A 59,321-nucleotide genomic window follows, 5' to 3' on the forward strand; every position below is an offset into this window, starting at 1 on the left:
GTCTATAAACACTCGGATGACATTTATCGTTTTGTTCTCAACAAGAAATTGAAAGAGGTATGTACAGCGCTTCGCATAGCAGAGCGGAAATATGAAGAGATCAAAAAACAAACACTGGCACAACTTTCCTTTTTAGAAAAGAACTGTTTGATACTGTTGCTCGGAAAATTATTTAAACAGATAGCTAAAGAAACTTATACTAAAATTACCTGCTACAAGGGGTAGCCTACTTTCAGCAGCGCTGGATGCCCATACTGCGAATCCAACATTCAGTCAGGATTGCCCATCCATCAAAATCAGTCACGGATATGGAACAGTATGCAGTAGGCTACTCATGTGACGACATTTTTAAACTCTGGTTGAAGTGCCAAAGACACTGCGTGTGAGATGTGCAAACCATAGGACTCTAGGCCTACTACAATTTTTTATAGACAGAATAGTGAGCAATTTTTCTGGAAGTATAGTCGAGTGATTTTTGTTGATTATCATAATGAATGAAGTATTTTTTTTTTCATATCTTTACGTTGTTAAAATCTAAACTTTAAAAGAAATTCAATTTCACGCTGAAGAAGGTAAGCCAAGTTCAGCTTAAAACACATGATACAACGTATGATACAAGTTCGTTGCTTTTATTTTTGCTAAAATTTTTTTTTTGCGGCCCATTTTTTGTACTGTTTGTCTGTTTCCCCACCAATTCTGATTTCTCTCAGAAGCCCTGCCCAGACATATCGCTTTACAGTGGAATGGTCAACGTACATATACAAATAACCATGGGCTTTATCCAAGGGGGGATGAGGGGGGTGATCACCCCCCACTAATTGGAGTGGTTGGAAAGACTAAGACGATTTTAGCCCACTATCCGAAAATCACCCCCCCGAATTCTAAAAGTGGATAGAGCCCCTGCTAATAACTTATGTAAACAAGCAAGGAAAAAAACAGTATTGCGGTTTTGTGCTTATATCCAAACTAATCTCTTGTCTGACCAACAGTTGCATTATCTTAAATATAAATTTACGTTAGAATACGGTACATTACAATTTCATCTTTTTATTTGTTTACTTTGTGTTAGTTCTGATACTATTTTTACGTTTCAAACCAAAACTGATCGAAAGAGCTCAGAGCAAACGTTAGATTTTTTATTGTTTGCACTAAAAGTGTTTCTGGTTCGGTGACCAACAAACGTCAATATTTAAACAAGCGTGAGGCGAGTTTTACAATGGCAAGGTTGACAGAGTTTTTTCCAGTACATGTGCTCTATTGTAGGCTACAACAGGAAAGGTTGGTGTAACTGCTAAAAACCTATTTGATTTTTCTTGCTTGGATTTAAGATCTTATACTTTGCTATGACATATTTTAGTAGAAATAATAATTTTTGAAGTTAAAGGCCAACGTGTGGATTAGATGTAATCTTTTCAGTTCTACATTAAAAGTTTCAGAATTTGTTACAAAGCAGAATCTTCAATAAAGACTATTTTAAACGGAATCAAACGATTTTGTGTAGGTTGAAACATGGCTGGTTGAAAAAATAAATAAACCTATAGTTTCCAGGCTTGAAGTTTCAGTTTAGAAAAAATTATGTTTGAGTTATTGGGAAATTTTATCACTTTCCATCACTCGGTTTATTATTTTTTGCATGTTGTACATTAAAGATGCACTGTTTGTAGACGCCAGAACTGTAGCTAAATTCGTAAGAAAAAAATAATTAGCGACCAAAATTTAAGCCTCAATCTTGGAACATGAAAAGGGTACAAATTTTGCTTCTTTTTCTGTCTGTCTTCTCTGTTGTATCCAAAGAACCATTGGTTAAAAGAAAAAGTGAAAGCTCAAAATGTAAAGGTAAGGTAGCCTATACCAAACGTTTTCTTTGTTTTCAAATATAATAATTCTATACGACTTTTTTGCAGAGCAATAGACTACATTTTGCATTTTGTTTTGTAACATCATTTATAAGCTACATGAATTTTAACAAAAACTTTTTTTTGTTGAACTTAAATAGCTATAAAGATACCAATTCAAGTTAAGCTGAAATGTGACATTTTCAATTCTTGCGTCATAAAATGCGACTTAATGTTTTTACTTGAATTCAATTTATACAGGCACAAAACTTATTTCACAGGTACACAGGGGAGTGAAAAGACGGACATATCACTTCTTTAGCTTCGAAATTATGTAAATTTAGATGAAAGTATACTTAATATAAATAGCATTATTTGGGGAAAAAATAGCTGGAAGAAGATGAAGGGCCGCACTCCCACACAAACAATGGAAAAGGGCCGCATGCGGCCCGCTATTCACTGCCTAGAATTGAATTCACTGCAGGAGGATGACATTCTTGTACAAAATTTCAATAAGATAAACTCCATTGCTGAAAATATAAATTAGAGTTTATTTGATGTGCGGCCCTCCTGTGAGCATTACATTTTCCTAACTGGCCCTTGTGTTAAAAAGGTTACCCTCCCCTGATCTACAGACATAAGCAATATTAAAAGACGACCGGTTTTTCAGCCTGGAAACCTTTATTTTGATAATCGTTCAAATTGAAACGATTTAAAATCTGTACATATAACTTCTTTCTGTTTAGTGTTCAATGATCGACAATGGGATGTTAGAGATTTTCAGTCCATAATTTCATGGAATAAGCAACATGAGTGTGCTTCAAATTTTTCCAATTACACAGTGGAGTTGTGGTGAGTTATAGGCTAACCTGTTTGTAAATCTATCGCGCTCTTGCAGCTATAGCACTGGTCAACACAAATTTTGGTGCAACAAAAATAAAAAGGTTTTCGATGGTGGAAAGTCTGAAAATGAAGTCCATTTTCCTATAGAACAGACTTCATTTTTAGACTCAGCGATCCAAATGAAGCCTAAAAATAATATTTTGTTCATGCACCCAGTGGCGGCTCGTGGTCATTTGTAGTGGACGGGCTGCCATTGAGTGTGCGCCATCAAATCCATGCTGATCAACTCCCGCGCAGGCGTCTTCGCAAGACATTTATTGCGAAGGCCATCATCCTCGAAGACGAGAGATAGCCATCACCCTAATATCGAAACCATCTATAGTTTTTCATTTTCTAACGCTCAGCAAGACATAGCTAACCTAGCCTACCTGTTCTTCATTATCTTAAAAATAAACCGGTAAAACGACACATTCCAATTCAGCGAAGTCACTTTCAGAGTCGGCAGTAACCTAGAACCAGCAAAAATACGAAACAGCAAAATGGATTGCCAGCCCAGTTACTCAGCAAGTTTAACAGAAAGCTGTGGAAGTAGCTACGGATTTCCCATATGTCGCCATAAAAAAGTAACATTCAGATTTGGACTGTAGCCCTTCATAGAGTGTTTCAAATAAAAATTCAACAATAATAAGGAAAATCAGGCAAAAAAGGAAACCTGAGCCAAGAAAACAACAAAAAAGTAGAGATAGCTATAGCTATTACGACAGTAGCTAAACTTTAAATGTTTTTAAAGTTAAGACAAGTTTTTTCAATTGAAATTTAAGATTTGGAAATAAACACTTTTTCTTTTACAACCCTAGGGGCTGCAGCTCCGCAGCCCCCCCTCAAGAGTCTCCATTGCATACACCAGAAATTTTATTTAAAATTGTTGACCTGCTCAGCTTAGGCCTATACTTGAAGTAGGCCTAACTGTTCAATTCAGTTTATTTTTATTTTTGGGCATCAGAATAAAACAACACATGCAAATAATCAGCTTACCTTTCACCCTGCTTCATCTAGTGATGAATTCAACTGACGTTGTATTTGCCACAGGCACTCATCATGGCTTTGGAAAGTGCTGTGGCTGCGACATGAATTCTAGTAAAGCTTGAAAGTTTATTTTTCACTTGGGAAATATAGTTCACCATTACCTCTAAGTGCACGCACTACTCACCGCTGCAACAACTTTGAAACTAGCAATAGCATCAGCAGACATCTCCAAACGTTAAATCAATGCAAAAACGTCGGATTCTTAAGTTTTTATTGCGAAAGATATCAGGATACTATGATTGATGAGGCATCCCGTCCAAACTAGCATCTTTTTCAACAGCCTACTTTATTCTTCAAATGCATTTAGTTTCTAAGTGTATAAACTCTTTACTGTCGCAGCAAAATGCACTGTGAGCAAACGAACAATGACTGGACGCCAATTACATGTCTACCTCTTCCAGTGCAAGATTGCGATATAAAAGTTGGATGTTTTCGCTGTGTAGCAGACATTGATGCAGAGTCAAGTAAGTCTGTATTCGATGATAGTAGTTCAATCAGTGATAGCCATATTCATCAAGCAGAGGATTTCATCTCTCAAACTTTTATTTTTAACGTATAGTCACGCCTCATTTTAATCATTCTATAGACTTTTCAAGTCTGTGCATGTTGTAGTTGTGTGAAATGCCAAGGCAAAAAATCTTCTTCGCTTCATTTGGACCTTAGTCAAGGTTTAACATGTTTAATATTTGCTGCATCAAAAGAAATTATCAAGTAGCCTACCAAGAAAATTGCAAGTTTTATAGAATTTCTAGTTTTAGCAAAAGTGGAAAACGTTTACAACTTTTTTTAAACGATTTTAAATAAAAGATAATACACTTAATTGAGATTTTTATGCATTTTTTTTTATTAATTGTTTCAACGAAAATTTTTGTGCAGGTCCAGCAATACGAATTTGTTACAATAATTCCAAGGGGAAAAAGCATAAAACATGTTCCGATTCTGACCAAAGAGACTCCAAAATTTTGAAACGTAGTAAGTTTCATGCTAATAGTGACTAATTTTATTTAGAAGAAATACAATAAACTTGATTTGAATAAATTAAGGAAAGACACCAACCTGCTGTGTGATTCCAAAGTGGTATTCCATTTGCAGTGTCCTCCCCGTTAGCTCAGTGGTTAAACGACCGCCTTTGTACACGAAGAAATCTCAAGATCAAGTGGCGCAAGTTCAGCTCTCGTGGTGCGCACTTGAGCAACGCATTTCAGGATTGCGGCACCTAGTGGATGGAATCATTCACAGAAAACAACACTTCAACAATTGGAAACTTTTCTCTGTCAATCTTGGTAACCGGCCCTGCATCAATGGTTCAAAGCCTCTAAAAGTATGAACAAACCAATCAGAAGTTGTCAGTCCGAGGTTAAAGATTCAAACCAACCAACCAAACCCTACGCAGGTGCACTTGCAGAATGTCAATTTATGGAAGTGGAAAAAACACCTTTTATGAGAGACAATTTTTTACTTAAAAATAAAATAAAGGTCTTTTTTGTCATTTAAACGTCGATGAAATGCACACAAATATTAACAATTTTCGAAACAAACATTCCCATCCGATTACGAGTAACCTACTTGGACAAAATGAAGATGCATTTTTTACTATAGCCTACTGTATATCCACGAGATCTTTTCACTAATTCAGGCTCTTTTTCGGCACCAAATATTGCAATCACGGATCGCAAATCTACTTCATTTACCGTCAACATCAAAGAGCCAACGGAAAAATTTTTAGATTACTGTGACCCTTTCAAGTTTACAATAAAGGTTGCCGAGATTACTAGTAAGTGCGTTTTTTTAAATTTCAAAGCCACGTGCTTGTATAAAGTCTGATGTTTTAATGCTTTTAAGCGATAGATTTTATTCAGTTTATAAGTGATTGCATTGGCATTTTCTTTTGCTAACACTAGAAGCCCTGAGTTTTGGCGCTTCATATTTTTGGCGTTCTTGCGATTTGCTTGGTCATACTCCTTGAGTTTTCCTAACATTTGATAAAGTTTTAGTAGCTGTAATAATTTTTTACCAGAACTTTCGCAAACAGAGCATTTCACACATCTACCTATAAGCCCTGACCGGTCAAAAATGACCGGTGCGTGATAAGAAGATTTCTAATGTTCGAACAATGTTTGTTTGTATATCTTGTACATCTTTGTATAGCTTTGAACGAATATCAATGTTTGAACTAAAATAAAGAAAAAACGGTAAAAAACGCGTTTCATGCAACCGGTCAAAAATGACCGCAATCGTCCTTATAGGTAGGGAAATATTTCAGGGCTTCTAGTGTTAATTTACTGCTGCATTACATTTTTGATCTTAATACATGTTCTATCTAGTCTAATAGTCTAATACTATATTACAACATAGCCTATAAGCTACTAGAACAGAAAAAATTTGTAATCGGAAAAAATCATTTGCATTTATAAAGTTTTTAAAATTGAAGTAACTCAATATTTCAGCCTATTACAGTACTGCAAGAAGATAAGATAATGTTTCGATAGCTTGAATTTAAAATTTCATTTCGAATTATTAACCTATTTCACTAATTATTAGGACATGTAAAAAATATTGCGTACTGAGGATAACAACACTCACTGCCAACCCTTATAAGTAAAAATGTTTCAATGTTCTGCTGCCCATTAATGTAAAAAGCAGATATGAGAAAAGACTGAACATTATTCCATTTCAGATTCCTCTAACAAAAACACATGCCAAACTGTAGGCCCGGATGAACAGATGAAAGTCAATCCGGTCATTGTCAATGTCAAAACAGTTTCAAATGATTTTTCCAAAGTAATAAGCATTGTTATTCAAATAGCGTGAGCCAATTTGTAACAGCTTTTCAATACAATGATATTTGCAAATGATGAGGAAAAACATAAACACAAAAAACCGGCAACATTTGATTGTATTTTCGGTGTTTTTGTACGCCTGTTAAAAAATTGCATGCTAGATGATTTTCGTTCACCTTGTCTATGTCTACACGGGTTGAAACTTTCTAACTGAAAAGAAAACGAACAACGTTCTTTTTCTTTCGGCTTTATTCCCACTTCAAGTGGTGTCTCCGGTGCAGATTGAAGTCCTCCACATCACTCTGTCAGCAGCATCTTCCTTCTTCACTACCACTATTTCCATATCTTTCATCACACAATTTCTCCATCATCTTTTCGGCCTTCCTCACTTTATTTTACCAACTTTCAATAATTGTCTTATAATTTTTCGACATAATCTTCGTCTCTTTCAGCTTGTCTTCCAGCTCTTCTACTTGCAGTTGTTCTCTGGTGATTTCAGTTTTTACTTTGTCTTTCTTTGTCAACCCCAGAGACCATCGTACCATTTTCATTTTTGCCACTTGCATTTTCCCTTCTTGTGTTTTTGTTAGGGCTACAGCCTGCAGACATACAACAATGCTGGTTTTACCACCATTTTGAAAGAATATTCGTTGTTAAAAATATACAGTACAATACTAGATTGAATGTCAAGTACTTTTATATTTTTTTAATGCTCAGACCTCAAGGTCAATAACCAAGAGGGGTTATACAAAAAAACTCAAGCGTTTATAGCCTACATTTGAGTAATAACTTAAAATATATTTTTTAGAATGATTGTTCAGGACAGCGCGACCAATGCTTGTGGAAAGTACAAGATTTAAACCCAGAAACTTCGTATTGTGTATTTGGCAATTATAAATCAGCAAGATGCAAGGGAGGTGTGGGATTTTTTAACAAAAAGTAGGTTTTTTAAGGCTAAAAAGTTAAGTTTTTAAGCAACTTTCAAAAACATTTCACAGAACAATTTACATAATAACAGTAAGTATAACCTTGATTATTTTTCCAGTTTTATTTTTAGTAAATTGCAAGCATTTTAGTGGACTATTCGCAGTTTACTGATTTCAAAGGTCCCACCCATTGGGGTAGTACCTTCAAACTACCCCTGTGGGATCTGTAAACCACTTCACTGAAATCAAATTTGCAATAAATGAACAACTAAAAGATAGTTTTAATTACAGAAATATTAAATACAATGCAAATATTATTTCAAACATAAATAGCTACTTGTATCAAATCAGCCTACACTGATGGAATTGTATGTCAAAATATGATGTTTTAGTTACCTATACGCCTACTACAATATGTTTTTGTACTTATGATAGAATTCAACTGTCTAAAATTTCGTCTTAAAGTGCTTTGGCTCATGACTTTGGTGAGAGATGAAATAATAGAAAGCATTTCTTTATTTTGTTTGACATTCTTCCACCACTGGATTAAGGGCTTCTTGACTAGCTGATCTGAAGGTCCCAAATGGCACCAAGCATGCTCTTCATTATGCAAGCATTATGCCAGTAACAATTCTTACTGGCATAATCATAAGTTTTAACAATTTCTGATAAGTTGCAGTATACCTATTAGGCTACCTAGTTGTTTAAAACAAGAATCGTTTAAAAGTTTAAAAAAAAGCAAAAACCAGGGGCACCAAAAATTATTTTGGGCTGTTTAAAATAGAAAGCCGTAAAAACTTTTTTATATCACTGCTTTGCTGTGATCTTTTGTAAATCATATACTGAGATAAATTCCACACAAAAACGTTTAGTTTAAAAAGATTTGTTTTGAAAGAGAAAAAGCAGGGTAGCGGAATAAAGATCTTAATGATTTGAAGGATCTACATCTCCGCTGAAAGCGAAACCGGATACAACGCTACTGTGACGCTCAAGGAAGTAGAAGGTGCTGTGCTTTATCTGTTCTATGTTGCAATACATTTAATAAGACAAACACTTTTGGATCGCCACCTTTGATAAAAATTATTGATATGTCGCTGTGATAGCTTAGCTTTTATGGAAAGAGATGATTAAATTTTAGCTTTAGAGAAGCCTACTTCAAATTCTAGTTTTTTGTGGTGACAAAGACAATTATAATTAATCGAAAAATGTTACTTAATCGGCAAAGTTATAAAGGATTATTGGATACATTTTTATCAAAACTTTTTGTTGTAACAATTTTTGTCAAAAATCTATCCAGTAGAGATTATTAAGTTTTGAAACCTTTAGTGTTGTTTTTGTGTAATAAATCTTTTTTTTCAGTTATTTTTATTTTATGTTTGACTTATTGTTTTTTTTTTCCATTTGTAATTACCTTGCTGGCTTCTTTTCGCCAAGATAACACATATTTTTTTATCATATTTGCAGATTTTCCGTCATTACTCGTCGTTCTTCTAATTTCTGTAACACTGATAATAATTCTTTTACTTTCGTCGATCGCTTTCTTCATGACTCGACGTTGGATGAAACCTATTAAAGAAATTGATGAGATGTTCTCGGTAGGCTAAGTGTAATAGTTAGATTACACCAACAGTTTTATGATAAATTCGTTATGCAGACTATACTAAGTTACAGTTTAGATGTCTACTTCTTTAGTGTGATAATAATCAACATATAAACCAAGCAAAAATATTGAAAAGCCAAACTATTTCAATCCATGTTTAATATTTTAAAAATAAGAAATATCTCTTGAAAAATATAGAAAATATCTCCTTTCAGGAAATGGGTTCTCATTTTGTTAATTTTCGAGTGTGCTCTGAATAAAATAACTTGGGCAAGAGAAATCTTTGCTTGGAATACGACCTTTAATCTCTCCTTAGGTTAGTAACTTTCTGGACCTGTGCAATAATTTCATTTAAAAAATGCATTCCCATATTAATCTTTCAGTGCAATCACTTAAAAAAAATGTTTTCAGAGAGAAATGCAAAAGAAATATGAATGGATGGAAAGTTTATCAGACAGGTAAAGATTTAATTGTCAACTTTTTGCAAATGCACTATCAGACTTTAGATTTCAATTATAAACTTTTTGATGAACTGTTTCCTTGGCACGTGCTTTGAACATTTTGTTATTGTAAGAAATTATGATGTAGCTAGGATATCAGATGCTCTTAATCAGAAATATAAGGTAGATCTAAATTGCAATGTAGGCTACAGCAATCATAAGCTTGCATAATATACAATTAAACCTAAACGAAATTTAAAATGTCTAAACATGTTTTGCTTCTTTTAGCATCTTTGTTTCTAGGTTCGAGATTCCTGATAAATTTGATCAAGAAAAGTTTTCCAATCAAGAAAGGTGAAATTTTATAAATAAAAATGTTTTTAGACCTGTAGCATGACTACTTGAAGATGCGGCCTGATCGGTCACATTTTTTTAGGTTTTGATTACCGCTACCGTATACTGCTGGTGTTTTGACTGAAAATTTTTTAACATTTCTTTACTTTTTGCAATGCTTTTTGCTAATATGTAATGATATAAAAGCGTTTTGTTGTCTTGTGAAAGTGATTAACAGCATGATTAAAATTTGTGAAATCAAATCGTCTTTGTTTTTCAACGTCTGATGATGATAAAACACATTGTGTCACCTGGGGAAGACAGTAAAAAAAACGATAAAATATAATTTTTAGAATAATTCATTCGGACAGTCACCAAAGTTGGCTAAATATGGAAAATTTTGCAAAATGTGACAAATCAGGCCGTATCTCCTGTTAGCCATGCTTTCGACCTCGTTCAATAAAGAGTTGTAGGCATAGTTGTGATGGAGTAGCAACATTTATTGTGCTTGCTTGAAGATACGCACTATATTCTGTGTAGTGAGATAGCTGTAATTTACATTGCTCAGTGGGCAATGAAATATTTTGGGCCCCCTGAGAAGAACTGTGAAAAATTGCGATAAAGGATGATAAACTTCCATACTTTTCAATATAAATCATTTCATTATAAAAACAACTGAACTAGTTTATTAATTTATAACTTATATTAATTTAATTGTTGACAACGTTTTTAGTTTGATAACCTTTGGTATTTAAGAAAATAAAACTAGCTCTCGGTCATATGCAGCCTGGGTTAGGCCTACTGCAACCTTCTTGACCTAAAGCTTGACGTGAACATTGACCTAACTAAAACACATTATTTTCTAATGAAAGCACCTCATGGATTAGTTAAAAACCAAATTTTACTTCCAACTCGCGAAATTATATGGCACGTAGCCTACAGTAAAACATCTGTTGCATGTTTGTTTAGAACTGCTGCAAAATCGCTACACGAATCTTACATTTAAACACGTTTGACTTTTGAGGTAGGCCTATAAGAAACCATGGATTCTGTGATCCATGAATAAACACCACATAAACACACATCCATCTGCTTAATATTGACATTGCAAGGTTTACAGTATAAACAGTTTTTTTTTCATCCTTATTTTAAATAATAATCATCTGCGATATTAGTCTGTATATACAAAAAAACAAGCCAGAGCAAAAATATAGCACGTATAGTTTCCAATTTGGTTTAGAAGTTTATTGTTTCGCAAACGTTTTCGGCTATGCATCTAGCCCTGGTCAAGCCTCTAAAAGAAATTTTACATTAAATACGAAACGAAAGAGAACATACAGAATAACACGAAAAGATGGCCTAAACATTTGGGAACTGCTTTACTTTGCTCAGCAACAACACGGACACACCAACGTAGGCTACATAAGTACATTAGTACCCAGAACGCAAAAATGCGTCGTTTGTTGATTGATTTAACGTCTGCAGACATTGATTCAATCTAAAATTGACGAATTTCGCTGTGTAGGTATACCACGTAACATTTAGTCATAAGAGTGGGGAAGCACCTAAATTTAACTAATTTTAGTAAAAATGATGCTATTAAAGATCATTTGGAAATTGCGTATAAATGGTAAACGTTCTTGGAATCTTTCAAGATTGTTCGTAAGTGTTTGCCTGAGTTCAATTCACGAGGCTCTCCCTATCAAATATTTCCACTCAGGACATAACAGGCAATTGTTTGACGGGGAAGCCTTCTTTCTTGACAGTCTTTAATTGAATTGTCAAGTGTTGTGTTATGTTTTACGTGTTGTGCTTTGTTTGTGCAATTATCTCGTGTTGTGCTTCCAATCTTCCATCCATCTCGGTGCGTAATCTTCTCCGCACTTCTGTGAACAAAGAAAATTAGTTTTCTCCTGTTTCAAATACTTCAGTACTTGACCAGCTGTGCTGCATTACCTTTCACTTCTTTTGTATGTGAGCGAAGTAAAGCAGTTCTCAAATTTTTTTCTGTATTATACTGTATGTTGTATAATAGCATTTTGTAAGTAAAATTAGTTTCTTTTACAGGCTTGACAAGGGCTAGATGCACAGCCGAAAACGTTTGCTATATTGTTTTTGTTTGTATCATGTTAAATGCTTGTTGTTGCTGAGTTTTGTCTGTTTTACAGTATATAAATCACTACACAGTCTTTGTGAATAACCCATTTCTTTTCAACGGAGGGTCTATCACTCTAACTAAACACGTTCTATAAGTTATTAGAAATTCTATTTCTTGAACTTTTAAGGTTTAATCATTAATCTTTTTATGCTTGACTGTTTCCTACAAAAATATTTCGAAATATTTTGCAATTCGCTTGAAGGTGGATAGAAAGATTCACTTCCTTGCCTATCAGTCGATTTAATCTAAATTTTTACACACGGGCAGAGTCTTATGTTTATTACTAGTAGAGTTGGCTATAGGTTATCACTGCATCAAACTTGACGTAATTTAAATTAAGTTTTTAAGGTGATTTTTATTTCAGACTGGAAGCTTCAGTTTCGGAAAATCAAAATCATGTAGGGCTAAACGGCGAAACGAAATTCCGTGACAAAAGAAAAATCATTACACGGCCAAGTTTGTAACATTTGTTTTGAGATAGTCAACATTTTCTAATATACGGTACCGGTAGTAAGCTATTGCAGTGGTTTTAGAATTAGATGATAGTGTACTAACGAAATTGATGAAGCACACTAGAAAGTTCTAAAGCATATTGTAAACTAATGCATAGGGCATATGTAACAAATATTACTAAACCAAAATGGATCCTCATCACGTTAAAAACTATTTTCGGTAGTTAATATGAATGTGACACAACACTTTACTAGTTTTAGCCTACTTGAAGATTGTATTTTTGTTTTATCTCAGCATCTCAAAAAGGCCCAAAAGTTAACATTGCAAGAGCTTACATGTTACGTTCTTGTGTTTCAGCGAAACTTCCGCCAACATTTGCAAGTTCTTACAAGAAAAAGGAATATGGGTAAGCAAACTTGTAAAGGTTAGAAAATATCAAACTATTTAAAAAATTCAAAGAAAATGAAGGGGTGTACCAGCAAACATCTATAGGATTGGCCCATGATACAAGAGAAGGATCCCCAGAGGATACAAACTGATATGAATGAATCAACAAGTGAATAAAAAAATAACAGTTAACCTCTCAAGTACATGTAGCTCCACACAGAGTGAAATTTACATGCCTTTTGACTCTTTTTTATTTCTTTAAAAGTATTATTGACTCAAAAAGAATGTCTAAAAAGACATTACGAAAAGTAACTACGGACAAAGGCCAGTGTTTCGATCTTCAGATCTCTTCAGCGTAGTAAAGTGAAAGTAGAAAGTTGTCTTGAAGCGTTGGGTGAGGTGATGATTTGAAACTTGAGTGATTGTTGTGAGACAATGAGACTGGATTTAAGTTTTAAAATTTGGACCTCAGCGAAACGTGGTTTTACAGCCTATTAAAAGGTGTGATTTTTTTAAGAGAATTTGTGCTAAGAAATGGCAGGAATTTGTTAAAAATAAAAACTAGAAAAAAAGACAAGAATTTGCAACTGAGCTAGGACAAAACAATCATCTGAGATGGATCTAAAATACAAGAAATTAGATTCTAGCGGCACATATAAGTATAAAAATTCAAAGAAAATGAAGGGGTGTACCAGCAGTAGAGATGTAAAAAAACGGTTTTTTTTGTTTTTAAAAAAAACGAGCTCGTTTTTTTTGTTTTTTATCGTTTTTTTTGTTTTTTATTCGTTTTTTTTGTTTTTCTTGTTTTTTTTACCTATTTTTTTATTAAATGTCACAATATGCAGCAATTAGGGTAAACTCATTGCAATAGCGTCTCTTTCAACAAAAAAATAGTCTCATAACTCGTATAACATCTTTCAAATGAGACAATATGTCTCTCAAGTCTCAACACACGAGCCATAAAGGTTTCTCATCGTCTCAAATAGTAACACAGTGTCCTATGGTTGGCACATCTCCAGTATTGTCTGTAATTTGGTTCAGCCAGTTGTTAAATGCAGTACCACACTCGTGTACAGTTTCGAAGCCACCTGGGATTTTGGTTAATGGGCATGTTACGTTAAGACCAGGTGGTCAGGGTCCTGTTTCTCTACTTCACAAAGGCACTTTTCACCAGCACACCACACCATTACCAGTACAACGTCAAGAGATTGTTCCAGTTGATGTGCATTTGGTGCAAACGTGATGAAAATCACACAAGCGGTTCTCGAGTTATAAGTGAAATAACCTTAGCCACTAAGTGGCTTTATAGATAAGGAGCAATAGAAAAACGGCCATATCTCAAGAACCGCTCAACATATTTACATAAGTTTTAGCTCTACCCCCATGTTTTATGGGGTGGGCTATCTGTTTATGAATATTAAAACAAGTTTTGGCTTCTACTTTTTGAGCTAAAAAGAAATTAACCTCTTGTCGTTACGCACCAATAAAACCATGGTGCGTAAATTAAAAAAAATAATAATTGGGTAGAAGAAAGATTGATGACAAGTTTGGCAAAAGCAGTGTAGTGCTAAAGTCCCAACTTTTAGCCCAAATCACATTTAAATGTAGTGAAAGATGGAAACGTTTTGATGTTTTTTTATTTTCCCTGAAGAGATTCAATAATCCTTTGTGACGTCATAGTCATGTTTGTTTTCCCTTAATCACACCATTGTGCTGTCATAGACTTGTTTAAAAGAAGTATGGTTATTGGTTGCACTTAATCCATCCAATTTGAACTAGTTTGCAGAACTTTGAGACTTTAGCACTTTGTTTGTTTTTGCCTAACTTTTCGTCAATCTTTCCTCTGCCCAATAAAAAAAATTAAAATTTGCATCATGGTTTTATTGGTGCGTAACGACAAGAGGTCAATTTCTTTTTATCTCAAAAAACAGTAGGCCTAGTTCTCAAATAAAATAAGTTTTCATCTTTGATGTTTGTTTTGTATCTTTATCCTGCATTGTGGGAATATGGGTAAAACTTTATTCTTGTCAGGAAAAGCATTATAAAGCATTTATTCACTATGTGAACACTGAGCACTGAGCAGTGCTGAAAAACTCCACTTTAAAGGAAAAACTTCTTCATTCAAGGTTGGTAGAATGGTAGTTACTAGCAATAGTCAACATGGGTGGTGGGCATTTGAAAGGAACATTAACCTAAACCTTTTCTGACAAATGCACTAACTTTTGACAGCTAAAAATATCAGTGATAAGGTCTCTTGCATTATATGTCCCGAATAATCTGCAAGAAGCATCAATGACGAAGTGTCCAATCCAAGATCTTACAACACACGAAAAGAATACTTCTGTTTCAACATTCATAAAGCATATACATCGTTGGCAAGCTATCAGTTACAAAACATGTTTAAACAAGCTATTGGCAATAGCTTGCATTAGTAAATTATCACGTCCACAAACAAGGTAAATGTGTGTACTGAATACTGCCACCTTGTTTTGTCAAAATTTCGTCAACCCATTGAGTGTGTACAAGAATAACCAGTACCACAGTATACTAACATCATAGGCTAACTTCCATAAAAGGAAAAAGAAATTAACTCATCTACATTATGTCATGTATCAAATTTCATTAATTCAATGTTTGTCAGGTCTACTGCCACAAACATGCCAGAGAATGAAGAAGAAGGCGAAACAACATAGGTCCTCATAGGACTATGCAAGAACATATGCTGCCAAACACAAACACTTAGGAATTTCAGCACACCAATAAAACTATTTTTAGTAATTTAATGTTTTTCAAGAGCACTATAATGAAACTAAGCTGTAAATTGCAAAAAAATTGCAACTTTTCCAGAAAAACATGAAAAAAAACAAAAAAAACAAAAAAAACCAAAAAACGAGTGTTTTTTTTGGCTCAAGTTTTTTTTGAAAAAAAACACGTTTTTTTTAAAAAAAACGGTTCGTTATTTTTGCATTTACATCTCTATGTACCAGCAAACATCTATAGGATTGGCCCATGATACAAGAGAAGGATCCCCAGAGGATACAAACTGATATGAATGAATCAACAAGTGAATAAAAAAATAACAGTTAACCTCTCAAGTACATGTAGCTCCACACAGAGTGAAATTTACATGCCTTTTGACTCTTTTTTATTTCTTTAAAAGTATTATTGACTCAAAAAGAATAAAATAAATAAAATAAATAAAATAAAATAAATAGAATAAAAGAAAAAAATTGCTAGAATCTAATTTCTTGTATTTTAGATCCATCTCAGATGATTGTTTTGTCCTAGCTCAGTTGCAAATTCTTGTCTTTTTTTCTAGTTTTTATTTTTAACAAATTCCTGCCATTTCTTAGCACAAATTCTCTTAAAAAAATCACACCTTTTAATAGGCTGTAAAACCACGTTTCGCTGAGGTCCAAATTTTAAAACTTAAATCCAGTCTCATTGTCTCACAACAATCACTCAAGTTTCAAATCATCACCTCACCCAACGCTTCAAGACAACTTTCTACTTTCACTTTACTACGCTGAAGAGATCTGAAGATCGAAACACTGGCCTTTGTCCGTAGTTACTTTTCGTAATGTCTTTTTAGACATTCTTCTTGAGTCAATAATACTTTTAAAGAAATAAAAAAGAGTCAAAAGGCATGTAAATTTCACTCTGTGTGGAGCTACATGTACTTGAGAGGTTAACTGTTATTTTTTTATTCACTTATTTAAAAAATAATTGAGTTTCCTATGAGCCTGCAGATTTTAAAGTAGGCCTACCAGATTGATGGTGCTGCATTTACTAAAAAAAATTGAAAGCACCACATGAAGCACCGTAATTTTTGTCGTTCCGCATAGAAAACCTTTGTAAAAGTGTTTGTTATTTTTCTAATTTCTTCCATAAACATTACGATATTTGTAGATACGATTATTCGGAGAGCAGTTCTACGAGCACAGCAGGTAAGAGCCATATTTAGTTTTGTTTTTGTTTTATCATATCTTTGTTTGCAAATTTCGGCCAAACTTTATTACAATGATCCTTAACGCTATTGCCAGAGTTTTGTAATGAAGAAACACTTGTGTGGCGTAGCCCTGTGCTTATAAAGTTGTGGCAACATTGAGGCGGCCAAACTAGTTACAAAATCTGTTTTGCAGAATCAGAAAGTTCTGTTTCATCTTATGTTCGAAAACAACGAAACGAAATAAATGATTCATCGTAAGTACCAATTTGATGTAGTTTTTGCAATACTCTATGAACTTATCCGATAAAAGGTGATAAGTAGGCTAATTAATAACCTATAGGCTAAATGAACATTTTGTATAAAGATTTTCATAATAGCCTACCACCACAAATTTTACCATTTATCTCACAATTAACTGTGTCAACTAATGAAGTACTTAGCTGTGAAGGCGCGCGATATAGGCCTACAATCAATAAAAGCCAGTTATATCTTTTATCATTATTTAGCAACCAACACAGAGGCGCCGGAACGATTTTTGACTGGGGGGGGGCAAGATTACGAAAAAAGGGCACTTTTGTTTACTAAAAGGCCAATTTTTTTTCAAGTTTTAAGATAAGATATAGCGATAATGCTAATCTATCAGCTCACTATGTATTGAGTAATGATAGCCTACAAGTGTCCGGTATACAAAGAAGGGCATCATGCTATTTTATAATGATGTAACCTACTGTCAAGCCTTAAAGCAGCCTGCGGCCATGGCCGCTAAGTAGTGCTTGAATGAACCGCCGGTGCTACCTCCTCAATCGGCCAAGTTTGGCCGCCGGTCTCTCCTAGCCAATTATTTAATTTCGCAATACCATGATCGTGGATTAACTGTCGAAAACATGCAGCATCAAAGAGTGACGCAAAGTTAGGTCAGCGCGTCATAATCGCCACTGTTGCATTGTGTGGGGAATATTTGTTATTGATGGAATATCGATCTGCGATCGCCAGCGCTGTAAGTCTTGTTTGTAATTCCCGACGTTTATTTTAACAAAGTCTTAATCCGAATTGCTAATTTACATCGGCTGGCAATATTGTCGTTTTTATGTCGATTCGATGTTGTCGGACATTGAACCGTTGTTAAAAAGGAGAACAAAGTTAGTTGACGTCAATGGGGAAAACATTTTCTGATCATATTTTGCAAAAATTATGCTTCTTTTAGTAATGTCTTTTAGTAATGTACATCATTGAAATAGCTAAAACCTCAATTGCTAAGGCAACAGGATCAGATGTCAGTAGATGTAACAGAAAAAATATTTCGCACTTGCTAGTGCATCGTCAGTTCTGATAAAGGGCAGTTAAAGCCTACAAGTAATGTTTTAATCATTGAAATACTTATTTTATTACCTTGCCGTCATCGTCAACACATGTCGAACGTTGTTTTTCGTTGCTAAAAAGAATTCTACGGGAGTAGCGAACTTTTATAAAATCAGCCACATTGGAGACACTCGTGCGAGTGTCGTTTGAATAGTACTGGATTACAATCCCGATAAAGCAGTTATTGCGTGGTGCAGCGATTCTATTGTAGGACGTCGCCCAGGCCCAGACTTCAACAACGCTAAGTGATCATTTTGGCATTGTTGCAAGTTTAATTCTATTTACTTGTGCTATCGTTATTTTGTATTTTGTATTTTGGCCTCCAAGCACGCAGATTTGGCCACCGAGAAAGAGCTCCCGTAGGCCACGATGGCTGTCGAAAAAAAACGAGTTTTAAGGCCTGTACAGTGTTGCAAAATTTTGTGCCGTAAATATTATTTTGAGGCAAAAATGAAAGATTATAATTAGGCTAAAAGCGAATAGCAGAAATTGTTATATTGCAAAATGTGCAGTAGCTTACATGACTTTAAAAGGGCACCATTGCCCCCCTGCCCCTCCATCTGCAGAAAAATTGAGGGCAGGGGGGCTAAGCCCCCCCTGCCCCCCGCTTCCGGCGCCCCTGAACCAACACCCCTATTACGCTTAGTCATAAAAAACATATTTGAAAAAATTCATTTCAAACAAAAAGACAAAAAATATGCACTGTATTGGAATGACTTTGGGACATTATGCTATTGCCCTTTAAATCTACAATGTCAATGTCTAACAATATATCTTGAAAGAACATGCTAGCCTACATGGTTAGGCATTTTTAATTCTGAAACATTGTTTACGTGCATGTTTTCATTTCGAACGTAAAAAGAAGCAAATTTTTTGGATTTTTAACTAAAATCGAAACAAAACGAACTCTGTTTCGAAACAAAACGAACTCTGTTTCGAAACAAAACGAACTCTGTTTCGAAACAAAACGTTGGTTCGCTTTGAATATCTTTGCATCGAACATCCACGTGATCTTAAAACTGGAGTAAGCTACCTTTGAAAGACTTTGTAGAAAATCATGCACATAAAATTTTATATTTGACATTGATATTCTCTTATCTTTGTGTTATGGTTTTGCTTCAAGCTCACAAAAGAATAAAATTGCCTGAATTTCAAATAAAGCTCAGGTATTCATGAAAAAAAATGTTTTAGTCTAAACCAGGGGTCACCAAAATTTTTTCTCTGAGGGCCGGATTGCTGAGAGATTAACAGATTGTGAGAAGATATACAACTATTCAGAATCTCCATTGACTTGAATTGAGCACAATAAATAACAAAGTCAGCGGTGGAATAGCAAACTTGTGATGAAAATCGAAAAGTTGCTGGAAAAGTTATCCCCTGCTGTGATACACTACAGGGCATCGTGCTCTTGAAAAACATTACATCTTGCCAAATTTGGCATGGGCTGTCCCCATTTGTGGTGGCCTAATGATAAACAGCAACGTCAGTCCTTTGCAAAAAGTTTGACAATTTTTTCCTTAAACAGTTGTAGCTGTTATTTCCTCAGCACGTGGCGGGCCATATGAAATCAGTACGCGGGCCGGTTCCGGCCCGTGGGCCGTAGTTTGGTGACCCCTGGTCTAAACAAAGCGTATTTTGTTTGAAAGTGTTAATGAAATGCTTTTGATTTTAACATACTGTGCTTTATAATATATATTTTTTAATGGCCTAACTTATGCGAGCTTATAGCCTACTTCTCTTTAGCTTAACTAAGCACCTGTAATTGTGATTAAATATAAGCATTAAGCAATTGTTTAGTTTTTTTTTTTTTTTATGGACTTAGCGTTAGTACTCATCTTTTAAGCTTCGGTTATTTTTCGCAGCGCCAACTCTACCATTGAACCTCTTTTATCGCAATCTTCCAGAGATGGTAAGCATAGAGCATTCAACAGCAAAACATATTAAAATTGTCTGCTACAGCTGCTATATAAAGTCTTATTTGTGTACAATCGTGTAGGTCCAGTAGCGTTGACAGGAGGGTCCAGGGAGTCCTTTTGGAACCCCGGCCCAAAATGATTTTAGAGGCCGGTACCCTTTCCGAAGGGCCCGAGAACATTGGAAAACTACCTTACATTCTTTAAATATAATGCATTTTTCTTAGAAGAATTTCGATTTGAGGCCAGAGAATCTCATTGGTACCGGGCAAATTATCCTCTCAACGGCTCTGTGTAGATCTATTGCGAGTTCAAGATAACGTATTATGTCGGGGTGACATTAGCCTATCTTGCAAGGAGTATGAGTCACAGCAGGTTTTAGCATAGACTGGCAAGTTACAAATAAAGACAGACTTTATAAAATGTAGGGTGCACAATATAATAGTTAGGCCTACTGTGAGGTTTTTGTCTGATTGCTGACAAGTGACAGCTAAACGTGAACTTTGTAATGATTACTAATTACTGATTAGTTTGTCTGTTTCTTTGTTTGTTTTTTCTCTTTTTTTGTTTCTCTATAGGCTACATGAACACTGAACAGCCTAGATTTAATATTAGCCTACTTAACTTTATTAGAAGTTAAAAGTGATCACTGATTGAAACCGTGAAGACAAAGATTTCAAACAAATTTCGCTTAAGAATGGTTGTAAAAACCTATTTTAAAGACTAGGTTTGTTTGTTTGTTTTGAATCACTATTCTCAGATTGATTTAACAAGAATTTAACAACACTGTTGGATTAAACAACAAATTGGAAATTTATTTTTCAGTTCCCTTCTTTTTTGTTTTTGAAAGCAAACTGTTTTACAGATTCAGTAACAATTTACCAGAGTAAGGGAGAAGAACCAGTAGCCAGCAACGTAGCCGTACGCTTCCAGTGCAGCAGACAACAATCAAATCACAGATGTAGTTCTGGGATAGAAGAAGATATTAACTTTTCACAAGATACAACCTCACAGTTTTTTGGTGAAGAGAACATGTTGCTGAAACAAACAAGAAATTCTGCATCTGAAAATACCAGGAAGGAAATGAATGACATTGTTGAAGGATTTTCACACCCCCCCCAATCAAACGGATATAGGTTAAAGTAACGATGATTGTAACAGAACACTCCTTTAAACAGTCTCGATAGCTCAGTTGGTTAGCGCGTGACTTCGTGAACGAAGAAGGTTCAAGATCAAGCGCCGCTAGTTCGACTCTCGGGATGTGCGCTTGAGCAACGCATTCTACGGACTACTCTCCATTCAGCCGCATCTAATGGATGAAATAATATAATTTCCTAGCAACAACACAACGCTTCATCAACAGGAAACTTTACTTTGCCAATCTCGGTAACCGCCGGCGTGAAAAACCTCTACAACAGACATGAGCAAACTACGGCCGCGGACCAAATCCTGTCCGTGGGGTTATTTAATCTGGTCCGCCTGATATTGGCGGAAACGATTACTTTAACCCAATTCATTACAGTACTATTTTTTGTAATGCACACACAATCATTCTATTTCATTGAAATTTTGTTAAGTAGGTTTATTGTTATGTCACAACTAAGCATTAATGTTTTACTTTTGTTAACTAACAATTGTTAGTTTCGTTCATTGTTCCGTCACAGTTAAAGAATTGTTAAAACTTTGTTTAATCACTCGATTGATCTGTGGTAGGTGGCAGCAGGACTAGCCTAGCAAGGTTGTTAATCTCACAAAAAGTTATCCCCCAAATTTATAGAAAAGCTCGTTTAGTAAAGTTTTCAAAGCTTTGTGAGTATCAAACTTAATCAAGCTATGCTTACATGTAGTAACAGTTTCAGTGTGGAAGCTAAATAAGGTTTGTTGCTGCTAACTATACTCACATGGACCGCTTGTCAAAGATTAAAAAGTTTTTGGCCCATGGTCCAAAAAGCTTGCCCACCCCTGCTCTACAAGTAGCCTATGCGAAACTACCAGAAACATCCTAATAAGGCTTTGTCAGTCCGAGGATACAGATTCTAAAACCAACCAACCAGAAACTTTGCTAACTTAAGATTGTGAAGGAGAAGCAACGTTTGCAATTGTGCACCTCAGTATATCTGAGACTAAAACACACATCTACAGTCAAAATATGCAATACGACTACAAAATCGTGTGCTATCAACCATGCATAAAACCATGGTAATCAAGTAAAATCAACCCTCAAGGCCATCAGTCAAACTCATAGCTAGTTTAACTTAACAGGCCTACAGTGCATTTTCAATCACAAGCACAGCAAGTTCACGTGACCTCACTAGAAACACATTGCTAATTCCAACGATTTATGCTCTACCCCAGTGGAGTAGGCTACTTTGATGGGGTCTGCTACTATTCGGTGAGTCCGATTCGGTGAGCTCCTAACCTCTAACCCTAAAACGGCAATGATAATTAGGCTACAGCAGTGGTTCTCAACCTGTGGTCCGCGGACATTTGTCTGGTGGTCCGCGAGCAAAGTCTGAAATCGTTGTTTTTTAACCGTTTGCATAAAAGTTGTTAATTTTATCAAGGCTCATCCACTAAATTGTCGACTCTTTTCTTCATTATGTTCGAATATGGATCTTGATCATGATCAGCTACCGATGCATAGCCTACTCAAGTTCGCTGATTATCAAGGGGAAAAGTGCAGACTGTTTGAGTTACGTGATGCTGTAAAAGAGTTTTTTGGAGAAAAAAAATCCAAGCTCATTTCAACGATAGGTTTTGGGTTGCCGTTCTGGCTTACTTGGCTGATATTTTTGAACAACTGTATAAACTTAATTCATCTCTGCAAGAAAAGCAGACAAATTTAATTACCCTCAGTTATAAAGTTTCTGCTTTTACGAAAAAACTTGATTTTTGGAAGACAAGATTATCGCAGTGTAACTTTGAAATGTTTGATCAATTGTAGGCTACGAATTTACTGAGACACCAGAAAATGCTGAAATCAATAAACAGCTGTTGATGAATTTTATTTCTGACCATACTCAATAGGCTAACTGCAGGATTAATTTAACTTCGGCTTTGGTGATTTGAAAATTTAGAGTTTTTCGTGAGTTTCCAGTCCGTTTCTTGCACACATTGATTCATTAAAGTTACCAACATCGGAATTAAACCAATTCATTGATATTCATTGAACTGACCAGTGACACTACTTTGAATAATATGTTGCATCCGAGAGTGAGCTTGATGAAATATTGGATACAAGCTTCACATGAGTATCCACAACTGTCTCAGAAAGCTTTGAAAATAATTTTACCTTTTGTGGATGTGCAATTGTGCATTTTCTGTACTGGCTACAATAAAAACCAAGTAGCCTATCGTTTCCAACTTGAAGTCGAAGATGAACTCCGATTAGGTCTTTCAAGTATTACACCTCGTTTAGATATGCTGTGCTCAAATGTGCAAGCTCAAGGCCCGCAATAAATGTAGCATTCTTTCTAATACTAACTACTGTTTATAACTTAGTAAGCAATAAGTGACATTTGTTCGTTACGAGGGGAGGAAGGGGAGGAGGGTAGTGGTCCGTGACTGAGACACAATTTTTTTAAGTGGTCCTTGAACCTCAAAAGGTTGAGTACCTCTGGGCTACAGTACCCGATAATTTAAAAAAAAAATGAAAATATCACCGAATAGGGATCGGACTCACCGAAGCAGACTCACCGAAACGGGCCATTCCGACTTTGATGTCGCATAGGATTTGATTTTTTAGTTTTGCACAAAATGTTGATTTTAAGAACCACTGTTATCCAAAAATAACCTACACTGTATCGTCTTGATCTCTCAAGATATTGATTCTTATTATACCGTACTGAATAATAGCTTCATGAAACTCGCGTCTTGCGCATGCTGAGAATGTATTAACTCCAGAGAATGTATGTTACGTCATAGTGATGGTAACCGCACATACACATAAGGTAGATGGCGCTATAATTGTTCAATCTGTTACATCTTCCTTCTTCAAATAGGCCAACATTATTTACACAGCATAAAAAATACACTCGTGAAATATAAACAGTAACACAAACTGGTCACCTGCTTGTAAGTCACACAACTTGTCTGCCAGATCGGGTTGTAGCCTACTTTTTTCGAGTTGAGAAGTAGGCTACTTGATTCATTTCGAACATCAGGCACGTTTTGATTCATGTCATCATTATTTCCAACTTAGAGTTTTCATCAGGATCAACATTAAAATCACGAAACAGTACGGATCAGCGGGCATTTGCAATAGATGTCTACGATTACGTCGAAAAGGTCCACGTTGATTACGAACAATGTAAGATCGAGGCTCATGGCATAGCCTACATTCGAAATAGCAGCATTATTCCAATAGTTACGTGTTTTATAACGTACTTTATTTCTTTTCTGCAAAGTAGATAAGGGTTTTGTGTGACGATAAAAGGCACAAGTAAAGTGTTAGCAATAAGCAATTTACTGCGAAGACGACTTATCAAAATTTGAGCAGGTGAGTAACCAAGACCAGCAATGGGTGTATTACGGTACTCTAGCAAAGCTAAATAGGGGTCAGTGCCTGCATCAAAAGCTTTTTTGAGCATTTTCTTTAACTTCGGAACAGTGCGTTCAGCCTGGCCATTACTCTGAGGATATTCGGGGCTGGAGGTAATACTCTTAACACCATACTCTTTACAAAACTCAACAAACTCTTTGCTTCGAAACGGCATATTGTCGCTGACAATTTCTTCAGGAATACCTTGTCTCGCAGACACTTTTAACTTGTTTTACAACAGTCTTTGTTATCTTGTCAGCTAAGGAAAGCAGTTCAAGGTTCTTGGAATAATAGTCAACAATAACAAGATAATCGCGATTTTTAAGAGTCATTATGTCCATAGCAATTTTTGAAAAGCGTCTATCTGGAATTTCGTGAGCAGCTAGCGGTTCACGTTGGTTCTTTCGTTGATGAGCACAACAAACATTGCATTTTGCAGCGATGTCCTTGGCCAATAAAGCAAGTCCTGCGCTCTGGATTTGCATTTTGCAATTCCAAAGTGGCTTTCATGGATTAAATTCTACACAAACGATCGTGACTCGACTAGAACAACGATTCGATCGTTGACCATTATTAAGTGTTCGGCTTCATGCAATATGTCACGCATATTCCAGTAACTTCAAGCTTCGACTGCAACGTCTCTTTGTTCACGAGGCCATCCATTCTTGCAACAGCTTTTGACCAGTGGCGTAGCCAAGGGGGGGGGGGGGGGGGGTTGGTGGTTACAACCCCCCTTTGGCACGCGTGTGACGTCACGATATTAAGAATGATGCTTTCAGTCTCTATGTCTCTAAAACAAAGTTTGCCTAATTTTAAACGAAACTGCATTAATACAGCGAGTTTTGCCAATACCAAACATTCAAATAAAACTCAGCCAGGAATTAGCAACAAAAAAACATAGAGACTTAGCTTTATTACCAAAAAATACCCAAGAAAACATGATCATATCCTTTTGCTATGCCACCGGACAGCACCATTTTACAGGAATTTTTATACCCACATGTTTGTTGAAAATGCTCTCAGAATGCACCAAATTCAAAATAATTTTTCAAAATTTTCTGGGGCTTCGCTCGCCGGCCTTCAAAACCCTCCCCCCCCCCCCTTTCAAAATTCATGGTTACGCTACTGCTTTTGACCTTTGGTAGACCTGCATCTCGCTCTGTAGCCTCAATAAGTTCGTCCGTGCGAGATGGAGTAACTGGAAGGCTAGTTAGAAGAGTGTGGATTGCACGAACAAGGTGATCATTCAATTTATTGTCTGGCACAACATTCAGATAAGCACGTGATAAAGTATCAGCTACGTAGGCTACGTTTCTTTTCCTGGAACAAATTTAATTTTTAAATTGTATGGCTGCAAACAAAGCATTAAACGTTGAAGTCTAGGCGGAACTTTGCACAATGGCTTCTTCATGATTGATTCAATTAGTTTGTAATCAGATTCAGCTACAATAGAGTCTTTTCCATAAATGTACTGATGGAACTTTTTGTTGCAAAAACGATAGTGAGCATCTCTTTTTCTATTTGTGCATAGTTTTGTTCAGCAGAAGTTATGGATCTAGAAGCATAGGCAATCGGTTTTCCATCTTGAAGTAAGCACGCTCCGAGTCCTTCTTGAGAAGCGTCGAAGTGGATTGTTACAGGCCTCATGACATCGTAGAACAGTGATTTAAGATGAGTTAATGCTTCGTCATGAGCATCAGTCCACTTCCATTCAACTTCGTTCTTTAACAGGTCACGTAAAGGCGCTGTAATGGAGGATTCATTAGGTATGTATTGAAAGAAGAACTTCGTCATTCCTAGCAGTTGTTGCAAAAAAGGGACATCTGTGGGCTGGGCATGTTCACAATAGCGTCAATTTTCTTTTCATCCGGCTTCAAACCATCTTGTGACACAATATTACCCATATATTCAGGGAGGTTTAGGTGGTACTTTTGGACCCGGGCCCGGAATATTTAGGGGGCCCAGATTTAAAAGATTCCCCGCGACTTCCAACATTATCAATATCTTAATATAATCAGATCTAAAGGAATTGCCATCAGACGTTAAAACAGCCACTTCAGCGGTCAGATGGTAAAGTACCGGGCCCCCTTTTCCGGGTATAGTGATTTTCCTAATCACTATTTTTGAAATATTTTTCTTCACCCATTTTTTAATTTTGAATATATATATTTTGTGGTGGTAATCTCTTCTAGCTACTTGAGTCTACTTTACAAAGAATTAATTTCAGTCGAAAACTCGAACAACTTTAAACATACCGATGAAAATCTGGATTGAGAACAAGGATTTCGCGGTTTACGGAGAAATCCCTAATGTGTAATTGCGCAGTTGGGGAAATTCGTGGATACAACAAATCTTTGAGAATATACTAATATATATATAAATAATATTCCTCTTAATTTTCTACTTTGAACGGCATGTGTCATTTTCATTTTAACAGCACATCAGTAAAAGTTTGTACACAACCTTTATATTTATAACATTGTCGATGAAGGGGGCCCGAAAACAAATTGGTACCGGGCCCGAGAAATCCTGTCAACGACCCTGCATATATTCAACAGTTTTCACTTTGAATTGAGGTGAATTTTATTTTTGTTAAACTTCACTCCTTTTTGACGAGCTCTGTCTAGCACAGCTTTGAGAATTTCATCCTCTTTTTTCTAAAAAGATGCTGCTATGATGTTGTCATCAGCTATGCTATGACATTCACATTTGCAATGTTACCAAATGTCTCTTCATTTCGCGTCTGCATTATTTCAGACCCGGACGACAGTCCAAAATGCATTCGAAGAAATTGTTTTCTACCCAAAGGGGTGTGAAATGTAGTGAGGTGCAAAGATTCATCCGCCAACTTTACATGCCAGCAAGCATCTTTCATGACAATTACAGAAAATAAATTCTTTCCGAACAGTTGGGATTGAACATCCGCTGGTGTTGGAATATTATGACCTCACAGGAGGGTAGGAGGTCGCAGATCACTTAAATTACGCAATTCGTGCACTTAAATCTTGTTCTGTTTGGACAGCTCAAATGCAAGTTAACAAATAGGAGTGATACTCAATTTCAAACAATGCGTCACTAATAGGCTAAAGTTGGTGTTTTTGAAAACATAATTATCTATATCAAGTATTTACAAACGCCTTTATGACATAATGATCGTTTTTGATCAAATCAAAGATCTAGCAGCAGGGTAATTACAAATTTATTTATGGATAAGTTTAAACAACAAAGAAGACTTTAAATTTTGTAGCATTTAAAACTGACATTTTTTCAAGACTATTGCTGTAACACACTCCTAAAACGCGATGAAAGACATAAACAAAAGAAATATACAATGTGAACTAGATTAAATTACGCGACAAGATTTCCCATGGCACAAGTCACTTTTTGAAAAATTGACGTCAACGTTACTGAGTTTTCTGAAAGCTGTTCTTGCATTGTTTTGAATCAACAATGGATTTAAATCAACTCAGAAGCTTGTTTGCTGACAGATTGCGAGTTCTTTGTCACAAGACGAAGATATGACATGGTGTGTTTTTAGGGTTTGGGAACGGAAAACATTGAAATTTTGTTGAAATATCACAATAGCAGTGTTCTTAGCATTTGTTCTCTGCTTTGTTGCAATCTCCCATTGTAAAGAATAGCGGGTTTGTTTTGCAAAACCAGACGCAGAATTTAATACAGGCAGTCAGCAGGCCTAGGCTAAAGATGAACACAACAATAACTCGACAACAAATTAGTTACATAACAGCAGCGTCTTGCTTTAATCTAAACGAGCTTTGTTATATCTTTTGGAGAAAGGGTGTATGGAAATACTGGTGGTGCACTAGCAACGGTTTTGACTGCCAAGTGTGAAGCCAAAATGCTATCTTATTTTCGTTGAAACATGTTAACAGCCTACACTTAGACTGAAGAAGGAAAATAATGTAATTTCCAAGCTATTTTTGAAAGATTCAAAATTAAAAGATACAATCGCATAACTTCGCAAGCGTAGGCTCCTATTTCTGAAATCTTAGGTATAGATCGGCTGCCTTCCTCAATTGCACCTTGTGAGGAGCCGTACTTCTATTAATAATCCAATGGAAACAATAATAATAATAATGTTATGGTTTTATTTATTGTCGCTCTACAACAGCTAAGGTCTTTTAGCGACAGGGCTCATGTTTAATTTTATATCAGGTTTACGATGTTATCACATTATCACCCGACTCATTCTCACTGCGCTATGCAGGATAGAACACAATCGGTACCGTTTTTAAAGTCTTCGGTTTGACCCGACCTGGAATCGATCTCAGATCTACAAGCACCAGAGCCGAAGGCAAAACCACTCGGCCACTAAGCTGGTTCCAATGGAAACAACCTGCGAGTAGTATGCCGCCTAAAAACATTAACAAATTTTTAAATAAAATGATAAAGACTCAACAAAAACAAAAGTGAGAGACAAAGCTTACTGGGCTTACAAGTTGACTTTATTCTTCAAATAGGCTAATTTAATATTAGGTTTACCTCACTTCATGCAGTGCTTACGAATAATCGAGCAGGTTTATAGAGTTTTCAAAATAGGCTACATTTCATGGTGGCCTATAGGTCACCATGCTACATTTGTATTACCCAAGGCCACTGACAACCCGAAAAAATTTTTGATTCCAATCACACAGTTTTTGTTACCATGGAAGACCAAAAATACCCGAGTTCGAGATCGACTTTTGTCACAATTTAAAGTCTATCACACTTCACAATCCTCTCTACTCTTTGACATTGACGATCGATGCAAATGTTCACTCACAAGTGGCTTATCAGAGAGCTTCAAAGCCAAAGTTGGCGAGGTCAATTGTAGCAACACTAACAATTTGGTTGCAAGCATAAGTAAACTGTATAGCTGAAATTACTTCCTCTTGAGTATTGACATTAGCTTGTTTTCATTTTATGCAAATGAATTCAATAGACCGCTAGACTTTAAAAATGTCATTAATCTTAGCCTATTCCATCTGGTAGTGTAACAGAAGAAAATATACCATGACCGAAAAAGAAAATTTTCCAAGCTTTGCTTCAAATTCACCGAATCAAAATCTTCAGAAGTTAGTGCATGTTTTTGATCAAGGGTAAGTAGTCTGTGTCATCATCATTATTATTTTTGTTCAAGCCTGATGGTCTTTTTATTGAAGTTCACTGCGAGGTGTTAAGTGACTAACAAGTCCACATATAGCTTTGAATGCTCTATTCCATTTTGAGTATTTGGTGTCAAATGAGATACCCAACAGGTTTGGGTAGTGTTGATGGTTTTGCAGGCTGCAAATAAGTGATTTCAACAGGCCGCTGTTTCATGGAAAACCGCCAAGCCAGATGGTTCGTAAAAAGTAATAATAGCAAAGAATTTGGCTATGCGTATTCACCTGATTAAAGTGCACCATTTGTCTGAACTCTAATTTGTAGTTCACAATTAGCCTACATTTCAAAGCAAAGGCAGTAAGTAGCCTACGTGCTTAGATACTACAGGGACAAAAAACACCAGCACAAAAAAATTAAAGAAATTGTTAATAAGTTTACGGTTGTTTTACGACAAAATATCTGAAAAAACTTTCCAAGATTTTTTGGTGTTCAACAAGATTTTTTCAATGCAAAAACCATTTTATTCGTTTAAAGAAAATTTTAAACCATGGGAAGCGGCTCAACTTTGGGCTGTGAAGGGATTGGATTTGGATGGCACAGCCTTTTTATGCAAAGAAAATTGCAGGGAACTAGGAGCAAGGCGATATTACAATTGGGCACGATTGTTATTTTAGCAACAAATGAGTAAATTTTGACCTAAAAATATGTTGGCCTACGTTCTCATTTAGGTTTTTCGTCATAGAAGGCAGCTTTGAGGCATACGTTTTAGTCCAACTAACGTAGACTACGACACACAAACTGTAATTTACATACTGTATGCCGTTATAGGCCTATTTCTAATTATTTATTGTTTTTTTTTACAGATTGACATCCCATATACTACAAGACGCTGTGAGTAGGTTACATTGGATAAGTAAATTTGAAAATACCACACAGGCTTTTTTAATTTAGGCAATACGTGACTTGCACTTTTATAGGCTTACTTAGTTGATCAAATAAAACATCAGCCAAAATTCACATATTAGAATAGATTGACCAATGGCTTGTTTGTAGCGTTCTTCAATTGCCTTGCCTGAACCAGACATCGACGGCTTCGGATGAATAATAATTAGACCAAGTATTCCTATGATATGTTGTATGAAAGATTAGGCTTTTTCTGCCTTATCGTTAAATTATTTCAGATGAATTGGTCTTTGATTGCCAGTGCTCGCTTTCCAAAAGTTTACCAGTTGTACAGAGATGCTTCAGTTTTTTATTTATTATTTATATATTCTCTCTCTCTCTCCCTCTCTCCCTCTCTCTCTCCCTCTCTCTCTCTCTCTCTCTCTCTCTCTCTCCTTCTATTAGGTTACATGGCCAAAAAATTTATAGTGTCTGGCATTAATATTTTTAAACAGAGATTTGGCTAGGTTCACTTGTGAAACTTCTTTGTTTTCTTTACAAGACATGAAAAACGTTGCGTTCTGGGTAAGCACCACATCCCATAAAAGCATTAATTTTATCAGCCATTTTGTTGAAATATTCCAGGTTTCAGAAATGTATTAAATGACAGCATAAATATAGCAACTTAAAACTCCAAACCTTTTCTTAAAGAAGATATTTTTATTGCAAAGAAATGGTTTTATTTCTTGGAAGCTAGTTTGTGCTTGGATCTTCTTATATTACGTTCTGTTTTGTCGCTTGCATCTCAATTCACCACAATACCGAGATATTTGAATTTTTGTAGTACTGTATTACCAAACGTAAACCTCCATTGGAATAATTCTCTTATTTTGTTTAGAGTCCCACTCCACAACCGAAGTCACCCATTCAAAAACATGTTGAAGAGTTTCATCCGCCCACCCATGGTCCCAATACTCAGACAAAGTATCATGGAAGGCCTGTAGATCTTAGAACTGCAAAGGTCGGTAGCTAGGCTATGTTTAGCCAACTAGCCGCTAAGCACTAGTAACTAAAAGTTTGAAAACATCATTTGACACGCAGGCAAACCTTTGCTATTTGTAACATACTCTATACAAAAGTAATTTCCTTGTGTGGTCGTATTATTAAGGTGTCTAGAGGGCAGATGTTGACGCATCTGATGTCTGTCTAGTGTCTACATCATGCGCATAGTAAATCCAGTCATAGTCGTAACGTTTTTGTGTTGCAACGTCCGGCTGGCGGCTGCCATTTGTTATTAAACTCCAGATTAAAAAGTAGGTTACCAATAAAACAATGTCTTCCAAAGCTTATTCTACACATATCATACAAAACCACGCCACCTCGCAAGTGTTTTCATCGATGTCAATCAAGATATCCTTTGTGCGAATTGCCTTTGAAGGTCGTCTTCGTTTACTCAGCAAGCTTGATTTTATTGACGAGCATTGGATGGAACATATTACACATGATAGAATGCATATTGCTATGGAAGTTCTAAGAAAAAGGCTACTTGCTATATAAAGAGTGTAAGCCTATAGGAGCAAAATGGTCGAAATGCTTGGTTGATCTAAGCCAGAGGTCACCAAACTACGGCCCGCGGGCCGGAACCGGCCCGCGAACTGATTTTATCCGGCCCGCCACGTGGTGCGGAAATAACAGCTGCACTACAACTGTTAAGAAAAAAAGTTACCAAACTTTTTGTAAAGGACTGACGTTGCTGTTGAGCTTGTAGTTCGTTGTTGTAGGCTATGTTGAATATGTACATTTTTCCACCAGGCAGCCTACATGTTGGTATTCTGTTTTTATCATTGGGCCACCACAAATGGGGACAGTCTGGGCCAAATTTGGAAAGATTTAATGTTTTTTCAAGAGCACGATGCTCTGTAGTGTATCACAGCAGGGGATAACTTTTTCAGCAACCTTTCGATTTTCATCACAACTTTGCTATTCCACCGCTGACTTTGTTATTTATTGTGCTCAATTCAAGTCAATAGAGATTCTGAATAGTTGTATATCTTTTCGCAATTTGCATCCGGCCCGCAGCTGCTAATTTCGCAGCAATCCGGCCCTCAGAGAAAAAAGTTTGTTGACCCCTGATCTAAGCGAAAGATATTGAGCCCAAAATGTAGACACGATACCAATTTTCAGCTGATTCCATAATTAAATTGTCTCAATCTTTAGTGCTATTAAACATTATAAGGGGATCATCATATCTGTAAGTGTAAGCATTTTATTACCGCATTCGAGTTTAGATACACAACGGAATCATTGTGCGACACCCTTGGAAAATTGAAACGACACACCAGGCAGGCCCGTAACTAGCTTGGAGCAGCAGCGGGGGCAAAAAGTATTCTAGAGGGGGCCCAACTTTTACCTTCCGAATCATGTACGAAAACGACGTTTGTACACAATGTGGGTATATTCACGCAAGAACATTAATCGTAGGCCTAATACAACGTTTACATTAGACTAGTTTATCATAGAAACAGTCAGTGGCGTAGCCAGGAATTTAGAAAAAAAGGGGGGGGGGTTGACGTGCGGCGGGCAAAGCCCGACAGCGTCTTTGCCATAGGCGACGCCCAGCAGCGGGGGGTCTGGGGGGACCTCCCCCAGAAAATTTTGAAAAATTACTTTGAATTTGGTGCATTCTGAGAGCATTTTCAACAAACATGTGGGTATAAATATTCCTGTAAAATGGTACTGTCCGGTGGCATAGCAAAATGATAAAATCATGTTTTCTAGGGCATTTTTCGGTAATAAAGCTAAGTCTCTATGTTTTCTTGTTGCTAATTCCTGGCTGAGATATTTGAATGTTTGGTATTGGCAAAACTCGCTCTTTTAATGCAGTTTCGTTTAAAATTAGGCAAACTTTGTTTTAGAGACAACATTCTACCCAGTAGCGTAGCCAGGAATTTTGAAAGGGGGGGGAGTTGACGACCCAGCGGCGGGGGGGCCTCCCCAAACATTTTTTAAAAATTACTTTGAATTTGGTGCATTCTGAGAGCATTTTCAACAAAAATGTGGGTATGAATATTCCTGTAAAATGGTGCTGTCCGGTGGCATAGCAAAAGGATAAGATCATGTTTTTTTCGGCATTTTTCGGAAATAAAGTTAAATCTCTATGTTTTCTTGTTGCTAATTCCTGGCTGAGATGTTTGGTATTGGCAAAACTCGCTCTTTTAATACAGTTTTGTATAAAATTAGGCAATTTTTTTTTAGACTAAGCATCAATCTCAATATCGTGACGTCACACGTGTGACAAAGGGGGGGTTGCAACCCTCAACCCCCCCTGGCTACGCCACTGATTCTATCACACCCTTAAACACACAATGTTTACAATTAAACACAAGAAAATTGAGTGTAAAACTGAAAAGTCAGCGAACAGAGCTAATTTAACATAATTTTTTCCAGGGGTGCCAACGTTTTTGCAGGGGGGGCTTCGCCCTCCCTGCGCCCCCCCTAGTTACGGGCCTGACACCAGGACGTCGCGACTCACAGTTTTAAAAAAATCTTGGTTAACCAATAGACAAAAATTTTACTTCGATATCAGATCGTAAAAAAAGTATGGGTTACGGGTTATCCAACATCTTAGAGGTGTAACTTCAGCAAGTATCACGTGCTGCAGAAGTTTTAAATAAATAACGTTTGATCTTGATTTCCAGAATCTACGTACCATTATTCTTGGATATGCTTCCCAATCTTTTACCACTGACTGGAGAAAATCCTTTTTCACTTTCCGTGAGACAAAGTCTGATATTCCGTACGGATTGGATGCTTCGTTTGTAAGTTTCAAGTTAATGTTTTATTATTTTAGCTAGCTACTAAATCCTAGTCGGCTGCAGTATTTTAGAACTTTTATAGACAACATTAGGTAACATTTATTTACAGTAAGACAGGATTAAGATGTTAATGAACCTGGGGCTTTATTTGACGTAGTTATGAAGACCTATATAATTTATTTTATTTGATGTACCGTACCATCAACAATAACAATGAAATGACAAACGTTATACCTGAAGTAGGCTAGCCTACTTGTTTATTAGCTTACACACATTTAAAGGATATGTTTTCTAGATTTAATTTTAAGTGTGTGGTGTCAGTGCCAGTCTTGGGGTATTTCGGGCCCTGTGCGGAATATGCTTTGCGGGCCCCAATGACAATGATCTAATTCAGTAGCGTAGCTAGGTATTTTGAAAGGGGAGAGGGGTTGACGGCCGCCGGGCGATATACCCAGCGGCGGGGGATCTGGGGAGCCTCCCCCAAAAAATTTTGAAAAATTGCTTTGAATTTGGTGCATTCTGAGAGCATGTTCAACAAAAATTTGGGTATGAATATCACTGTAAAATGGTGCTGTCCGGTGGCATAGCAAAAGGATAAGAATGTTTTCTTTGGCATTTTTCGGTAATAAAGATGAGTCTCTCGTAATCGAATTGAATTTTTTCCATTGGAAATGACAAAAATTACTGTATTTTTTGAGTAAATTGCGGGCCTTCTAATTTGCGGGCCCTGTGCGATCGCACGGTTTGCACACCCCAAAGACCGGCACTGGTGGTGCGTTCCTTCACAGTTTACATAGACCCAAGTTTCTCTTTAAATAATATTATATCAACACAAATTTTGCTTTAGAAAGTCAGTTATTTGCTGGGTGGTAAGATGTCTCAGATTTCTTGCCAAGTAATCCAGTTGGGAAAGCCAATACAAGGGAGAGAAATGAGCAGTTTAAGGCTATGTGATCGCGTGTAGGCTATGGTCCACAACACTTTTCCTACTAATAATTATGTTATTCTATATTTATTGTCATTTTAGCCTGGTCCACGTGCTCTTACACTTTGCGTTCAAGCCTACGTAATGCAGTCTTTCCTGTTCCTTGAAGAAAACAATAAAGAGGAATCCACATACTATGGGAAAAGGCAAGATTTTTATGTAACTTAGGTTACAATAGCTTGATAGTAACAGAAGCTTTTGCCTAAGACAGGAAAAAAACAGAAATAGCACTCGGTCTTATGATTTGGTTTGTGTAACCTAACACAAAGTAAAAACCTGTCAGCTAACTGTTGAAACGTTGAAAATAACACTGGTTATCGTTTTCAACATGTCGTGGTAGGCCAGCCTGCTGTCACCAAATAAACGCAAGAAAATATTTCATAATAGTAAACAGTCCCATTCTAATTTACCAACATCACACACTTGCTAACCAGCACGAAAGTGAAAGATATTCTGGATGGCTCAGCACAAACAGATAATTTCTGATGTTTTGACAGATCTCCCAAACCGACACAAATGGAGCAAATGAACGCTCTCACTGATGCTGTCTCTAATCTGCTTTGGAAAGTCGGTCTTCCACTTAATAGAAACACAAAATCGATAGATTCATTGGAAAATGATAACGCAGAAAGAAGACAAGTCATAATAACTCTTGTAGGACACGACCCTTGCTTTTTAACCAAGCAACGCTTTGTGGAAGATGGATTCACTGAAAAAGTAACACATATGAGAGACCGGGGTTATTCGGAACAACATTAATACAACTTAAATCACTATAATTCAGAATAAGTTTCAAAAACGTTATTTGGTGTAGCATTAGACTACTATATTGTGCAGCTTATGACATAAGATTGAATGGAAATTTTCTCAGGTTTTTGAAATTTAATTATCTCAGACATAGCTTACATCGCATGTTTCAACAAACCCCATTGGCAAGGGTTGTTGAAGCTCAGCATAGGTTTAGTTAGAACCCTGGTTAGAACATACATCGATTTATAAATATAGCCTACAACATTCAAATGTGTCTGTCAATCGATGTCAACAATCAAAAGTTTTCCACGTCAATCAATCTATGGTGAGTTGTAGCCTGACAAGTTAACAGAAAAGACATAACCTGCAAAGATTTAATATATGCAGTGTTCAAAATTGTTTGTCAATCAATGTCAAAAGCGTTTATCAACCTATTGTGACCAATAACATCTTTTTCAATTAACATCATTAAAAAGGTTTCAAATAACCCCATATGTTCTTGAATATGCAAACTTAGCCTACTGCCTTGTAGCCGTCAAACCAGGGAATTGAACTTTCTTTTCTTTTTCTGGTAGGCTACTATGGCACCTATAGGCCTACACTTCTACAGACTACAGTCAACATAGACCACAGGACTTTCACTTATTGCTCAAAATCATGACGTTAGATTTAGAAGATGTTTTCCAGCAAGCTCGAATTTTGGTTCAAAGCTTAAAAATCAGACAAACCTGTAGTGTAGCATTTTCATACATTTGCTCTGAACCCAATGAAATTAATGCGGCTGATAGATATCATTGTTATCAATCGCTAAGGGCAGTGAAGATTTACATTTACAAGCAGGCTATGTTCGCGAAGTTAAAAACAGCAACTTTTCAACTAACCCGATGTTCCGACAAACCCTGGTCTCTCCTAAGCTATGCACATATTCAATTATCAGGCCTATTCTATAGTATTTTTACTCGCTCATAGCGGAGCGAGTCGCTTCAACGTAAATTTATCAAAATCGAAACGAAGTCCTGCAGAAAAGTAAAGCTACTCTTGTATGCCTTTGCAATTGAATGTTAACTTTAATTGGTTAGATATGTAGCTAAAACTCAATTTTATTAAATTTTTAGTTGTGGCTTTATTCTTTGAACACTAAAGCCGAAGTTAAGAAGTTTATACGACGCAACATCCATTACGTAAGTAACAAGGATAGGTCTATACGAAAAAATGTAAACGTTAACTTTATTTGGCTTTTTGATATTGGTTTGATGTAATTTCCTAACTTAGAGATTAGTTGATTGTGACAAAATTGCCGAAATCTTTCAGTTTTGTTCACGGATGTACCCGGGAGCAGTTATGCTCTTATACAGCGTCGTACTCTCGCATACCATCGACGCAGTTGTGAAAGACTTGAATCAGTCGCATTCATATCTTTTGACCGATAACGCCCGCACAACACAGGTAAGAAAGTGAAAAGTTTTTTATCATTGAATGTTTGTTTATCGTTTAAAACGTAGTTTGTAGGCTACACTACACATAATTCTAAGTTTGCCATAACCTGTCAAGCGTAGCCTAAACATAAGTCTATGCTTATTATAACTTGTTTTGAATATATGCAAAGTTATGCTCAGCGCAGGTATTTGCATTGCAATCAAACTGACATCTTATTCTAGTTTTAACCGTTGGTGGTTATTAGATTAAATATGTGGTGGTGAGAACGTGAGAACACTGGAACACTATGAGTGGTGAGAACACTGGAACGGCAATCGAAAGGGCGCCGGTTCGACACCGCTCAAGAGCATGTGGCTGTGTCTGTGGCAGGACACTTAACGGCATGCCTGAAGGTGGACACGAAGATTGGCTTCCTTGCCTTCCCGTCCACTTAATCTAAATCTTCAACCACCGGGTGTAAGCCTGGATACGACAAAAAAAAAAAAAAAAATTAAATATCACAAAAATGTTTCACATCTGCGCAGTAGGTTAATTGATCACTTACAAAACGGGAAGGACAATAATTTGCTGATTTAAGCGTAGCCTACCTATACACCTAAAGTGTTAAATTTTTGTCTTGTATTTTTGTTTTACTATAGGCTTTGGTAAATCTTCTTCTCACGGGTAATGCCTCATCTTATCTGCACAATGGAATCATTCGCTGTGATTCTAAAGGACAAGCTCTCAAACAACCGCTATCTGGATTACGTTGTAGAAGTGAATTTGGATTTCTATTTTTTGATAAAAACGAACCAGAAAAAAAAAGAACGCAGGTATTAGGGTAAATTATGGAAAGACGTATTAACGATATCATTTTTTTTCTGCTCCTGATAAAAACATTTGCAGCACCTATGTGGTAATAGATTCAGCCACCGGCCCCGATTTTCAGCTGGAGCTGCTAGATTTGCAGTCAGATGTGGAGCTGACACAAGTATTTAAATGTGATCATCTAATTTACTTTTGGAGTCGAGTCCTAGGGGCGTTGACAGGGGGTCTACGTTGTGCTTTTGGACCCGGGCCCGGAATGTTTAAGAAGCCGGATTTAAAAAATTCCCCGCGACTCCAACCATTATCAAGATCTTAACATAATCAGATCTAGGCTAAAGGAATTGCCATCAGATGTTAAAACAGCCATTTCAGCCGTCAAATGGTAAAGTACCGGGCCTTCTTATGGGTACGGGCCCACTTTAGCTTTCTGGTGGCAAAATAACCACTTCTGCCCCCAAACAGTAAGTAAAGGTGGTCCCATACTTGATTCAAGTGTCGGGTATGAGAAGATAAGGTTCTCATTGTACCAAGCCTACGGCATTAAGGAGAGTAGGGTGGCCAGTTCCTTTCTCTCGGCCGCCTTTACTTCAGCAACTACGCCCCCCCAATTTATTACACCCTGGGTAGAGGTGATAAGAATTTAGTCTAGTAAGCCTATAGTGATTTCCCTAACCACGAATATTACCCTAAACACGAATTTCAAAATAAACAGGCTAATATTTGTTCAAACTCAAAAATTGAAATGGCACAGGTAAGAAGATTACTACACTAAAAATTAAACCAAAACCCCTTTTCAGATTGCAGCAATCAGCAAATGTTAGACCGAGGCCCAAACACCTTTTCCAAATCAAATTGAAAACTTTCTGACTGTCTGCAGTGCTGTAAATGCTCTTCTGGTTAGTTTAGAACAGGGGTTCTTAAACTGGGGTCCGTGGACCCCCAAGGGGTCCGCGGACTAGTTTTAGGGGGTCCATGAAGGCCCAATGGAAATCTTAGTGTATAATTCCAAAAATGGAATAAAAGTTTCAAAAGAAAAGAGATTAAGTTTAAACAACGCTGATGATTTTCCTCAGGTCATCGTTACTCATTGCTTTTCACATCGCCATGCACTGTAGCATCGAAAACTCTCCCAACAAATTTGAAAGTAATTTTGTCTGGTAGTGTGGAAATCGTTAATTTTACCAGAGCTTGTGCTTTGAACTATCGAATATGCAAGAGGTTATGTGAAGAAATGGGAGCGGAACATGATGTTCTCCTTTATCACACAGAAATTCGCTGGCTGTCAAGGGGACAAGTTTTAAAGCGCTTTTTCTTTTTTTCTAAGTGACAAAAATATTGAACTTTCAAAGCAGTTTAACAGTAAAGAGTTTATTCAAGGTTTAGCTTACTTGTTGGATGTTTTTACTCATATGAATGAGGTAAATCGTTCTATTCAAAGCCCTGCCGTTACCACTATGGACGCTTCTGAAAAACTTAAAGCTTTTCAGGACAAGTTATCTCTGTGGAAAAGGAGATTGGAGACTAACAACTATTCTAATTTCTCAACGTTGGAAGGATTGATGCTTCAAAATGGAATTGCAGTTTGTAATGCTCTACCATCTTCTCTGCACACAGACATGTGCAGACATTTGAAAGCATTGCAAAACTTTTTCAGAGGTTACTGCTTAGCCGCAGAGGATATTAAAAATACAGCATGGATACGTTACCCTTTCCTCGTTGAACTGGAATCTATCAGTGATGAGGACCTTGCAAAAGATGAGTTTATTGAACTAAGGACAATGGAATCATTAAGAATGTCCTTCAATACGAAAAGTATTGGCGATTTTTGGAGTTCGTTGACGAAAGCATATCCTCTTTTGGTAGAGAGCCATGGCTGCTTTAATCCCTTTTGCGATTACATATTTATGTGAGTCAGGATTTTCATCCTTGGTAACTATCAAAACAAAGAGTCGAAACCGGTTGGATGCAAAGGATGACATGCGTGTTGCTGTTGCCCTATCGAAGACGAAGTCACAATTTCATGTTCTTGTAGAAAACAAACAACAGCATCCTTCACGTTAATGATATTAAATCGAAGATATTGAAAAACAATCTGCATTCGCTATTTCTTAATTTTAATTTTATTGCGTTAGGCTATGTCCAATTCATGATGATCAAAAAAGTTTTTCTGACTAGGCCACAAAAGGGGTCCACGCAAACCAATTTTTTTTTAAGGGGTCCACGTTAAAAAAAAGTTTAAAAACCCCTGGCTTAGAATGACCAGTGAAACTTCAATGGAATCGGGAAATAATATTCTAGCGCCATTGTAGTGTATTGAAATGTGATTATTATGTTATGCTTATGACCGGTTACCAGATTATCTTTTGGCAACCCTGGCAAGTATCCCGGAAGGACATTCTGTTGTCAGTAATTAATCAAAGTAGAAGTGCATGTTATTTCTGTATATAATACACCAGTAAACAGACAGAATATGACATTTGGCGACGAGGAAAATATTTAAATCTGTAGCCTATTAGTTCAAGAAGTCCAAGCAGACAGTGAATTGTTCTTATCGTGTTGTCCAAACTGCTAGTGAGCATCATGAATGGAGCTGCAGTTACCTGCGAGGTGTCAGCTGTATTACCCTTTGATGTCAGTGGTGATGCACAAAGCCAGGGACAACGTTGGAAGCGATGGAAACGGGCATTTTCATTGTATATCACTGGAAAAGGTGTCACCAGTGATGAACAAAAACAGGCTCTGCTGCTGCACACTGCTGGTGTGGATGTGCAAGAAATTTATTTTTCTTTGGTTCCAGACAATGAAGGTAAAACTCTTCAAGAGACTTTAACATTGTTGGATGATCATTTTCTTCCTAAGGCTAATGTACCTTTTGAACGCCATGTTTTTAGGCAATTGATGCAAAAACATGATGAGCCGGTGAACAAATTTGTTTGCAGACTGCGACAACAGGCAGCTATGTGTGAATTTGGTGATTCATTGGATACCCAACTTCGTGATCAAGTAATTGATAAGTGTCATTTCAATCATTTACGAAGAAAGTTTTTGGAAAAAGGAGATGTGCAGTTAAATGATATATTAGCAATTGCTAGAGCACATGAAGCAGTTAATTCACAGGTTAAGATGATGGAAAGAAAATCATTAGAACCTAGCTTGCAGCATGAAGTAAATTCAGTTCCTATACAAAGAAAGAGTCACGTTAAGTCAAAACATGGCAAAGACACACAAGAGTGTTTTGCATGTGGATTATTTGGTCATTTCAAATTTGACAGGCAGTGCCCTGCAAGAGGGAAGAAGTGCAACAAATGTGGAAATCTGGGACATTTTCAAAAGAAATGCAGATCAAAAGTAAGGAATACAACACAGTTTTATCAACAAAGAAATGCAAAATCTAAAACCTTTTTAAAATCTAATGCTAATCAAATAGATAATTCAGGATTGGGTGAAAATGAATTTGGTACATCAAGTAATGTTTTTTCAATGAAAAATTCAGCGCATGGGCTGTGCAGTGTAAGTTTAAACATTGGTGGTGTGTCTGTGGGAGACATGTTAGTTGATTCCGGTGCATCATGCAACATTGTGAACAAGCAAACTTGGGAATGGCTGAAGACATGCAATATTAATGCAACAACAAGGAAATCTGCTAAAACATTGTACGCGTATGGAAGTAAGAAACCAATTCCAACATTAGGAACATTTACGGCAAAGGTTGAATCAAAAGTTACACAAAAAGTATGTGTTGCTGACTTTGTTGTAGCAGATACCGATGGACACAGACTATTGGGCAAAGACACTGCAGAGACTTTAGGTTTGTTGCATGTTGGTCCAATACATGTAAATGGTGTTAAATCTGGTGCTAATAATGTTGAGCCTCAAGTTGATAATGACATTGTGTCTAAATATGATGGTTTATTTACTGGTGTTGGCTTGTTAAAAGATTATCAGTTAAAATTGCATATTGATGATTCTCTTAAGCCAGTAGCTCAACCTGTTCGAAGAGTACCATTTCCGCTAAGAGAAAAGGTAGATGTAAAGTTAAATGAATTGCTTGATGCTGATATTATAGAAGAAGTCCCAGAAGGACCATCAAGTTGGATCTCTCCATTGGTAGTCATACCTAAGAGTGATGGTCAAGCCCGCAACCAGGGGGGGGCATTGGGGGCATTTGCCCCCCCCGAAATTTTTTGAAAAATTTTTAAGCGTTTTATGCAGTATGAAATGTAGGCCCTACTATACGTCGTACACGTACAGCCATACTGTAGGGTATCCGGACATTTTGTCGAAAGGACATTTTGCCAAAAGGACATTTTGCCAAATAGATATTTTTCGAAACTCATTTTGCCGAATGACTAATTGCCGAAAGGACTAAATGCCGATTAGACAAGTTGGTAAAATTATAGAATTCGGTAATTAGTCCTGTCGGCAAAATGAGTTTTGGCAAAATGTCCTTCGGCAAAATGTCTTTCGGCAATATGTCCTTTCGGCAAAATGTCCGTGCACGTACTGTAGAGTGTAGACTATCGAAACCGAAAGTAGGCTACGCTGGTTGGAAGCTATACTAACAATTTTGTTCGATAAATTAGGCTGGCATCCTTATTATCTGTTTCGTTAGCGTATACATAATGTCAGCATCCATCATCACCATAAAAAGCGTTTAAAAACAACTAAATAATTCGAGATCAAAAGCAGCTGCGATAGCGTGGTGAATAAGCTACTCAGTTGGGCTTAGGCATTTGTAAATCTGATTTTAAATGAATTCTTGAAAGTGAAAGGCCAGCAAGTGCGATTGATGCGGTGTCAGCAATAGAATCCCAAACAGAGTTTTATCCAAACATTTACAAACTCTTGATAATTTTGGCTACACTTCCAGTCACAATTACTTCTGCAGAAAGAACATTTAGCTGTCTACGACGCTTGAAAAGTTACCTTAGAAGCACTATGGGGTTCTGGACTAGCTCTCATGCAAATCCATAGTACTCAAATTCCAAGCGCGGAATTGGTGTTAAACGAACTTGCCAAATCAAGTAGAAAGTTAGACAATATGCTCTAAATTAAAATGTCATTTTGCATTTGCAAAGTCAACTTCTTTGGGCCTACAAACATAAAAGCTTGCTGAGCCAACAAAATGTTTCAGGATTGTAATTTGTAATTACCGTGTTGAGTTTATTCATATGTATCTGTTTGTTTATGTTGATGTAAATATATGTTATTGATTAATTTATGACTCCAGTCGTGCCAATGCAGTTCGTAGCCTACAGATGTTGTATTTTATTTGTAACCGACTGAACACATTACTGTGATATTGTAATTTTCTTCCTTGGGTAGTCATAGCTAAATGAGAAAAGGTTACAAAGGCTAGTTTCCTTTAATGCTGTACTAAACAAAAACGTGATTGACATAAGTTATGACCACTGAACCGTAGCATGGTAGTGCCACACACTCTATCAATGGGCGTGGACAGTAACATAAAAATGTCACAATGCATCATTTTAATGTTTGTTCTTTGATAAAAATTAAATGCCCCCCCCGAAAATATTTGCTGGTTGCGGGCCTGGTGATGGTGACATTCGCATTTGTGTTGATATGCGACAAGCCAATCAGGCTATAGTTAGAGAGAGACATCCAATTCCCACTGTTGAAGAACTGTTGTATCAACTCAATGGTAGTACAGTTTTCAGTAAGTTGGATTTAAAATGGGGCTTTCATCAAATAATGTTGGATGAAACGAGCCGCCATATTACAACATTTGTTACACATCGAGGTCTATACAGATATAAAAGGCTAATGTTTGGACTGAGTTCTGCTCCTGAAAAATATCAGAAAATTATTTGGGATTTATTGAAGAACTGCGATGGTGTTGCTAACATTGCAGATGACATTGTCATTTATGGAAAAGACAGGACAGAACATGACAGTCGATTACATGTGGTACTGGAAAAGTTGTTAAAATCTGGATTGACTTTGAATAAAACAAAATGTCAGTTTAGAATGTCAAAGCTTACATTTTTTGGACATGACTTGCACCAACAAGGGGTAAGTCCCAGTGCAGAGAAAATTGCAGCTATTCAAAAAGCACAACCTCCAACTTTAGCTAGTGAAGTCAGATCATTCATGGGTCTTGTTCAGTTTTCAGCTAAGTTTATCCCAAATTTAGCAACCATTGCAAGGCCTATACTAGACTTGACCAAAAAGACTGCAAAGTTTGAATGGCATAAAGCACACCAAGATGCATTTTTGAAATTAAAAGCAGCGATCACAAAGGCTGATACATTGGCATATTATCGGAATGACTGTAAGACAAGAATTGTGACAGATGCATCTCCAGTTGGTCTAGGTGCTGTGTTGACACAGTTACAAGATGGAATGTGGAGAGTCATTTCTTATGCATCTCGAAGTTTGTCAGATGTGGAAAAGAAGTACAGCCAAACGGAAAAGGAAGCTCTAGGGTTGGTTTGGTCTTGTGAAAGATTCAATTTGTATGTATTTGGAAGACATTTTGAACTTGAAACAGATCATAAGCCCCTGCAATACATTTACACGAAGAAATCAAGACCATCAGCAAGAATAGAACGCTGGGTATTGCGTTTACAATCGTTTGATTTTAGTGTTATCTATCGTCCAGGGAAAACTAACATTGCTGATGCATTGTCAAGGCTAAATAAAGAGCCCTATGAAGAAAGCAGAGATTTAAAAGAACCTTATGATTATGTGAGATCTATTGTTCTTCAAAGTATGCCAGTCGCTTTATCTACAGAAGAACTTGAACAAGAATCAGCTGCTGATCCACGGTTGTCAGAAATTAGGGACTATATTCATTCAGGAAATTGGTCCAAGTGTACAGACACAAGCTTTTTGCATGTAAAAAATGAACTGTGTACATATGGAAACTTGTTGCTCAGAGGGACAAGACTCGTTATACCTGCTACGTTGCGTGAAAAGGTGCTCAATATGGCACACGAGGGTCACCAAGGCATTGTCAAGACAAAGAATCGATTACGCACAAAGGTGTGGTGGCCAAAGATCGATGCTGATGCAGAAAAGATGTGTAAACTTTGTCACGGATGTCAAGTCACCAGCGACTTTTGCAGACCAGAACCAATTGCTCGGGTATTGCCACCAAGTGGGCCTTGGCAAGATTGTGCGGCAGATATTCTTGGTCCATTACCAAGTGGTGAGAACATTTTGGTAGTGGTAGATTACTTTAGTCGTTTTTACGAAATTGCAATCTTGAAATCAATCACAAGCGAAACATTGATTCAAGCGATTCTGCCCATGTTTTCAAGGTTTGGAGTACCTTACTCATTGCGAACTGATAATGGTCCACAATTTGTATCGATTGAATTTGAGAATTTTCTAGAAGAATATGGAGTAATACACCGCAAAACAACATCATTATGGCCTCAAGCAAACGGTGAGGTGGAACGACAAAATCGAACATTGTTAAAGGCAATCAAAGTTGCTCAAGTTGAAAAGAAACATTGGCGGTATGAGATTAACAAATTTCTAATGGCATATCGTTCAACTCCGCAAGTTTCTACAGGTTCTACTCCTTATTATATGATGTTTCGCAGAGAAATGAAGTCTAAATTACCTGAACTGTGCCGAGAACCTCAGATCTTTGATGAAGGGATTCGAGACAGAGACTGGAAGGGTAAAATAGACGGTAAACTATATACTGACTTTAAGCGACGTGCTGTCGACTCAGATATTCGGGTTGGAGATGAAGTTTTGGTTAAAAGTCAAAAATCAAATAAACTTTCTGCAAATTTTGATAGCGCTACCCAACAGGTAGTTAGGAAGGAAAGGGGGGAAGTGACAGTACAAAACAATGAAGGGGTTCAATTGACACGAAATTCGTCGTTTTTTAAGAAATTGAACACCAGTGATGAAAATGTAAACTCACCTCCTGCGGACATGACCTTGAACGCTGATTCGAATGAGTCCTCAATACCTGTACGTACTCGTCCGACACGTAATGTCAGTAAACCTGCTCGCTTTAACGATTATGTAACTTGAAGTGACTAGAATGCAGACTTGTATGCCTATGATTCCTTTTGTTCTTTCGTTATAAAGACTAGCTTTGGAATGCATGTCTATTTGTTTAAACGTCATGTTAATTGAGTGGTAATCTATTTAATTGTTCTCCACTACAATTTCAAGTTCAAAGTGTAAAAAGTAGAAGCAAACGTGTTAATCATGATCTTTGGACTATGGCCATATCGCTTTTGACAGTAAATGTTGGTACTTAAAGTTAATCTGTGTATACCATAGATTGCATGAATGATGCTTACGTAAACGAAACCTAATGATGATGCGTCGTTTGGTTCAAGTTTTCATCACCTGTTATGATCATTTAATGTAAAATAGGTTTTTATCGAAAGAAGTAATGCCTTTGAAAACTACGTTTTAAACCGAGAAGGAAGGGATGTAGTGTATTGAAATGTGATTATTATGTTATGCTTATGACCGGTTACCAGATTATTTTTTGGCAACCCTGGCAAGTATCCCGGAAGGACATTCTGTTGTCAGTAATTAATCAAAGTAGAAGTGCATGTTATTTCTGTATATAATACACCAGTAAACAGACAGAATATGACAGCCATGTGACAAACAATAGTTCAAAAAAGCAACCGCTAGATAGAGATAATAAGTTTTGCGGTTCAAGAAATTTTAAGATTGCGCAGAATTTGTAAAATGATCATGCTTAAACGACATCAATAAAAGTTTGTACACAACCTTTATTTTCATAACTTTGTCGATGAAGGGGGCCCGAAAATAAATTGGTACCGGGCCCGAGATATCCTGTCAACGGCCCTTTCGAGTCCCATAGGGAAAATATCTTAACTTGATAGCCAATGCACAAAAAATGCCTCGTGCTCAACACATCTTACTACTGCAAAGCACTTCTTAGCAAAATAGATGGAATTAAATTACAAATATCACAACCAATTGACGAACGATCTTTTCAACCAGCTTTTAAGTAGGTATACTGCATCTTTTCATTTGTTGCGGCCCTTTCCTTTACAAAATGTGGATTTTGGCCCTTGTGCTGAAAAAATTGATATCCACTTTTGTAAGCCTATGTGACTCCACATCTAAACGGTAGCCTAAATGCTTATGATCTTAGTTCGGTTTAATGAGACCGAGTGTGTTGTGGGTATATAATCATCTAACCCACTCGCTAATCTGGTCCTTCATCTTGTTTGTAGGTGGGAAGCATGTACAAGACACCACTCGTACCAATATGGGTGACTCAAGTCAATGGCACTTATGGGATGATATTCTGCACCTCGCGAGATCTGGTCACTGATTGGAAGACGGAGCGCTACTTTAATTTGCATTACTACAACGGCCATTTTACGCAGATCAATGAAACAATATTGACTTTGGGTAATCCAGCATGATGTATTCTCATGACCACTGTAACGTGGATATGCAGTCAAAATATTGTAGCTATCATTTCTACGACACGCCAGTGAAGTTACTGACAACGTATATAGGCTACTTTGGACTTACTGACGCTTTAGCCTACACTACAGTTGTTTCATCAGAATAAACGGCAGCTTAGTAGTTAAATATCTGGTAGGCCTATCTAACTTCTCTCGTTTTATCGCAGTTTTGTTACCTTCGTCAACAAAATTTTTTATTTAGGTCAACATGAAACTACTCTCAATTTTTTCTTACAAGAATTGCGCAGCTGTTATTTTTTTCTTTCTTTAAAAACGAAAAAAGCAAGTTGAGCAGCTGGGATAGTTGTAGCCTAACCTGGGTGGTGAATTAATGGTCGGAGTGAAAGTTCACATGTCAATGAAAATAATAGAACAAATGTTGTCGTCCTGCCACGATGAAAAAATTTAATTTAATTTTTGTCGCGCAGACACAAGAACAAGAGTAGAATCCATTAACCTTGACCGGCAAATCACCATCTGGGACGATGAGGAAGAGAAGGAAAAGAAGCAACCGTCTTTGGAGAATCTTATTTTCACGAAATGGCCACAAGCTGCGATCGACTGGAACGGAGAGTCTCCGTATTACTGAATATCGATCAAACTGACCACTTGCAAATTCATATACATAAGTAACCTGCTACAGTAGCCAGCTTATATGTCAATATGAGTTGAAGGTAAAAGTGCCCCGTAAAAGTAGCGTATCAGATGCTACGTCAACCGCGGTTTCATATTCCTATGACTACCCAGCTCTAGTAAGAGCAGGATACGTCAGTGTGGACGGGGAAAATTCAAACCCACTCAATTGCCTGCACTGAGCCAGACACTCGTGTTTTATCCCATACATGTCTTGTTTGCCATTCATGCCAGTTCATTTGCGCATATATGATAATATCGAACACTTGATCAAAGTGTACGATATTATGCAGTTGAGGCAGGTGTAACGCTTACAATTCAAGTGCTACAAATGTATACTGTATCTCGAAAAATTCAGGTTAAATTCGTACACTTTATTTAATGCCAAAGAGAAAGTTGTTTAATTAGCAAAGGTATGGTAAGATTGCTGGGTCAAGATTGGGTACATATTTGGAATCAGAACAATGAGTCCAAAAGGCCCAAAAAAAAGTCAGGAATCGTTACAATATCAATGTCTTCATGCTTTGTTTACAATCCTTTTAGCACATTCACCAAACAAACTGCTCGACATGGTCGTTCGGGCAAAAGTAATTTCAGTCTAAGTAAACCACCAAAACATTTAATACACAGGTCGATGATACGACTGCAATCACTTAACGTTATCTACGATGCTCAGTTGCACGACAGTAGCATGGAAAACGGCAATAGATTACTGAAATCAATCTTGACTGCTGTTGCAAACACGCCGTGGTGCATGCATCCGCGCAACTAGTGTAGCTGTGCAAAAGTTGTCTTTACCCAATGAAGGCATAAATTGCCTTTATTGGCCAATACGTTAGTCATTGGCATGACTAATTATTCACACTACACGCGGGGACGAATACAAATGTTGTTGGTATAGTTTTTCTGGCCGCCTACTATGTGGCAATCGTAGGCCAGTAAACTAGGTGATGCAAAAACAGCCGTGTTCTTTCCATTGAGTTTTCCTCGTCTGCAGGCAAATTTAGATCGGTTTGATCTTGAAGTGAAGTCCTATGAGAGAGAATACCAGGCACTTCAAATCCTGCAACACATGAAAACATTTGCACAATTACAATAGACGTTTTGTCGAACAAGAAGGCACGTTCATCATGGAGAACAGACTCAATGTTTCATTACAATTTACAAACAAAAAGTCAACCAGAGCGCGAGGTAAAAGCAGACCTTGTGTTGGAGTCTTGGAGATAAACACAAACTTGTCATCAAGACTATTGGAAAGATGCACTTCACTCGTAGCAAATTTTTTTTATAAGAGATCAAAATACGACATAATAGTTCACTTCTGACGCGTTGTTGTGCAGCACTATCATCAGTAGTATATGCTTGTAAAGGTATCTGAAGTCTTTCACTATAGCAGCCTAGGTTATCAACAGGTGGAGAGTTTACTTTAGCAAGAAAGATTGGCTTCATGAAAAATGCCAAGGTCCTACCTAAAAAAAGCCGAAATGTGTAAATTCATCTTTTATAAAGAAAAGAGGTGAGAAATAAAAAGCAAAAATATCGATGCGATACAACTAAGTATAATGGTTAAAAATTACTACCTGCACCAAATAGTAGAAACACCGCAAGCCATCCGGGTCTTTGCACTCGCTCACATCAACCAACGAACCAATCTTTGATGTGGTGAAGGAAATATGATCCTCCCCAAATACTATCTCAAGTTCCTGTTGTGGTTTATATCAAGCATGTTAGCCTTTGAACCCAGACAGCAAATCAGTTGCTTTTTACACTGATTCAACGTCTGCAGACGTTGAATCAATGTAAAAACGGCTGATTTGTTGTCTGGGAAATAACAATCACCTGTGATAGGCTCAGTTAAACCTTTACATTTTAAATGATGCATTTGTCGTCGTGGCAACATTGTCAATTAGTTGTTATTTTAACCTGAACCAAAAAAATATAACAGCGCCAAAACAATTTGATAAAAAAGAAGTGTAAGATGAAAATGGTCACAAGCCAAAGTGAGCACATCAAAATTTCGTAAAACACCAGGCTCTTACCTGACGGCCAACACGGTCTGGATTGGGCCACAAGGTGTCATCCTCTTTCATAATTTCAGAATTTTCTATAATATTTTGCAGTTCTTCAAGGACAGCTTTGTGCACATATGCTTCTTTTCTGATCATTGTGTCATTCTTATAGTTTGAGTTGTTGGCATATCTCAATTTACCTAAACAGCGGCAAACATACAAATGCGAAGCTGATAAGGTATGGCAAAAGTTCCAAGAAAGCTTAATGTAAATGCAGCAATTGAAAGTCAGAAAATTTTTCCTTACATATATTTGCAAGAGTAATTGCAAAGACTAATAAATATATATATACTGTAAATATTGTTCATCCTTTGCCTTTCATCAAAGTTGGTTTCAGGAATAAGGATCCACAAGCTACGATGGTTGCCAAATGATAAATATAATTCTGCAGGAATCACTTTCTAAGTACACTCAAAACCAAAGGTCAGAATGACCAATGTAATTAGGCTATTGATTTAATCATGGTTGAAATGCATGTATGGTATTAAGATAGAATTCTTGACTTCAGTTTAAGGACCTCAGTTGTAGTGTTGGGCGATATCGAAAAAAAACAAAGCGATACAATATTTGAAAAAATACTCGGTAATTCGATACTTTTGTTCTAATTAAGAAAAGTGTTATCAGTCTTCGAAATTAGTGTCGGCAATTGCCGAGGTGATTGCCGACGCAGATGCCTGAATGGCGCATTACCGTCGGCAATAAACATGCCGAGGCCACACGAGCGCTTGTAAGGTTAGGGTTAGACATTCCTCCCAGTAGTCCCAGTCGTTATGCCACAGATTAGCTCCGTAGTCAACACCCTGATGGAGCTCTGCGAAAGAGGCGTATGGTTGCCGGTTGGGTTACTGGGTATCAAAGCACGAAAGCGGCAAAACGTGGACGCTTCATTGCGAACGGCGAAGACAGTGCAGATTTACATCCAAACGATGAGCCGCTTGATGTGTCCGATTCCAGTGATGACGCGACAACCTCATCCTCCGATACAGCATCTGATGATTCCGATTATGACAGCTAGTTCTTTAGCAAACAGACTCTGTGTTGCTCACAGTATCCCAGTTGTGCCGAAATTATGTTTGTGTACTGCATACGTAAATCAAGGCAATCTTCTCCCAGGGAGCTATTAATTTGTTACCGGTACTTGGTTGAGCAATTAACGTTATTTTATGATAATTCAACGTCGCTAGATGTCGAATTAATGTAAAACAAACGTAAATTTCTTGTTGGGCATTGTTGTTACGCAATATAACCCGCCGGGAAAATTAAATCGCTAGATGTCGAATTAACGTAAAACAAACGTCAATTTCTTATTAGGCATTGTTACGCAATATAACCCGCCGGGAAAATTAAATCGATTTGTGCTGACTCGAACATTGAATCAACCAAAATTAATTTACTTTTCCTCCCCGTGAGTTATAACGTGAGTGAATTACCGCAACAGCGTGCGTATCTTGTTGTTCGCTTTATCGCTACTTTTGGTATTATTACATCACAACAAATCAAACAGTGCAGTCGTGATAGACTACTCTAGAGTATTTTTCGCTTCTCGTTTCACATGTTTTGATACAATTTTTTTCGTAATAAACGTTCACAGCAATTGCCGAGGCAATTTCAACTTTTGCCGTTTGGCCTCGGCAATGTTTTTATAGGAGTTTGCAGTTACGAGTTAAGGCCGTAATAGTTAAAATATCGAACGATATTGAAATAAATATCGATATTGAAAAGATATCGTATCGTATATTCGATATATCGCCCAACACTACTCAGTTGTCTTATTTTCAGTGCAACTATCAGGCATTCTTTTCAGAGTAAGGTTTTGGAAACATAGGTTAAAATGGAAGATATAATAACAAATTAAATAACAGTAATGCCATGAAGGAGACTACTTTAAACATACAAAACTTGCTTAGCAACTAAAATTACTCTTACCATCAGGTCTGAACTCAAATTCTAAAAACTCATGACCAAATTTCCCTTTGTGACCAACATAATATCGCAAATAGAATTCACTTGACATTTTTGTTGAGAATTTTAATTAGGGAATAATATATCTGTCAGAGGTATATATATACGTTTCTCACAAATGAACCACTAAACACAAACTTGTTAAATCAGTTGTAAAAAGAAGTTAGCATGCCACAAGCTGTCTATTATAATTGATTGAATCTTTATCCTCGGACTGGGAAAGCTTCTTGCAAAACTTAATCCTGGCGGTTTTGCATACTTCTAGAAGCTTTGAATCACTGATGCAGGCTCGGACACCGAGATTGACAGAGTGAAGTTTCCGATTGTTGAAGTCTTGTTGGCGGGAAACTATTCTATCCATTAGATGCCGCTAAATAGAGAGCAGTCCTTAACGTGCGTTGCTCAAGCGCACACCCCGAGAGTCGAACCAGCGCCACTTGATTTTGAAGCTTCTTTGTTCCAGAAGTCATGCGCTAACCAACTGAGCTATGACTAATTTTTAATGTTAATAAAATAAAGGTATCAAATGTATCACTTTTTTTCAAACACTAATTACAGCAGTAACAGTGAAACAAATAGCCTATCTTCAGATAGGCCTACCACATCTCATCTTGTGTTTATTAAGTTTTATCCAAAGATAGAGTATTATAAATTTTAAACTTCAAACAAGGCTGAAACATGGACAGGAGGCCCAATGAAAACATGGTAGAGTAAAACCTATGACGCGCTAAAGACATTTTTTCAAATTAACAAAAATAAATGCGAAACCTCAATTGTATGCAGTAAAAAAACATAAGTGTTTTAAAAAACAACTGTTATTTCATTTTATAGTTATTATTATATAATTAATCTGCAACGATTTTTTTAATGCAGTTGCAGATGAGAGTTTGGTTCATGTCTAAAAAAACACAAAAAAGTTATTTTTCCTAGCAAAAACTTCCTTCTAAAACTGCACTAAAGTAGGCTACCTATGCTGGTGGAAGTAGTAGACGTAAAAGATGAAGTCATTAACAGGGAGTAAATATTTTTTTATAAATAAATAGAAGCAGCATCAAAACTACATTTTCATAAGCATCCACATTCCGCACTGAAATGGTCATCTCTGAATGGGCTGCACCGAAACGGGTCATTTACCTATTGCCAAAAGTCGTAACAGACTTTGCTGACAAGCTCGTCAATCAACGTTACACAGACGATCCAAAATTTCCACAGCATGATCCGATTTGCCAAGTTTTCTACAAGACATTTGGTGAAGACAACTTTTTGGAATAAAAATTGCAACCCAGCAGTTTTTTGACAATAGTTGTTGATGGGTTTTTCAAATAATATTATTAACAAAAACCGAGGCAAGATAAATCTCTCCACCCTCTTTTTGAGACCCAACAGGACACCTCTCCTCTGACGTTACATCATCGATGCCTGTGCTTTGGGTTAGGTACTTTGTGGCGGATGCAACTTCATTCGTACCATGAATAATTTGTACCATCAGTTTGTACCTTGAAAAGATCGAGAAAAAAAATAAAAAAAGCCGAAGTCGCCAATCGCAGTTTCCGCAAACATTTAAAAATTTTCCGCAAACAAACAATATAATCACTCTTAGGATAGGACCATTACCAGAAATTTTAAAATGTTTGCGAAAACTTTGATCAACCTAAACCCTTTTAAAATGTTTGCAGAAACTCCGATCAACCCTAACCCTTTTAACCCTTATCCTGTGATTATTTCTGTAACACAAACAGTGATTACGGGCCTCTGAGGCCCAATACTAACATAATATGAAAAAGCATGTCAATCGTATCTCAATTCATTACATCGGCTGTATTCGTTTTCAGAAAATGATTGTAGGCCAAAGTTACCTATAATGCACGAATGTAGCAACAGGGTTGCCCAGGGGAGGAACTGCACCCCTAATACTTTTGTTTTGCCCTCTGAAAAATTGCGATACCAAAATTGCCACAGAATGTGCTAAATTCAATGTAGCTCTACCGTTTCAAAAATATTTTCTTGGGGTGACTCCAGATTTTTCTTTTTTCCCCAAATTTTTTGAAACTGGTTTCATCCCTGCAATAATTAACAACAAAAAACTACATTTTTAGCCTATCCAGTGTCAAAATCAAACAACTGTAGTTATATAAAAAATACATGTATTAAGCAACTATTGTAATACAGTCATAACTTAGTGATATAATTGAAATAGGTTATGGGCACGCCAATAGAATACTCAGTAAGCATTACCAGTAATCACTTCAATGTTGACAGTTTTAAACCTTTGTAAAACTAAACAGTAAATGTATGTTTCATTGGATATAAAGCAATGCATCTGCAGCCCAATTTATGTTACTGACATTAACGTTTTGTCTACTACTATCTGTGTAAATGAATTATCATGGTCATCATCATTTTCAGCCTGTGAGAGCTCACTGCAGAGCATAAGCCTTCCCCTTTTCATGCCAATTTACATGATTGTGTGCTAGTTGGTACCAATTGGTTGTATTGCATTGTTTGTCAATGTCGTCCCTCCATCTCACTTTTGGTTTTTCTTTCTTTTTTTTGGTTTCTCGTGGTGTCCATGTTGTTAATTTTTTTAGTCCATCTATTGTCCTGATATCTTGCTACGAGACCTGCCCAGTGCCCAGGACCATGTTAGTTTCTTGATTGTGCTTAATATATCTCATAATTTCATTTGATTTCTTCTGATCCATTCGGCAGTGTTTTTATCTCGCTATGTTAAACCCATCATGATTCGTTCATGTGATCTCTGCATAGCTCTTAGTTTAAGTGTTAATTTCTTTGTAAGGTTCCACGTTTCTGCACCATATGTAGCGGTTGGAAGGATGCATTGATCGTTATACATATTATATATATATAGCCTATATACGGAAACAAAATGAAAAGAACGTAATGTGAATGATGGACAAACACAACCCTAACCCAAGATAAACGAGCTCCACACTCAAGAGAGCTCCTGACATCCAAATCATTCCCCAATCCCATCCTGAAACCCCAATTGGAGCTATACTCAGGTTGGGATAGTAAAACTCTCCAAACAGCCGCTGCAGAACACAGAACGACACAGCTCAGAGATGGCAAGGTCACCAATCTTAGGTCGACACTTCACGCTACACAAGACCGATGTTCGTACCCAAATCAAAGTCAACACAGGCCAGTTCTAGAATTACTGACTCATGAACTTTAAAATGGGCGAACACCACCTCGCTGGTGTATGCCTATTGCCTACCACTTCTTAATTCTATTATAATTTAAATTATAATCTAAAGTTTACTCTAAACTACAACCAGGCCTCCGAGGCCCTAAATTGCAATCTGAGGTATATATACTTTTGTTTTTAGCCAACAAAATTTTTTTTGGACTTATTAGTCCTTACACTCCGGTTTTAAGTTTTGCAAACTTTAGGCATTTCTAGAGCAACAGCTCTAAAAACCAAAAAAGATAAAAATTAAAAGAATTTTCTCTCTCACCGGGCCTCCCAGGCCCGTAATTACAGGATAAGGGTTAAAATGTTTGCGGAAACTGCAATCAGCGACTTCGGCAAACTCTTAATTAGGATCATTACCGAAAATTTTAAAATGTTTGCGGAAAGTGCAATCAGCGACTTCGGCTTTGTTCTATTTATTCTGTCGATCTTTTCAGTTTGTTTGCGGAAACACCCTAAACCCTAATCCTTTTAAAATGTTTGCTGAAGTGAAACTCCGATCAACCCTAACCCTTTTAAAATGTTTGCGGAAACTGCAATCAGTGACTTCGGCAAACTCTTAGGATCATTAACAGAAATTTTAAAATGATTGCAAAAACTTTGGAAAAGCGGAAACTGCGATTAGCGATGTTCTATTTTTTTCTCTCGATTTTTTCAGTTTGTTTGTTTGTGGATACCGATACCTAAACTACCGGTATACCCTAACCCCTTTAAAATGTTTGCGAAAACTGCGATCAGTGACTTCGGCTTTTTTAATTTTTTTCTCTCAATCTTTTTAAGGTAAGAACTGACGGTACGAATTAGGTTGCACCCCTTTGTGGCAGTCCTCAATTAATCTACAAAATACGGATTACGGTGATCAAAGCATTACTTGTCACATTACTAAAACAAGCAAATAATGTGTAACACACTGTAACAGCTGCACAGATGTCATCAATACAAGTAGGTGCATCGTGCATGACTATGGCCATTACTACCATGACAAAACTCAAGCAAACTATTGGGACTTGGGAGCCAGCACCCTACTCAACAAACAAAATAATTTGTTTCTCGGCAGCCGATTTGTAGCAAGAATTGACAGCGATAGACACCGTGTTTCGCCCATGAGGCTGGACTTGTCAGTATCGCACCACTAATTCTGCCACAAAGGTATTCGACCACCGCTTTACCAGTCAGTTTAACTCTATCTTTGTGGAAAGAAAAGAGCCAACAAAACCAGCAGGCGCCAGGGCAGAGGACATTGTGAAGAATGAGGCGTTCTTCCCGGCTATCAGCACAAGGCTGAGTACTCACTAGTACAGCGAGCAGTTGCGATTTGCTACCCAGCCTCATGGGCGAAACACGGTGACTATCGCTGTCAATTCTTGCTACAAATCGGCTGCCGAGAAACATATTGTTGATTGGATGGTCTGAATGGCTAGCGTGGAAGCTACACCGTTATGGTTAGCGAATCGCAGCTGCTCGCTGTACTAGTGAGTACTCAGCCTTGTGCTGATAGCCGGGAAGAACTCCTCTTTCTTCACAAACAAAACAATTCTTACAGGGATGCCAGCGACAAATTTCCAATAAACTTAGATTGTGTGCTAAAAAAAACCCAGATGAGGCAAAAAAAACCCAGGTCCAGAAAATATGTAGTAAAGCGGTTAAAAAAAACTGTGTGTGCTTTCAGCACCATTTTAAATCATTACACAGAAGCCTCAGAAAGCTACAAATAGTGACACGTACAATCGTATATATAATTATACAATATACATGCTTATGCTGGTATGGTAGTTAATATATATACAAAAGCAAGAGCTTGGTAGGCCTATATGGGCTCACAGCAAAGATTTTTGTTCAAAATTGCCTTCATGGTAAAGCGTCTAGCTAGCAAGGTTCAGTGTGTGTTTAACCAAAATTTCTAAAACTGACTAGATGTATGAGTGTATAGGCTAGCCATTGAGGTTAGTTTTGACTTTTGAACTAAACTTTTTGCTGTGCGAGTTGTAGACTGCAGCTGAGGAGAATCATTATGCTTGCTTACTGCTTACAGTTTGGTGTACAACTATACGATAACTTGGTTCTTAGCAATAAACCCTGCTTAGCCTTTTTCATTTGAACATAATGTTGAAAAGAATAACTCAAATTCACAATAAATAAATGTTCAGTAACACAAATACTACTCCAATATTAGTCATCCACATTTTCATAAAGTTGGATCATTTCTTCCTTCCTTCCATCCTGTGCCTCACTAACTGCAGTAGCTGATGCAAAAAACATTACCGGTACCTTATCATTTTTGTGTCGGCTGCATAGCCGAGTGGTGAGAGCCCTAAAAAGGCAATCGAAAGGGCGCCGGTTCGACACCGCCAAATCTTCAACCACCAGGTGAAGCCTAAGCCTGAATACCACAAACAACCATCATTTTTGTGTTGCAGTGTGGACCATTTATTGAAGATCCCAGTGTCTTAATACCGTGCAAGCTTTGTACAAAGTTAAAAACCAAAAAAACCTAGATTTGCCTAAATTTGAAATAAAAAAACTTAAAACCCAGATGTGGTCAAAAAAACCCAGATCTAGGTGGAAAAACCAAGCTCTGGCATCCTTGAATTCTTAGTTTTTTTTTTACAAACGCATTTGGCAATTGACATTTCATCAGCAGTGATTCCATTTTAAATAATGATAAAAAATTCACCACTAGTCCTGTTGAACATCAAAGAAAAAAGTTAAGTTTATTTTGTTCTGTTGGCAAATAAACAAAAATATACAAACCATAATAAACACAAATAAGGCAAATGAAAAAAGCAATGAACCAACAAAAACTACATCAAAACAGATTAAATACAAAGAGAAAGACTAAAAAACTCTGAAACTTTTTGTACAAAAGGCCGTCAAATGCTTGTAATCAAGTATGACAATGAAAGAAGAAGAATAAAAAAGCTCCAACAAAAATTAAACAATAGCTTTACAGTCGCGTACAGTTGCTTTGTTTTCACTTTGTCTTCCGAACTGAGCTGTCGGGACGGATTGATTCTGATTCTGAAACATAGGTTCATTATAAAGCGTATGGTTGGTTGGTTGGTTTTAAATCTTTATCTTCGGTCTGACAAAGCCTTGATTGGTTATTCCTGGTAGTTTCGCATAGCCTACTTGTAGCATGACGCAGGGCCGGTTACTGAGATTGACAGAGTGAAGTTTTCCGATTGTTGAAGTGTTGTTGCCGGAGAATTATTCCATTCACTAGGCTAGGTGCTGCTAAATGGAGAGCAGTCCTATCGAAATGATTTTAATGTAGGAAATGCGTTTTATCAAAGCGATATTTTTTAATTCAATAGACCTGCAAACTGCTAAACAAAGTTGCTCTTAAATTTACTTTAAAAAAAAAAACATGACTATATGGGCCTATAGCCAAGCTAGACGTCGTTGTTTTGGAATGATATAGACACAGCCTCACTACAGGCTATAGACCTTTTCCGCAGCCAGCCAACGAAGCGTGACGTGGAAAACAAAGCGCTTCACGGGTTAAGTTCACATAGTAGTGAAGCAGAGCCACTATATAGTGGCTCTGAGTAAAGCACAATTTTTAAAACGTTTTGGTTGTTATTTTGATCGCACCATCGCTCATTTTAGT

General features: G+C 37.0%; 3 protein-coding genes across 4 annotated transcripts; 2 read left to right on the forward strand and 1 right to left on the reverse strand.

Annotated features, from left to right (window-relative positions):
- Nucleotides 1–1,668: 1,668 nt before the first annotated feature.
- Nucleotides 1,669–21,747, forward strand: LOC145775554 (uncharacterized). 2 transcript variants are annotated; one of them, XM_082586856.1, is made up of 17 exons: nt 1,669–1,836; nt 2,582–2,687; nt 4,104–4,228; nt 4,641–4,736; nt 5,401–5,538; nt 6,442–6,545; nt 7,353–7,483; nt 8,409–8,473; nt 8,935–9,065; nt 9,482–9,528; nt 9,799–9,864; nt 12,366–12,457; nt 12,812–12,860; nt 16,751–16,788; nt 16,984–17,044; nt 20,012–20,058; nt 20,928–21,747. In XM_082586856.1, exons 1-17 carry the CDS (start codon nt 1,737–1,739, stop codon nt 21,206–21,208), a joined length of 1,677 nt encoding a protein of 558 aa, XP_082442982.1. In that variant the 5' UTR covers nt 1,669–1,736; the 3' UTR covers nt 21,209–21,747. The 2 variants fall into 2 exon arrangements, with proteins under 2 accessions (XP_082442982.1, XP_082442991.1); XM_082586865.1 differs by having other exon boundaries at nt 9,814–9,864.
- A 7,808-nt stretch (nt 21,748–29,555) lies between these two features.
- Nucleotides 29,556–49,194, forward strand: LOC145781819 (inactive ubiquitin carboxyl-terminal hydrolase MINDY-4B-like). The gene is made up of 11 exons (XM_082593499.1): nt 29,556–29,701; nt 30,572–30,599; nt 31,489–31,611; nt 34,289–34,408; nt 35,433–35,536; nt 35,888–36,107; nt 37,256–37,321; nt 37,452–37,586; nt 38,216–38,389; nt 47,594–47,774; nt 48,262–49,194. The coding sequence occupies exons 1-11, from the start codon at nt 29,616–29,618 to the stop codon at nt 48,420–48,422; spliced, it is 1,398 nt and encodes a 465-aa protein (XP_082449625.1). The 5' UTR covers nt 29,556–29,615; the 3' UTR covers nt 48,423–49,194.
- On the reverse strand, nt 48,378–52,619 carry LOC145781827 (protein mago nashi homolog). Its single transcript, XM_082593509.1, has 4 exons — nt 52,462–52,619; nt 50,506–50,675; nt 50,047–50,169; nt 48,378–49,529 (listed from the first exon to the last, which is right to left on the reverse strand). The coding sequence occupies exons 1-4, from the start codon at nt 52,547–52,549 to the stop codon at nt 49,470–49,472; spliced, it is 441 nt and encodes a 146-aa protein (XP_082449635.1). The 5' UTR covers nt 52,550–52,619; the 3' UTR covers nt 48,378–49,469.
- Between the last annotated feature and the right edge of the window lie 6,702 nt (nt 52,620–59,321).

Source organism: Aplidium turbinatum, chromosome 1, assembly GCF_918807975.1.
Source record: "Aplidium turbinatum chromosome 1, kaAplTurb1.1, whole genome shotgun sequence".
NCBI lineage: Eukaryota > Metazoa > Chordata > Ascidiacea > Aplousobranchia > Polyclinidae > Aplidium > Aplidium turbinatum.

Excerpts from the sequence above, each read along its gene's own strand:
- LOC145781819 (XM_082593499.1), top strand. The coding sequence starts at position 29,616 with ATGACCGAAAAAGAAAATTTTCCAAGCTTTGCTTCAAATTCACCGAAT. Across the intron at positions 29,702-30,571 it reads GTGCATGTTTTTGATCAAGG|ATTGACATCCCATATACTAC; the intron begins GTAAGTAGTCTG and ends TTTTTTTTACAG. Across the intron at positions 38,390-47,593 it reads CAGAAAAAAAAAGAACGCAG|GTGGGAAGCATGTACAAGAC; the intron begins GTATTAGGGTAA and ends TCTTGTTTGTAG.
- LOC145775554 (XM_082586856.1), top strand. The coding sequence starts at position 1,737 with ATGAAAAGGGTACAAATTTTGCTTCTTTTTCTGTCTGTCTTCTCTGTT. Across the intron at positions 12,861-16,750 it reads TACAAGAAAAAGGAATATGG|ATACGATTATTCGGAGAGCA; the intron begins GTAAGCAAACTT and ends CGATATTTGTAG. Across the intron at positions 17,045-20,011 it reads AACGAAATAAATGATTCATC|CGCCAACTCTACCATTGAAC; the intron begins GTAAGTACCAAT and ends TATTTTTCGCAG.
- LOC145781827 (XM_082593509.1), bottom strand. The coding sequence starts at position 52,549 with ATGTCAAGTGAATTCTATTTGCGATATTATGTTGGTCACAAAGGGAAA. Across the intron at positions 50,676-52,461 it reads ATTTGAGTTCAGACCTGATG|GTAAATTGAGATATGCCAAC; the intron begins GTAAGAGTAATT and ends GCCGCTGTTTAG. Across the intron at positions 50,170-50,505 it reads CAGACCGTGTTGGCCGTCAG|GAACTTGAGATAGTATTTGG; the intron begins GTAAGAGCCTGG and ends AAACCACAACAG.